The sequence below is a fragment of the Quercus robur genome, chromosome 4 (genome assembly GCF_932294415.1).
Source record: "Quercus robur chromosome 4, dhQueRobu3.1, whole genome shotgun sequence".
Classification (NCBI taxonomy): Eukaryota; Viridiplantae; Streptophyta; class Magnoliopsida; order Fagales; family Fagaceae; genus Quercus; species Quercus robur.
In genome coordinates this window covers 70,394,629-70,466,717 of record NC_065537.1, presented here as the reverse complement: position 1 = coordinate 70,466,717, position 72,089 = coordinate 70,394,629, and the positions used below count along the sequence as shown (strand labels likewise).

The 72,089-nt window shown below is 39.4% G+C and overlaps 1 protein-coding gene across 1 annotated transcript; it reads right to left on the bottom strand.

Annotated features, from left to right (window-relative positions):
- Nucleotides 1-573: 573 nt before the first annotated feature.
- Nucleotides 574-1,602, bottom strand: LOC126722504 (uncharacterized). The gene is made up of 2 exons (XM_050425662.1): nt 1,187-1,602; nt 574-1,081 (listed from the first exon to the last, which is right to left on the bottom strand). The coding sequence occupies exons 1-2, from the start codon at nt 1,600-1,602 to the stop codon at nt 574-576; spliced, it is 924 nt and encodes a 307-aa protein (XP_050281619.1).
- Between the last annotated feature and the right edge of the window lie 70,487 nt (nt 1,603-72,089).

Genomic DNA, 72,089 nt, shown 5'->3' with positions numbered 1-72,089 from the left:
GCTTTAATCGTGTTTATGAATGTTTGCTATTAAGTTATTCTTTCTGTCATATTTTTTTATTGTCTTTCTCTTATATATATATATATATATATTCCAAATGACCGGGTAGTTGAATCCCGGTTTGCCTCCGAACAGTGATTGAAACTGCTTTCTTATCTTCAAAAGGCCAATTAATGTCCGGGCATGTATGGTGGCTGGGATCAGCCTGGAAGAGATCACCTGTATCTAGAAAGAATTGGCTCCTCGGTGATAAGAACTAAATTTGACATACATTGAATCTTTAGGAAAATGTAGGGTAATTACCTTCCCTGTGATTTGGGTTGTATCCGAGAGATCGGTTTCAGCCCCCTGAATAACTTGTCGTAATCTCAGTTTGTTCAGTGACTAGAATAGGGCTGGGAAGCTTGTTTCTATTCTTGGAATAACTCAATGTATGGTTTCCTCCTGTCCAGTGATAAAGATCTAGCCGGGAAGTAGGTTACTGTCAGATAAAATTTGAAATTAGGTTTCCACCTACCCGGTGATTGAGATCGAACCGAGAAGCAGGTTTCTGTCCTTAGATGAAGTGTGAAATTAGATTTCCGCCCGCCCGGTGATTGAGATTATAAATGTTGTCTTCTCCTGGTCCTCGGCAGCTAGGGCAATCTGATGATAACCTTGAAAAACGTCCAAAAAGCTCATCCTTGGGTGCCCATAGGTGGCATCTACCAACTGATCAATCTTCGGCATGGGAAAAGGATCCTTTGGACACGCTCGGTTCAGGTCAGTAAAGTCAACGCAGACCCTCCATTTACTGTTCTTCTTTTTTACCACCAAGGTATTTGCGAGCCACTCCGAGAAGAAAATCTCCTTGATAGCCCCAACTTCCTTCAATCTCTTGATCTCTTGCCTAACAACATCGATGTGCTCCTTAGCCGATCTCCTCGGCTTCTGCTTCTTAGGCAGGTATAAGGGATCCACGTTGAGCTTGTGAACTATGAACTCGGGGTCCACCCCGAGCACCTCATACGAGCTCCAAGTGAACACGTCTACGTTCTGCACAAGAAATAGCAACATCTCTATCCTCTTTTCATCCTTCACACTTGCTCCAATCAAAAAACTTCTGTCATCATTCAGCAATATCTTCACTTTCACCAAGTCCTCGGCACAGCTGGCCCCCGCTTCCTCTTAAGGTCCCTATAATTACTATAAGGGAGTCTCCTTGGTTGACTCCTTTTGCTTGATTCCTTGGTCAATTGCAGCTACCAAGCACTGCCTGGCCACTTGTTGATTGCCCCTTACTATGGTAATTTCCTGCTCAGTGCAAAACTTGACCTTTACATGTAGGGTGGACAGTACAGCCCCCATTGCATGAATCCACGGCCTTCCAAGGATCGCAGTGTACGGAGAGAAAGAAGCGACCACTATGAACATTACCATCACCTCCTTACCTTCCATATTCACAGGAAGCGAGATCTGCCCTTCTGGGATCACCATACAGCTATCAAACCCCATCAGGGGTGTATCGTACCTAGAGAGATCTTCATTCTTCAGGCCGAGCCCTTTGAATAGGTCGAGATACATCACCTCAGCACCACTCCCCTGATCTATCAACACTCTCATTACTATAAAACCATTTATTCAGGCTGCAACCACTAAGGCATCATCATGTGGTTGAATTGTGCCCTCCAAATCATCATCATTAAAGGCAATGGGCTCCCGAGTGTACTTCAATTTCTTCTAGGAGGGCTACCCACCCGTGTTGCCTTCCGCCGATACCATAGCCAGCACCCCTCTCCTCTTGGACACCTGAGAGCCCCTTGGGGCAACGTGGATGACTTCTATTACTCCCAAAGAGGGCAGGAGAGGATTTTCGCAGGGCCGAGCACCCTGCTCGGCTTCCTGATTCCTGGGGTCTACCACAAACTCTTTCAAATACCTCGCCTTCACTAACTGCTCCAGATGATCTTTTAACACTCTGCACTGTTCGGTGGTGTGCCCCTTATCCCTATGATAAGTACAATACATATTATGATTCCTCCTTGAAGGGTCGCCCCCCATCTTGTTCGGCCACCGGAAGTACGACTCATTCTTGATTCGATCCACAATCCTGTGCACCGACTCCTTGAAGGCTACATTCCCTTCCCCCATCTGTGGCCCCAGCTCTTGAATCCTTAAATCCTTCCGAGCTCTGGACTGTAAACCGCTCTGCCGGGGATAATTTATGATCGGGGCCTTGCTCTTGCTCTGTAATCGATCATCCTCCAACCGTTTATATTCTTCAATATGCCTCATCAGCTGCCTCATATCCTCGAGAGGCCTTCTTGTCAACGAATCTCGCAATTCGGAATCCTCGGCAACCCCATCAGAAAAGTACTCGCCGCAATTTTTGATTGATGAAATTGATGAATTTGCTTGATTGGTATCATAATGCTATGTTTAAATGTTTAAGTATGCTTGATCATATGCCTTGTTGATGTTACTGCCTTGTGATATAGCTATTAGGCTCAACCTCTACTTGGGCTCACAATCTATTTGTATTGTGGACTTTGGGTTTCCTACTAAGGGTGGTCCTATGCTCGGAAGCCCAGGGCCACTCCTATTTCCACAAACCCTTCTCTTTACCTCACAGAATCACTATCTTTCTTTCTTAGAATGGTTGCTCTTTTCTCCCCCTATTCTCTCCAGAATTGCCAACCCCCATTCCTCATTCTTTTCCCCTATTTATAGGCTAGGATAAGTGGAGATGTTATGATTACTCCCCTTCACTAGTGCGAATGGGGGTCCAATTCCATCGTCCCTAAGTGGACGTTCCGCTGGGAGTGGTAGTAGTGGCATTAGAACTGGTTCCCATTTCAGGGGGACTATTTGGCAGCGATATTCCCCAAGGCAATACCAGGCAGCCGAGATATGTTACCGCTAAGCACCAACATTGTCGTTCAAGTTACAGTTGACCAGGAGAGGCCTAACTTGGGCCTCAAAATGCGTCCGGGTTTAGGACACTATCCCAATGGTCTTTGGGTCAGGCATCATGGCATGAGGCTAGTGTCTATGGCCTGATGGGCCTAGAGCCCCATCTCGTACAAAAGGTTGGGGGTTGTGGGCCACGCTACAGGGCCAACGCCCAAGGTCCATGGGCTTAGGAACCCTGAACCGTACAATTTTATAAAAGATGCTTATCATTTCCAAGCTAACAAATCATGCATTTCCCCATTCACATTACCAGATATGATGTACTATTCATGAATAGTCATATATAATAAGGTCATAACACAATACTTTTAAGAAAGCATAGTTCCACAAATAATTTTCCAAAATGTGTTTGAACCAAAAATAATGTTAATGCAACATGATTATTTTCCAAAAAAAAACCCCATTAAAAGCTACTTACCTTGCAACCCACAAAAGCCTAATTCTCCAAGCTCCAAAGGAGATTAGCTAGAACCTAAACAATATCAAGCAAACTCATCACAATAAGCATAAAGCTTGAATTGTATTTAGCTACAAATTAGGAATTGCCAAATGAGCACTTAATTAGGCAAGCCTGTATTTAACCCCATAAATAATGTATTCTACTCCCAAAGTTTCTAAACAATATAATTTACAAGGCATAGGCCCTAATTTATAGACTTAATTCATGTCATTCAAAGCCTTCTCCTTTATCATAAGAGAGACTAACACTTTATGAATTTCTTCCACAATAATATACATACCATTTTCAAGAGACCCATCAAAAAACAACATATATAACAATATCCACCGCTACGAACCCAAATATAAATCCTCCACTAGCTCCAAATAAACAATAAAAATTAGATTTACCAACTATTTCACATTAGCAAGCAAAAACCCCAAATCTTTACTATGGGTAAACCTCAAATGGCTACCATTGTACAAAATCCACAACCATTCACCAAATATGTCCACCAAAACAAAACCCATATACATTAACACATGAATATCACTTCCAAAACTTAGATTAGAAGAACCTCTAGCAAAAGCATATAAATCCACCAAAAGATTAGGAATTTTTAATTTAAATAATAGAGATGAGTGAGCCTCAGCTTTTTCCTATGGTGTTTTCTGCTAAACTTTGCCGGAAAAATGATGGTGGAGGTGGTGGTTTGGAGTGGAACCCGGTGGGAGAGTGAGGGAGTTTGAGAGAGGAGTGTGTGTGTTGTGTTTGAGAGAAAAAGAAAAAGAAAAAGGCGAAGAGGACCCTAGCTAGTTGACCGGCCAAGAGGGTGAGATATGAGATGATATTGGTGACATTGTGTGGTTGAAGGGAGTGGGGTGAGTGGGGGGTCATGTGGACTTCTAAAAAATCTGCTACTTTACCTTTTCTTTTCTTTTAAAAGGCTGAGACATTACACTCTTCCCCTCTTATAAAAATTCCGTCCTCGAAATTGTACATTGTAAATTTAGATCTCTTTCCATTATACACCTTATTCATGATTTTCATCAATCGTAGGTCACTACCTTGTAACAATTTAATTTTCTTTACTAGAGTTGGTTGAACTCTCAACTAGCCAAGTAGGCCTTTGAATGACCTATGCAACCTCAACTCCCATCCTTTCTAGATCAATACTGATTTTCCTCTAAGTGGCATGCAAAGCAACTGTAAAATAACCTGAGACTTTCTACTAAGTGCATCAACCATGACATTAGCCTTACAAGGATGATAGTTAATAGGGCAATCATAGCCCTTAATCAATTCAAGGCATCTCCGTTGTCCCATATTTAGCTCATTCCAGTTAAATTAATACTCAAAACTTTTATGATCCATACAAATATCATATCTCTCATACAAATCATGTTTGCAAATTTTCAAAGCAAATACAACCACATCCAACTCCAAGTCATTTGGGGAAATCTTTCTATTGATTCTTTTATTCTACTAAGATCCAATGTAATTCCATCCGTAGCAATCACATAACTTAACAACACTACTTGATTCAAACAAAATTCACACTTCCTCAGTTTAGCAAAACTTATTTTCTCTTAGTATTTTTTTTTTTTAATAATCCTCAAGTGTTCCTTATTCTCTTCCTGGCTCTTAGAGTAAATCAAAATATCATCAATAAACACAATGACAAAGTGATCCAAGTACTCATAAAATACCCTATTCATTAAATCCATAAGGGAGTAGGGTATTGGTTAATCCAAACAACATCATTAGGAACTCATAATGACCATACCTAATCCAAAAGGTTGCCTTTGGTATGTCCCAATTTTTTACTAGTGGTAACTAGAACAAGATCAATCTTAGAAAATACTTGTGCTCTTTGCAACTAATCAAACATGTCATCAACACAAGGCAAAGGATATTTACTCTTAATGGTAACTCAATTTAGATCATGATAGTTGGCACATAACCTTATAGACCCATCCTTCTCCCTAAAAATGCATACAAGCATGACAAGAAGCCAACCGATCCATGCCTGGGATAACATAAAAATCATGCTTATCTAGAAACACCATTTTAGCTAATAACTCTCTATTCCCAATAAAAAGATACAAGACTTAAGCATGAGATTATTCCATATTATATCACTAATTGGGGTAGAAGCTAATAACTTAAAATCAAGTAGTTCCAAGCTCTTATCACAACTTTCAGTAAGGCACTAGAGACAAAATAATGCACGGGACCAAGATCAAAAGAACTCTAGTATCTGTGGAGAACAAAGGAAGTATACCTGTCACCACTGTATCCGTGACCTGAGAATCCAGAGTAGTCAAGGCGTACACTATACCCTGCACCCTTTTCCCATCATCATTAACCTTAACAATCTAGGGTGTGGAAAAGGAACTCGAGCCCTTGGTAGTTAGGCATTCTCTAGCAAAGGGTCCAAGTTGCTTACAAGTGTAGCACAACTTGGCTCCCAAAGTACAAGGTTGACCCTCATGGGTCTTACCACAACAAGTGCAAGGCCACTTATTACCAAACTGAGGAGAGGCACCCTTGCCTTGCCCGCTATAATGACCCCCATTACCGGACTTCTTAAAAAACTCCTTGAAAATTTTCCCCCAACCTTCTACATGCAAAAAACCAGAGGGTTATTGCTTCTTTTCATCCTACTTGGAACCAGGGTTGCACTTAAAGTCCTCTTCAAGACTCATTACCTGCTTCAGTCTCAGTAAAAGTGCCCACTCCAGAGGCTATAAACGGGGGTGAATCCTATCAATTAGACCTTTCTAAAACTTACTTTCTTGGGCTCATCTGGAATCAAGTAAGGAGCAAAGCAAGAGAGCTCAACAAACTTTGCAGCATATTCTTCCACAATCATAATCCCTTGAACCAAATCAAAAAATTCTCTTGCCTTTCGGTCCCTCACTACATCAGGGAAATATGTCTCATTAAAAATTTCCTTAAACTTCTCCTAAGTAATAGGAGTATTCTCTCTAATAGGAGTATTCTCTCCCAACTCCATCCTTAACAAGCGCTCAGTGCCTGTCCACCATCTCTCAGCAAAACCCTGAAGAGTAAAAGTGGCATACACCACCTTCTAAGCATCAATGCATTTGAGGGCGCTCAATAATTTTTCCATCTTAAGTAACCAATTCTCTACTGCCATTGGGTCAAGCTCACCATAAAAAGTTGGAGGGTTTTGCTTATGGAACTCCCCAAAAGAACAACCCTCCTTCCTACGCTCACCACCCTAGACTGCTCTAGCAATCCTAGCATAGATCCTGTCTGCCACTTCATCAATCTCACCACCATCAGGAGTGACAGATCTCTCACGCTCTTGGCATTACCCATGGCCATGTTCTAGAGCTGCAACCTAATCTACATGCCTTACAATACGTGTTTTCTTTTTAGGAGGCACAGTGTAATGAGGTACTTATACCTATACCCAAGAAACAAAGCAAGTAAATCACAAGGCAACATAGAAGGGTAGCATAGACAAGCTAGATAAGAATAAGGGAATAGCGTGTGGAAGCTTCAACAAATGTACTAAACAAATGATTCATTAAACCCCAAATGCTCTGACTTATATAAAAAAATTAATTCCTATTTCAAAGTCTACAGAATCATAACCTAATCTTTGATACCATAACTGTCACGCCCTAAACCCAAAAGGGCCCAAAGCATGAGAAAAACATCTCAAAGGTACCTGTAGAATTTTCCTTTTTGACAATTCAATCCAAATGATTCATATCAAGTACGAACATTAAGAATTATCACAATAATTTCATTAACAATACTCTCAAAGTAAGTCAAAGCTCTATGCAATAATTACAATGACCATTGGCCACAAAAAAATGGAGGTCTGAATAAATATAATTACATATCATCAATTTGTTCTATCAGTGGGAATAAAGTCATCACAACTATCAAATACAAAAGAATAAGTCAAGCCTATTCTAAAGATGTACATCTAAAGATCACCATAACAAAAGTACAGCCTCCATCAGTAGTTAGTCTAACTACTGCTAGCCATAAAAACCTGTCTCAAAACGACCGTTGGCTATTCTAAAAAACTTTGTAAAAGAATGGGATGAGACAGAGCCCAGTAAGTAGCATAATTAATGGGGGTGGGGTAAATGCAAGTTTCATGATGATGAGCAATTTACAAAACGTGTTATAATTTGGGAATTTCTATTAGGATCATGCAAATCCATTTTTCTTAATAAATTGACAAGAATGATCAAAAGAATGTAGCACCAAGTTTTCTCAAAATATTTCAACATGAAACTACATAAATTTTACTGTGAGCTATCAAAACACCCTTTTAAAACCTAAAAATCCAACCCAAGGACATATGACAAGCCGCCATAAAGACGTTAGGTATGCCACAAAGACATCAAGTTATGCCACGAAGACATCAGTTATGCCACAAAGGCCACAAAGACATCAATTATGCCATAAAGATATCAATCCAGCACAAGGACGGGGTGCTAAGATACCAATGTCACAAAGACTACAACGTCTAGCTAGGTAATCACTGAGTAATTGTTAGGATTAGTGCCCAAAAATCCTATTGTATGAGGCCATATATGTTATTATGTATGACATTATGTATGACTTAATGTTGTGATTAATAAAGTTGCTTTATTATTATCTAAAATGATAGTAACATGAATATTTGGATATTATCATATAGTCCATGAGATGCATAGTATGTGATTTATGTGAAAAGTTACAAAAGATATAAATCACAAGTTCTTTGTAAACTCAGAATTTTAGTTCGTAGTCGGTGATAAAATTGGGCATTTCATCTGCGAAGACTATAACATATCAACTAAGATGATTTATCTTGATCATGGAAGTAAAAACTTCTAGTTGATGTGTTGATATGTTTTAAGAGTTAAAACATCTTGAACTGGACTGCTGTGAGATTTATTATTCTCCTAACGACTGTCAAGTGAATAATAAATTTCGCGACTTATATTTACATGAACTCTTAATCCTGAGAAAATAATGGACCTGATCATGGAGTGTAGGTTGCTTTGATATATCAGGAGTGAGATCTAAAGTTACGGTCAAAACCTCAGTATGTTGGGCAGCCACATTTAGTGTTGATGGAACATATATTCTCAAGATGGAATTCATAATCTCTTAACGGAGATATAAAATATTCCCTTGAGATAAGTTTAATGGGTTCGGTTATTCAGAGAGTTAGTCCTAACCACTTTAGTAAGGAATTACTAAAGCATATATTTATGAAATTGGATTTCATAAATATATGATGAATAACCTAAAGGGTTAAACCAGGTACTCAAGGATTAAGATGTAGTAATCTACAAAGTGGCAGTCTACATTTATGACTTTGTATTACTACAAATATTTTATGAAGGGGTTGCATGTACAATAAAGTCTTGGGATATAATTTATTAATAAGGCCTAGAGTGCAATTATATTTATATGGTGGTATTAAATATAATTAATGGTAACTTTGGACTTGTCAAGAGTTGACAGAAAAGGCCAAGGCCCATTGGAGCTAGTGTCTTATTTGTTCCCTTTTGGTCCAACTCCAAGCCACATACTAAAGCCCAATTGGAAAGACCCAAAAGGCTAGCCCAATTAGATAATTAGTTATAAGGAGAGAAACATACAGAATTTAGCAAGTACATGAAATGGTATGTATGTGAGTGTTGGACACTCTTTCATTCTCTCTTGAACATACACATATAACTGATTAAGAAACCACACTTCTTAGGCATCAAGTGGAATTGGAGTGAAGATCAAAAGTGTTCTCAAGAACTTCTGATCTTTGGTTTTGAATTTCACCGCACCAAGGTACACTCTCTTGATTTTATATTCTAAAATTTACATAGTACATGTTATCAATTGTGAATGAAGTAGATCCGTTAATTTTTCCACTGCGTATGCTTTGTGTGCGATACAAACATGTATTTCTCCTTCAGTAATCACATGTCATAGCCCAAGGGTAGAAACATGAAGAGCTCACAGTTTACAAGAAATCAAAACACTATTCAATTTCAAGTAGTTTCACAAAACCTTTGAAACACCCAATATATTCACTAGGTTCTCAAGTTTTCCGAACTCATTTCTTGTCAGTAAGATTTTCTATCAGTTTCCCAAGAATTTTATATAAGATTACCAGAAATGATGCACTATTCATAAATAGTCATATATAATAGGGTCACAACACAATAATTTTAAGAAAACATAGTTCTACAAATAATTTTCCAAAATGTGTTTGACCCAAAAATAACATTTATGAAACGTGATTATTTTCCAAAAAAATCTCATTAAAAGCTACTTACCTTGCAACCCACAAAAACCTAATTCTCCAAACTCCAAAGGAGATTAGCTAGAACCTAATCAATTTCAAGTAAACCTATCAGAATAAGCATAAAGCTTGAAATTGTATATAACTACAAATTAGGAATTTCCAAATAAGCAATTTATTAGGCAAGCCTAGTATTTAACCCCACAAATAATGTATTCTACTCCCAAAGTTTCTCAACAATATTACAAGGCATAGACCCCAATTTTTAGACTTAAATCACATTCCTACCTCAACTTGGGTCTGACAAGTTAGTAGTGAAGGAAGACATTTGACTAAGATTGACATTGCACCTCAAGAAGAAATGTCCACGTCAATTGACGCCGCACTTGCTGATATGATAGCTAAGATTATGGATGTTCAAAACAAGATGCTTGAGAGAATGGGAGCTCGCCTCACTTGACTAGAGGAAAGTTGGTTCAAGAGGCCTGTAGGGGAAGAAGAAGAGGAAGAGATTGAAGATTGAAATAAGAAAGACAAAACCAAATATGAGAAAGAAAAGTTTGAAAAGCTCACTACAGATACCCTTGCCTTGAAGGAAAATATGGAGATGATGCATTTGGCCTTCCGCAATGCCTAAGGGATGAATTATTTTCTCTACAATATGGGTAGCTTGGGATCCAAAGTTTCAATCACATTAACTCTCAAATTCAAGATCTCTGATGCAGAAAAGTTTGATGGAATTAGTGATCCAAAAAAAACACATTTGGAGATAAATAAGCATAACTAAGATGAAAGGCGGAAAAGTTTCATGGGACTAGTGATCCAAAACAACACATTAGGAGATACATAAGCATAACTGAGATGAAAGGCTTGGATGATAAGTAAACATTGTATGCTTTCCCTTTGTCACTAGCAGGAGGTGCCCTGAGATGTATTACAACTTGGATCGAAGCAAGACTAAAGTGTGGAATGAGCTAGTGGATTTGTTTATGGATCAATTCATCTTCAACACTATAATTGATGTCACTTTAAGGGATTCAGAGACCAACAAGCAAGGGGCTTGAAAGACTTTCTCCATGTATATATATGACAAGGTGGAAGGGGAAGGCTTTTAAGATAGTTAATAGGCCTGATAAGCCACAAACTAAATGACCCCTTGTGATAGAAATTAATAAATTAATTAGTCAAGTTATTAATTAATCAATTTATCATGCAAACGCGTGGTAGTACAAACAAATCACCAATAAACTAATTATGTAGCGGAAAATAAATAACACGGTGATTTGTTTACAAATGGGGAAAACCAAACGACAAAAACCCCACCGGGTGATTTTCAGGTCACCACTCCCGAAACTCCACTATTATCACAACAAGCGGTTACAAGTAAAGGAATCCCAAGTACCTTACCAACCTACAGTTGAACCCTTACCCCAATACCCAATTGGACTTGTTCTATAGTGACAGTTCCCCATTCGATGCACGACTCCTAAGTACGTGACTAACCAATTGCGCGGATCCCAGTACGCGACTTCAATCACTAACTAAGAAGGTTGTTGGTTGCAAAGTTCTTCAGTTCATCCACACGATGAAGATCAAGAAGATGCTTGGTCACAAAACCCTACGGTGCACATACACAGCAACTTCTTTAAGAGAAAGAGATGAACTAGGGCAAGAACTTCATCTCCGGTCACAATTTGCTTGAACAGAGTTTTCTCAATGCTTGTGCAACTTGTGAACTCCTTGACAGCCCTTAAACTGATCCTTTTATATGTCTAGGGTTAGGAGAAAAGAAAGCCCAAAGACAAATTCACGGATCCCAAGAAAATCATATTGGAATTATGAGAATCTTAAACCTCGATAGATAGGAGGTATCGAGAAGCTGTCGATCAGGTGTTGAGCACACCGAATGTAGAACAGCTTCCTTAAGCTCGATAGATACAGCTGTCGAGCTTTAATGATTTTGCACAATGAACTTGTTTTTTTGGACAGACTTGAAGGCTTCAATACTTGATCTTGAAACATGGTTTCTTGAAGTATTTAAACATATCCTAAATCTACCCAAATACAAGTAAAGTGTGTTTTGTCAAAGGATAAGCCAATTACATAAAATCATGACATATGTTCTTAACATGTGAAACACATATGTCCTAACAATCTCCCCCTTTGGCAATCCGTGACAAAACCACAACAAACAAATGAACATATGAGAGAAGTCATAAATCACTCAACTCATATTCACTTGTTGAATACAATAAAATCTATCCTAACACAAACTCTTGAAAAATTTTGTAAGAAGAGAGTTTATGGCAAGTAGACTTGACAACCTGTATTTCTGAAACACTTTAAACAAAACTCATCAAGGCATCTTTGTGTGAAACAGAAATAATAGATTGCATACAAGTATAAGAAACATGTGTATAAAGGGCGAAAAGAAACAACACATGAAAGGGTAGGTGAAAGAAAAACATACATCAATATAAAGAAAGAGATAAGTACAATGTATGTCTATAAATGGTCACAAGACCTCATGTACAAGAGTAATGTATCTAAAAGGAAAGAAAAGAAAAGAAACATACTATCCTCACTACATCCCTCAAAATATGTCAACACTCCCCCTAACAAAATGGTCCTATACTAACTCTCCCCCTAAGATAGACTACTCTCATATCTAAAACTACTCCCCCCTTTTTGTCACGAGTGACAAAGGGTAAGAGTGTCAAGTAGACATCTCATCGGTAGAGCTAGCATCTCCATTAGCATCATCCGAAGCATCATTGTCATCACCATCATCATCATCCTCATCCTCAGAAGCAGAAGCCACGGGAGAAGGTGGTGAAGGAGTAGCCTCAGGAGCAAAACCACCCATGGACGCTTGTCGCCGTGCAATACGACTGACACGAACGTTCACCTGATACAACTCCGTAGAGAGTGTATCTAGGCGAGCATCCATGCGCTGCAGTTGCGCCATGATGTCTCCTAAAGTCACATCGCCCGAAGAAGAAGGAGGAGCAGATGAGGATGGAGCAGAACGGGATGGAGCTGAACGGGAGGGAGGAGCCGCTGAATCCGACTGCCGCGACCGAAGCTGGGCCTCGCTACGTTTAACAGTAGCGTAATCTATGGCACACATGACAGTGAAATGGTCGGAAGAGGGAAAAGGAACGGAAAAATGGCATAAGATCCTCGTGATAGCGGAAGGAAAGATGAGCTTATCACGGGACACTGAATCTAGATGAACATCTATAATAGACAGAATGAAATGAGAAGGAAAATCTATAGTAAGATGCTCAAGAAGCGACAACAAAAATCGAGCACGAGGCTCTGTAATGGTATTATAGTGAGAGAGTGGATGCAAAACAAAAGTCATCACCATGTTCATGAATCTAAGACCTTTAGCAAAAGGTTGACATGGTGTAAACAGATGCTCACCCCAAGCAGAAGGGCGCTCACAAAAGGCAGACATGAGCTCATCCCTGGACACAGTTCTCAGACGCTCACAACTAGGATAGTCAGGAAACTCTATCCTAGGGACCCGAAGCATATCCGCAACAAGTTGTGGTGTGATAGGAATGCGCGTACCTCGAACATGAGTGAAGAAAAGAGGTACTGAACGATCAATCCCGTGCATGTTGGAGTAAAACTCCTAAATAAGCACGAGAGGACAGGTGACCAGGACGTCACACAGTGACTCCCATCCTCTACTGTGAATGACAGAGGGAAGGTCGGTGTCGACAAAGTCCGTCAGAATGACTTGGCGTTCTGAATGAATGCCTCGTCTAGAAAAGTTCTCCAAAAATGCCTTAAAGGCATCATCATCACGGAACCGGATATGAGTCAAAGTCTGATTAGAGGACGAAGAAGCACCGAAATGAAGAGGGTTCCGGGCTGGAGTGGATTTTCGCTTAGGTGCCATAGACACGACTAACGTAAACAATAGAGAAGGAGAGAAAGAATGACAATCAGAAAAAGTCCCAAGCAGTTTCAAATATACCAAGTATATTGAAAAGAAGTACGTATGTATGGGAAATGCATGAACATGTGACATGCAAAAGAAATTGCATCATGGGCTCAGCCCAATCCAAACCTATCAGCACACAACCAGATAGCATACATCTAAATGCATGACAATACCATTATAATGCTAATGTGATGCAATGTATGAGGTTTTAAACTCATTTAAGTGAAAACCCATCCCAAAATTTCAATAAAAACTCATCAATTTTGAAAAACCCCAAAATCTAGGTTTCAAAACATGAAATGCATGAATGTGAAAGGATTAAAAGCTTACCAAGTAAAGAAAAACTTGAAAAAGCTTGAAGAATCCTTGAGGAACCAAGATTGGAGTGAGATGAGAGTGTTTTGGGAGAGAAAACAGAGAAGTATCGAGAGAGAGATCGAAGGAAATGAGTTACGGATCGCACAGTGGGCTTATATAGTGCTGCCAGTAAATCTCGACAGATGCAGGTATCGAGAGGTATCGAGGTATCTGTCGAGGAGGTGTTGAGAAAAAGCTCGTCGACGGTTGAGGTGTCGAGGAGGTATCGAGGAACAACACATCAGAATCAAGAACAGAAGCTCGATCAATCCATTAAGTGTCGAGAAGCTATCGAGGATGCAGACCCAATCTCGATCGATCCACCAGGTATCGAGGTGCTGGCGAGATTGCGATAAGAAAAAGCTTAGAAAGCTCGACAGATAGTTAGCTATCGAGGAGGTGTCGAGCCAGCTTTTAAAAGCAGTTTTTTGAGATGTGAAAAACACAGACAAGAATGCAATCCAACAAGCAACTCAACCAACGATCCAATCAACATATTAAGCTCTCAAAATCATCTCTCAATTAAAATTTTAAGCACATGGATCTTCAAAAACACACACACACTAAACAAGTCTAACCAATTTTATATTTCAAAAACAAGTCAAGACAGTTTAGTAAGCATACATTAACACATGTAAAACCTCATGATGGCCAAATCACATTGTACCTGCACATGTATCAAGAATAGCAAAGAATATTGCGTGTTGTGCTTGAAAAATATTGCAAGATTGCATAAGTGTATACATGTTATGACGATTTGAGATATGAGAAAATCACTTTAACTTACACACAATCATAACTGCTTGATGGGGACTATCACCTTTGAGGTACATCCTATAACTCCCACATCTCCTAGAATACATGCTTGCAATCATATTTAAAGCATTTTTGATCTTTTTGCTTTTGATTTTTTCTTTGCATATTTTTCTTTTAAGCATATCATGCATGGGCATATTAGAGAGAGAAAAGAAATACCCAATGATATTTGACATTCCAATTTTGCTATGCCTAAGCACACAAATGTCATTGACACTGCACTTTTGCTATGCCAAAGCATACAGGTATCATATTATGATTGATGGGCAACAGTGGTGAGATGGTTATTTATGCCTTTCTCTCAAGATTTTTTAGTCCTTCCCGTCAAAAAGAGTGATATGAGTATTAAGTTCAAGAGACAACTTAATCGTACTCATCACAAACACGAGCCACAAAGCTCACTTGCTTAGTTGTGCATAAACATGCTCATCTAAGCTACAAATGATACAAAGTTTAGAAGGCTTTGTTTCAATGGCCATCCAAGGTACACAAGTACCAATGTACACAAAACACACACTGTTTTTGTATTTTTCAAATTTTTTTTTTTATTTTTATATGAAAAAAAAAAAAACAAAGCAAAACTGAAAAATAACCAAACAAAAACATGTTAAACAACCAAGACATAAAAACTAGACTGACTCAAAACTTGAAAGCAAAACACATAAGTAATGCACACACAAAAACAAGAAGAGAGAGAGAAAAGTGACGACATCACTTGGAACCCTTTTCCTTCCACACCTTGGAAGAACCTTTCCATCTAGCAAACCCTTGAACTGGAGGTGAAGGGGAAGAATTAAAACTGTTCAAGTTTGAAAGGAACATAAGGGCTTTGAGAAGATCTCCAAGGGGAGCAAGAGAGGATTGAAGCTGATTTTGGTTCCCAGATGCTATCATGTCGTTGCTCTGTTGAGTGGCAAGCCACCTGTAACAATTTGGTCGAGTATGACCGGCATCTCCACAATGATGACAGAGATGCTGCTTCTTTTGTTTAGGCTTTTGAGAGTGAGCCTTCTTAGCCCTAGGGTTTTTAACATCTTTCTTCTCAAGCTTAGGGGGTGCTCCTAAGATAGATTTACCCTTGTCTATGTTCTCACTAGCTAATTCAGTTTTAATCTCATTGTTCTCAGTTTTAACATTATTAGCAAAAGGAACAAAAACAGTAGTACTAGAAGAAGCAGTATTAGAGGAAGAAAGTCCATACCCTAAACATGTTCGATCTGAAGCAGATTTCTGAATGCTTAGCATCTCATCCAGCTTAGCGCTTGAAGTCCTCTCCAGTTGAGCTCTGACTTGACATAGCTCTGCTTCAAGCTTCTTGGTCTTCTCAGCCAAGAAATTGTTCTCAAACCTCAGCGCCCCAATAGTCTGATTAGCCTCATCAAACTTTGTGAAAAGCTCCTCACGGTCAAGTTCCACATCACTGAGCTTCTTGGTGGTTAGCCTATACAGTTTCTCATGCTTCTCAGAAAGCTTGTACAGCTTCTCATAGGCTGTATGGATGTCATCTTGATCATCCATCTTCTCAAACTTAGATTCCACCAATTCCTCTTCTTTAACCACATCTTCAACAATCCCATCAGTAGGATCAACAGTGGCAGTGAAGGCATTCAAGATTCCGTCATCATCATTGTCGGAATCATCCTCAGGCTCGGTGTCACTCACGGTAACAGCAAGTGCCTTGCTTTTCTCAATGCTCTTGAGATATGTAGGACATTCATGCTTCATGTGACCGAAGCCTTGACGCCTAAAGCACTTAGGTCCTGCGGGAACAGTGTACTGACCACCTTCCTTAGCATCCTTCTTCCTTTTGTCTTGGTCTTTAAACTGAGAAGAACTGGATTGCCTGTGGTCCTTGTCAAAACCCTTTCCATTGGCGTTCTTCATAAACTTCTTGAACTGCCTGGTGATGTAGGACTTCATCTTGGAATCTTCATCATCAGAAGATTCATCTGTTTCACTGCTCTTGGCCTTCAGTGCCATACTCTTGCTTTTACCCGACTTGCCTATTCTTGTCAACCCTAGCTCGTAGGTCTGTAAGTTTCCAACTAGCTCAGTCAGAGGAATCTTGTCAATATCCTTTGATTCCTCTATTGCCGTAATCTTGGCATGGAATCTCTCGGGTAGAGATCTGAGCACTTTCCTCAGAATCTTGGGTTCTTCATAAACTTCTTGAACTGCCTGGTGATGTAGGACTTCATCTTGGAATCTTCATCATCAGAAGATTCATCTGTTTCACTGCTCTTGGCCTTCAGTGCCATACTCTTGCTTTTACCCGACTTGCCTATTCTTGTCAACCCTAGCTCGTAGGTCTGCAAGTTTCCAACTAGCTCAGTCAGAGGAATCTTGTCAATATCCTTTGATTCCTCTATTGCCATAATCTTGGCATGGAATCTCTCGGGTAGAGATCTGAGCACTTTCCTCAGAATCTTGGGTTCAGGAATGGTTTCCCTAAGATTGAAGGCTGAGTTCACTATGTCCTTTAGCTTGGCATAGACTCATCGAATGACTCATCCTCCTCCATCTTTATCTCTTCAAAGCTTGTAGTGAGCCTCTGAAACTTTGAGTCCTTGACAGCCTTTGTACCCTCATAGGTTGTCTGGAGAATGGTTCAAGCTTCCTTGGCAGTTTCAGTTGAGGATATCTTCTTGAACTCCTCATTGGTGACTGCACTAAACAATGCATTCAATGCTCTGCTGTTGAAGTTTACCGCCTTAATCTTGGCATCATCCCAGTCGGCTGGCGCTTCTGTAGGCTTAGTCCAACCTATCTCCACAACTTGCCACACTTTCTCATCTAAAGACTGCAAGAAAGCTCTCATGCGTACTTTCCAGTATGCATAGTTAATGCCATGAAATAAAGGAGGTATGATTAATGACTGTCCTCTATCCATGAAAAACAGGGGTCAATGGATCAACACAGCAAAGATTAAACCCTAATCAGAGTGTGGCTGCTCTGATACCACTTGATAGGCCACAAACTGAATGACCCCTTGTAATAGAAATTAATTAATTAATTAGTCAAGTTATTAATTAATCAATTTATCATGCAAATGCGTGGTAGCACAAACAAATCACCAATAAACTAATTATGCAGCGGAAAATAAATAACACGGTAATTTGTTTACGAATGGGGAAAACTTAACGGCAAAAACCCCACCGGGTGATTTTCAGGTCACCACTCCCGAAACTCCACTATTATCACAACAAGCGGTTACAAGTAAAGGAATCCCAAGTACCTTACCAACCTACAGTTGAACCCTTACCCCAATACCCAATTGGACTTGTTCTGTAGTGACAGTTCCCCTTTCGATGCACGACTCCCAAGTACGTGACTAACCAATTGCGCGGATCCCAATACGCGACTTCAATCACCAACTAAGAAGGTTGTTGGTTGCAAAGTTCTTCAGTTCATCCACACGATGAAGATCAAGAAGATGCTTGGTCATAAAATCCTATGGTGCACATACACAGCAACTTCTTCAAGAGAAAGAGATGAACTAGGGCAAGAACTTCGTCTCCGGTCACAATTTGCTTGAACAGAGTTTTCTCAATGCTTGTGCAACTTGTGAACTCTTTGACGGCCTTTAAACTGATCCTTTTATATGTCTAGGGTTAGGAGAAAAGAAAGCCCAAAGACAAATTCACGGATCCCAAGAAAATTAGATTGGAATTCTGAGAATCTTAAACCTCGACAGATAGGAGGTGTCGAGCAGCTGTCGATCAGGTGTCGAGCACACCGAATGTAGAACAGCTTCCTTAAGCTTGATAGATACAACTGTCGAGCTTTAATGATTTTGCACAATGAACTTGTTTTCTTGGACAGACTTGAAGGCTTCAATACTTGATCTTGAAACATGGTTTCTTGAAGTATTTAAACACATCCTAAATCTACCCAAATACAAGTAAAGTGCATTTTGTCAAAGGATAAGCCAATTACATAAAATCATGACATATGTTCTTAACATGTGAAACACATATGTCCTAACAAGGCCAAATGAGAAGGAATAAATCAACATGATTATCAAGAACTTGCTCCCGGCATACAACACTAGGCTTCTATCATCCCCTATTGGTTCTTTTGGAGAATTGTGTGATTGTAAGACTAGGATTGAAGATGATATCAATATTGGATAGTTGGAGAAAGAGGAAAGCAAGCTAATATCAATAAGTCATATAGGGGAGGATAATCCAATGTTAAAGCGCCCAATCTTATGAGCATGAGTGCCATCATCCTCAATAACCTATAGCCTACCAAAGTTTCACAAAGAAGGCCAACCAAGAGTTTTCTGACCTAGGAATGACCTTTACTCGAGCATATGAGAATTTGACCTCTTAAGGATACCTTAAACCTATAGATCCTACACCTATGCCTAATCTTGTGCCTTCTACTTGGAACCTTAATGAATATTTTCATTTCCATCAGAAATCTGGCTATTAGACTAACAATTGCTTCCAACTCAAGTATGAGATACAAGACTTGATAAACAATGGAACTCTTCCAAACCAAACACCATTACCAAACCTAATATTAGAAAGAACCATTTACCTAATTACCATTAAGCTCCTCCCCCAAATTAGAATTGCATTAAGGTTGGAGAAATTGATTAGGACTGTTCTAAACTAATAAAAGTCATGGAGGTGAACTTGGTTGAGGTCCAAGGAATTTGGGATGAAGATGATGATAAGCTTCTGAGCACCATAGCCATGTAGGGGTTGCCCTCAAAGGGATGTCTGATTTAAAGAAATGGATCCAAGAAGAAAGCATAACAAATGTTAGTAGGAGTGGGAATGACTGCAAGCCATCTTTCTTGAAGAGAGATCATCCCTGTAGGAACTTAGGAGAATATCAGAAATCTATTGGCCTCGATGGGAATGAAGAAAAAGAAAAGGATTGGGTCTTAGCCCAAATGAAAAGGACTCAATTTCATGCATCTGCTTGTGGATTACTAATGGCATTTGGAAATGAGGTACTTATAGAGACCACACCTCAAGAAGTTTTGGCTATCATAGGAGTGGAGGCCATGTCTTACACTTCCCTTATCTTTTCTAATGAAGAACTCCCTCCCAAAGGGGATACCACACTATGTCGCTACAGATTACTATTGAGTGCATGGATGCCAAAGTCCCAATGAAGCTTGTTGACAATGGATTCGAATTGAATGTATGCCCAATTAGGACTGCTCTTAAAGTTGGTTTGGACATAGAGAACATCATCCCTTCCCTTTTGACTATTAAGGCATATGATAACACTTCAAGAAAGGTAATGGGAACTTTCAAGGCCGCTTGCAAGATTGGCCTGCTAGATTCGATTGTGGAATTTCATGTAATGGACATTACTTCAAGCTACAATCTTATACTAGGAAAGGCATGGCTTCTTCCCATAAGGGCTATCCCCTCTACCTTGCACCAGAAGATGAAGATTCCATGGAAAGGAGTAGTTGCAGTGATACATGGTGATTGGGAGATCTTAGCTCTCATTTGTGAGGTCAATATTAAGAGCAATGAGCTTCAAATGAGTGGCTTTGAGTTTTTGAACATGGCTGATTATGTATTGAAGGATAAAAAGTATACCACGGATCTACTTCCTTTTTTCAAGCAAGAGGTGATTATGATGATGAAAAGTATACCACGGATCTACATGCCCAGTATGGGTCTTGGTAAGGATGGAAAAGGGATAGCTAAATTTCCCGATTTCAAGACTCAACTAATTAGGGAAGGTTTAGGATTTTTTGAAGGCTACGACAAAACCATGAAAAACCTTGGTAGTTTTAATGGGAACTTTGTAAGGGAAGGAGGAGATTTCCCTTTTTGTGGCTTTGTTGAGCCTTGGATGGATAAGGATGGGAATATGTATCCTGGTTAGAAGATTTTCTTTGGAGAGAAGCTCACTTTCAAGGATAAGCCCATAATTGTGATTGAAAAGGTTCAAGAGAAAGCTGACTGGATGCTGAAGCAATGGAAGCAATGTTGAGGTAAAGGTATACACGGACGACATGATAGTAAAGTCGAGAGATAGAGAAGGCCATATAGTCAACTTAAGGAAATTCTTCAAAAGGATCATAGAATACAAGCTTAAATTGAATCCCTAAAGTGTACCTTTAGAGTGACTACAGGGAAATTATTAGGTTTCTTGGTGAGCGGTAGAGGGATAGAAGTTGAACCATTAAAGATTGTGAGAGTGTCTTTTTTTCCGGGATACTCAGGCCCAAGGATCCCGAGCCTGAATAAAAAAGAAAGGATTTGGTGGACTGGGCCTTGACTCACCGCAGCTAAATGGCTGTTTAAGAATCAAGTGAATGCAGAGAATACTCCTGACAACATACAAAAAATGACAAACAAGGATATCGAGGAGTGCCAGAAATTAACAACGTAAGCTCAAAAAGAAAGAAAAGCAGGATTAGCAAGACGATAAAAAAAAAAAGGTACTGTGGGGATCCTGGGAATTATGAAACAGAATTTCATTAAGGCATTATCTGTTTAATTACAGAAAGCTCATTAGGACGTGATACAAGGTCCAATCGAGCTCAAAAATTGCAGCCTTGAATGGCTATTTCAGCCTTCAAAACTTGCGAAGTTTGATTCTCGTTGAATCCGAGTATGTACCATAGTTGCTTTTACGGGATATCGGGAAGCAGTATTCGTTTTTCCCTTAGTAATTTTCTTTCTGTACAGATTTTCTGATAGTTTTTTCCTAAAGAATCTCTTCTTTCTTATGTTTCTCCCTTTTTTTCTCGCTGCCTTCTTCACAACCCATCCCCTCCTTTTATAATGGAGTTTTCTGGGCGTCCCGGGGAACCATTGGTTCCCCTGTTTTGCTTTCCTGCGAACAGAGCACGTTGTCCCTGTTGCCTTGGTAAGTCCCTTTTCCGCTTCTTCTTATTCTTTCCTTTTCTTGGTTCTGATTCTTTTGAAAGCTTCTTGTTGGCTATCTTCTTTGGGAGTGCTGAGGTATGCCCTTCTCGGCATCCCCACTTCTGATGCCTTCAGCTTTTCCTTTTCTTTCCTATTTGGGCGGAATCCCATCCTGCCTTTTTTAAAGATCGTTTGTTGTCATCCTTCTTCCCTGTCTTGGTTCCCCGAGGACTCTTCTGTCTGTGCCGTTAGAAGTCGCTCGCGTTTTTTGCTTTTTTCTTTGTTTTTCTCTTTCTTTTTTCTTTCTCTGTCTTCTTTCTATCGAGCTGCCCCGATCTTCCTTCTTCTTTGTGCCTGAAAGGATCCGCGTCTATTGATGGTGCCTGAGGATCCTTGCTTCTTATATTTTGCCGTGATCTTTTTTTTTTTGGATGCTTTTCTTTTCTGGGCTTCGGGATCCTCTGGACCTTTCGTATAATCCCTTTGGACTTGGCTTGGTTTTTCCTTCTGGGCTTAACTCATCCTTTTTGGGCTTAGCTTATTCTTTCTTGGGCTTATTTTACTATGATTTTTTTTTTTTTAGACCTCAACATTTAGCCCCCCGAGCTCGTGGGTTGCCTGAAGACCACGCATGAGTGATTTAGGTTTCCTAAGATTTTCGTGGGATCCCAGCTTGCTTCTGCTGCTTTTGGTCGCCTCCTTTTTTGCGTGTTGTGTTCTCTTATAATTATTACTTTTCGCAGCTTCCTCTTTACACGGGACGTGGCAGTTGAGTATTTGAGGTAAAACTCTCCTACCCACTTATCTCGTTTCCCATTGCTTCTCATTAATAACTGCTAATTAATCTCCTCTTCAAAATTAAATTTTTTGCAACTGGCGCGTCTTTTCATAAACTGTTTTTCCCAACTGCTACTTGCGCCTTTATTGTAGCCGTTTCATCTTATCATTTTGCTTCTCTGAACTTTTTTCATTCCCTGAGTTTTTCTTCTTCTCTGTTACTCTGGTCTTCCCTTTTTCGCACTTTCAATCTCTTTTCTTCTCATAGTGTGTGCTGTTTCCATGGCTTCTTCTTCTTCTCGAAAGAGGAGAGAGTGTACTCCCAGTCCTTCTGAGGGGGAAGGTTCTTCTGGTTCTGCTCCGAGCGATTCTCGCGAGGTTGCTGAACGTCCGGCCTTCCCTTTACGGGATCCTTGGTATTCTCTCAGTTTATTTTTTCCTCATATATCTCATGGTGAGGCTCCTCCATCCCCTCACGTTTGGCTATTTTCTGGCCAAGCGGGTTTCGCCGGTTCCGCCCAGGTTCCTGACCCTAGAGAGATTTTCGATCTCCAGATCAGACAAGGAATCCGAGAGGCGGTTCCTATTTTCTTTGATTTTGTTCCGGGAAAGATTCAGGGTTGGCCTATATGGGTAGACAAGGAACTGTCTGATGCTGAGTTTGTGGGTCATTTGGAGCGCGCTGGCATCCTAAAGGCAGTGGCTATTTCCAGAAACCTTGAGGGTTTCAGAGACGCCAAAGGGCTCAGGCATCTGGTACGTCGTTGGTGTCCTTCCCTTCATACTTTTTTCTTTTCTACTGGTGAATTGACAATCACCTTGGAGGATGTGGTTAATAACTTCCTCATCCCGGTGTTTGGTGAAGAAAATCCCTTTGATATTGATCTTTCTGGTGAGGATCTCGTGTAGAAGAGAAATTATTTGGTCATTTTGGTGGTCGCTCCGCCTCTCCTGGTGGTAAGCCGGCTAGGATGGGGAGATGGGTGATGACCCTCTCTCGTGAAAAGGATAAGGAAGTGAGGTGGGCCGGTTTCCTAGCCTTTTGGCTTAGTAAATTTTTGTTTAGTGAGTTCCCTGGGTACGGAGTTAAGTCTTCGTTTTTTCCGTTGGCAATCAAGTTGGCTCGGGGTACCCAATATCCTTTGGCCCCTCTGTTCTTGGGTCATGTTTATTCTCAACTGGACCAGCTTCATGGAGATGAGGCTGAGGATGACTCTTGCTATGTGATCACTTCATCTCTTCACTGTGCCATTCTTCAGATTTTCATGTGGGACCGTTCTGCAGCTACTTTGGCTAAGTGTAGAAATTTGAAGTTTGTGAAGGACAAGTTCCAAGGATCCCCCGACATAGTGAAGGGTCTTTGTGGCAATTCTACTGATGCCTTTCCCATTATTTTTCGTTGGATTAGCTTGAAGGGTGGTGGCCTCAATCTTGTGGAGTTGTTTGACCAAGCAGGGAGCTTATATTGGAGATCCCCTCGTGAGTTTGGTCCTGGCTTTGCGTGTGATTCTGTGTTGTCTTCTTTTTTATCTTCAACAGGTAATACCTTTGACTTGCGTCGTGGTGATGAGGGCAGTCTGGCTTATCTTGCCTGCATTAGCCCCTCCTGGCTTCCTGTGCCTTCTTCAAGTGGCCCAAAATATACTCATTATTCAGCACACCGGGTGCTCCGACAGTTTGGTTTTGATCAGGACATTCCGCCAGTCTTTAAGGATGTGGTGCCATCCCTTCCTTCCTTGGATCCTTTCTTGAGGTTGCAGGCCTTTTTTTATTGGTCACGGAGGAGCCCCCAGTTTGTAGTGCCTAACTCCCAGAGAGGAGTCTTTGCTTCCAGTGGCTATACCAGTTATTGGAGAAGAGTACAAAAATCTTTTGTTGACTATGTTGGCATTGGCACAGTTCGGGAAGTCCCGAATTCTAGCATTGTTTCTGCTCCGACAGCTAATAGACGTTTATCCCTTCCTACTGCTGGGATTGTTTCTGCTGCTGCAAGCAGTAAGACTGGGTTTGCAGAGTGGCATGCCTCCAGGGGAGGCTGGGTGGCTTATGGACAGGATTTTCCTGAGGCCTGGCTGGGTGATAGTCTCATCATTGGTGCTTCCTCTGGGGTGCCCATCAAAAAGGGTGCAACAGAGACAATTAGTGCTGCTACTGCCAAAGGTAAGGATGTCAAGTCGAAGAAAATGAAAGCTGCTGATGTTGGTGAAAGTACAGGGGGTGTGGAGATAGGCTTTGAGGCGAAAAGAAGGAAAACGGGGAAATCTCAAGCACACTTGGCATCACAGGAAGGCAAGGATGTCAGGGAACCTTTAGTTTCAAGGACCCGGAAGAAGACCAAGGTAGAGTCTTCTTTTCCCCAGGTTCCTGTGACTGCTTCAGTCCATGGTTCTTTAGGATCCTCTGGTTTGGTATCCCAGCCTCCTTTAGGACCCTCTGGGCGTACTCGTAGTAAGCAAAAGACTTCCAGAGAATCTGTAGAGAGAGAGAGAAAGGCAAGACTTCTTTCCTTCTTCTCTCTTTTTTTTTTGTTGCACTCACTTTCTATTTTGCTGATGAGTGGTGATTTCCTTTGCAGTCCAAGCGTAAGTCTGATTACAAGAAGGGTAAGAGCCAATCTTTTGGAGACGACATGGTACGTGTGTTCCCCCTTCTCCTGTTCTTTCCCTTTTGCTCTGACATTATGTTGTTAGCATTCCTTGCTGTTGTGTTTTTTTTTTTTTTTTTTTTTCACTTAGTATTGCCTTCTCCGCTTCTTCTTCCTTTAGGTGGAGGTATCCCCTCCTGTGACTGGCAAGGCTCTGGGGGAGGAAACTGTCACAGCTCTTTCTGTCGTTTTTCCTGTTATGGGGGAGGAGCCCCCTACTGATGATCCCGCTGAGGAAACCGGGCAACCGATGCAAGGTTCCCAGGATTCTCAGGATCCCAAAGCTTCTAGGATCCCATCATCTTAAAGTCCCCATCTTGAATGCACTCCTAGTCCTATCAGGACTGTGTTTCCTCAATCCTTGTCAGATAAAGGTGCTTTGGGAGACACTCCTCTATCTAAACAAACAGGTAAACCTTGTTTCCTTGAAATAGCCTTATATTTTTTACTTTCTTTTCTAGTTTTTCTTGAATTCCCCTTTTTTCCTTTAGGTCAAACCAGTGAGAAATCTGCTCCCAGTGTTGCCTCTTTTTTAGAATCAGAGAGCTCAGAAGGTGAGTGCAAGCTGCTCCCATCGTGTTTCTTTTTTCTTTCCCCCCTCCCCTTTTTTTTTATGGCGAAACCCCCTGCATCTATCCCTTCCTTTAGCCACTTTGCCATTGGTCCTTCACCTTTTCTTCAACTTGCTTTATGTTCCTTCCCAGATTCTTCGGGGAAGTCAGGAGATCAGGAAGAAAAGGTTCTGCCTCAAGAAACTGGAACCGGTTTGTTCTTCTAAATCTGTTCTTCCTTTTCTTTTTCTTCTTTCTTCCTTTTTTTTTTGAATACTGATACAGGCTTTGTAGGTTCTGAGCCTGTTATCCCTGAAGGAATTGTGAGACCTGTTGAAGTTGCTGACCTTCATCCAGAGCAAAAGGCTGCAAGTCCTCCGGTCTCTGCAAGTGGTGACACGGCAATGGGGGATGCCTCGAAGATGGCTGCCTCAGATCTTGATTCAAAGCTTTCCTCTTTCCTGGCTCGCTTTGATCTTTTGGAATTCAACAGTCTTCCTGCCAGCCACTTTCATGTTTTTGGGTCTTCTTATGGCAGCTTCCTGCGCTTCTCTGTTCCTGTGGAAGGCTTGCCGCTGCTAGAGAGCCTGCTCAAGAGTCACGGGGATTTTACCAGCGGCTTCAGGGGAGGCGTTTTTCTAGGCAATATTTTGATGGAGTTGCTGTGTGCTGTGTTGATTTCCCTAAGGAATTCCTCTGTAGATTCGTTGTCTGAAGAAAAGCTTCTGGAGTGGAGAGGGGTGGTGCAGGACCTTCTGGAGGCCAAGTTTAATTTGTCTTTTCTGCTGGATCACTTGCGTCTGCTGGCTCATATGCTGTTTCAAAGGCAATCATTCAAGAGTATAGACACTGAGATAGCTGTTGCTGAGGAAGCTTTGGCTCATGCTCACAAAGTTTTACAAGATTTGAAAGTCAAGCGGCAGAGGATCCTTTCTACTTTGGCTGTTCCTGCTATTTCTCCAGATGCTTCTTTGTTGGCCGGCCTCATTCCTTAGCTTTTTTTTTTTTATTTACATGAACAATTTGGGGTTGTATAAGTTTTTTTTTTTTTGAACATTGCTCTGCTCTTTGCTTTCTCAAAACTGCTTCTTATTTCTTAGTATGTGAATCTGCCTTTTTCCTTGGATATATATATTGTCTTTACTTTCTCGTGACTCTTTTCTTTTCTGAGTCCTGGACCATGGTTCCCACAGGCTTCACTGTAAGTTCTGGTCCAGGTACCTGGTGATTTATTGTGCAAGTACTGAACTGGGTACACTAGTATCCTTCTCTATGTATGTTTTTTTTTTTTTGAGATACGGTCCCAGTTCATGAACTTTGACAGGTTCCCCCTTTGCCAAGTGCTAGGCTAGGTATCCTAGATATTTTTCTTTTATTCTGTGATCCTAGACCTATGCACTTGGGACTGTTTGTGGGATATCTGAAATTATTTGTGAGGTGGATCCTGGGCCATATGTAAAAGGGTATTACATATTCTCCCCTTTTTTTTTTTGACTCAGGTATCCTTCCTTAAATTTATCCACATTTGGTCTTTGCAGTAAAGAAAAACTTAAATGTTGAAGAAACAGGAATTCCATTAAAACATGATCATTTTTTTTTTTAGGAACAAAGAAAAAGTCTTTTGGTGCAGCATTGACCACAAAGTGTCAATCTATCACATGTTCCTGAACAAAATTATCTTAGACCAGAATTCTTGATAAAGGCTGAAAAATAAAAAGACAAAAATAAAAAAGGAACTTAGCAGATAGCGAAGCTGGTGAAAGGACCCTGAGGTACTGGGGATCCCCTTGTCCTTATGCATAATATTGCTTCAGCCATTTCCCGTTTATGGGTTCTGTCAGGACCGTTCCATCTTCTTTGGCAAGGTAATAATATCCACTTTCATGAGCTGCATTGATGATGTAGGGTCCTTCCCATTTTGGGGTGAACTTGGAAGGCCCTGGCAGGTTCCTCCTCACGTGCTCCGCCATCCTTAGCACTAATTGCCCTTTGGTGAACACTCTTGGGCGTACTGCTTGTGCATATGCTCTAGTCATTCTTTGCTGGTATCTTTGGCTCCTTTTCTTGGCCAGTTCCCTTTCTTCTTCTACTCCTTCCAGATCTACTAATCTCTTTTCATTGCTTGCGTCTTCACTTTCTCCCTGATTTTCCTCGAGAACTACCCTTGGTGTAGGAATGATTAACTCCACAGGGCTGATGGCCTCTGTTCCATAAACCAGGGAGAATGGGGAGAATCCTGTGGCTGTCTTTACAGAGCTCCTACATGCCCAAAGCACATCTGCCAGATGGTCACTCCATTTTCCTCCATACTCATGCTTCATTTTCCTAAGGATTTTTAATATTACCCTATTAGTAGTTTCAGCTTGGCCGTTTCCTTGTGGGTAGTATGGGGTAGATCTTCCATGCTTGATGTGGTATGCTTCAGTTAATCCCTTCACATCTTTGTTTATGAATGGGGTTCCATTGTTGCTGATCAATCTTCTGGGGATCCCGAATCTTGTAATGATGTGGTCTCGAATGAAATTTGCTACAGCTGCTCTAGTAGCTTTTTTCAAAGGGATGGCCTCTACCCATTTTGTAAAGTACTCCGTGGCTGCCAGGATCCATATATAACCATTGGATGGAGGATTTATGGGCCCTATGAGATCGAGCCCCCAAGTATGAAAAGGCCATGGTGTCGTCATATCCTGTAGGACATTTGGGTGAGTGTGAATTGCATCTCCTAGGACTTGGCAAGCATGACATGTTTTGACCAGCTCCTCAGAGTCTCTTTTCATCGTTGGCCAGTAATACCCCAACAACAGTAACTGCTTATACAGCCTTCTCTTCCCTGGGTGACTTCCACAATCTCCAGAGTGCACCTCTCTGACTGCTTCTCTAGCTTCCTTTGGTCCCAGGCACCTGAGGGGATCCCCATGGTATCCCTTTTTGAACAAAATGTCGTTCTGCAAGAAATACCTGCACGCTAGTTTTTTGAGCTTGTGGGCCAGTTCTTAGTCAGTTGGCAGGATCCCCTGAGCCAGGTATCCTATGAAAGGAACCCACCAATCTTCTGTAATAAACACCGCGTAGCTTTCTTCTTTATCGATTGCCAAACAACATTCCTTGCATTTCCCCTGTATGATTGCTGCTTCCTTGTCCATATCTGGCCAGTAATACCCCATGCGTTGCATCCTTCTGTATAGGCTGACTTTTTCTGCAACTCCACATGCTTGGGCATGTAATTCTTCTAGTTTCAACTTTCCTTCCTTCTCGGTGATACATCTGGACAGTATTCCTCCTGGCAGTCTTCTATACAATTCTCCTTCTATCTGAGTGTAATCCATTAGTTCTTTGATGTTCCCTCTAGGGCTCGCCTCTTTCATCCTTTCTTTGACTTCGTCCCTCCAGTCCCACTGTTTGGATTCCCCGGGGTACATCCCTTGGAGGATCCTTACAATAGAATGTTCCTGCCTTCCTATTTCTATCAGCGTATCCCTCCCATTAAATGGTATTTGGGATCCCAGGGTGGCGAGAGCATCTGCAAACCTGTTTTCACTTCTTTGAGTGTATTCTATGCTGAAGGTTTGAAATTCCATCTCCAGCCTTTGTGCCCAAGTCCTGTAGGCTGCTAAACTTTGCTCCCGTAGTGCAAAGTCACCTTTCACTTGGGAGACTACAAGATTAGAATCTCCCAGCACTCTCATATATTTCACTCCTATGTTGAGTGCTATAGCCAACCCTGTTAAGTATGCCTCATACTCAGCTGCATTATTAGAGCATGAGAAACCAAGTTTGAAAGACAGGGGCATGATATCCCCATTTTCGCAGCTCAGTACAATTCCTACCCCATTTGAAGTAACTGTAGCTGACCCGTCAAACCTCATGGTCCATTTCTTCCCTAGGATCTCCATCACTGCTACCTCACCAGGGATTTCTTCGCTCAGTGGGCCTTCTTCCTTTCCTGGGAATTGAGCTAACAAATCTGCTATGGCCTGGCTCTTGACAGCCATGGGGGTTCTTATACCTATATCATATTGTGAGAGCAACACTAGCCATTGTGCTATTCTTCCCGTGAGAAGGGGCTGGTGCAGGAGTGCTTTTATGGGGTGGGACTTGGTTACCAAGAGGATTTGGTGAGCTGAGAAGTACCTCTTCAATCTTTGGGATGCATAAACGATTACTAGGCAGGCTTTCTCTATTCTGGGGTACCTGGTCTCGGTATCCTTGAGTGTTCTGCTTACATAATATATGGGCTGCTCATTTCCTTGGTCATCTTCTTGTGCCAGCAAAGCTCCTATTGCCTGAGAGTTTGATGCTAAGTATAGCAACAGAGGTCGCCCACGTACTGGTGCCTGGAGGGTGGGCAGATGGTTCATAATGCCCTGAATTCTTTGAAAAGCTTCCTGCTGCTCTGTTCCCTAAGTAAATTCATTTCCCTTTTTCAATAGTTTGGATAGGCCTGCTGTAGCTGAGGCTAAACCAGGCACAAACCTCCTGATATAGGAGACCCTTCCCAGGAAGCTTTTGAGTTCCCTAACAGTAGTTGGTCTTCTCATCGTGGCAATAGTTGTGGCCTTGGCTGGGTCCACGCTTATGCCTTTGTGATGTACCAGGAACCCAAGGAACTTTCCAGCAGACACTCCAAAGGCGCACTTCATGGGGTTCATACGTAACTTGTATTTCCTGCATCTTTCAAAGACTTGCTCAAGTACTTGGAAATGTCCTGTTCTGGTTTTTGACTTGACCACAATATCGTCTACATAATCTTCCATCTTCTCATGCATCATGTCATGGAAAATGGCTGTCATGGTCCGTTGATACGTAGCCCCCGCATTTTTTAGGCCAAAGGGCATTACAGTGTAGTAAAAGTTCCCAATCGGAGTTCTGAATGCCGTCTTCTCTGCATCTTTGGCTGCCATGCGAATTTGATTGTATCCACTGTACCCATCCATAAACGAGAACATTGAGTTTCCTGCAGCTGAATCTACAAGGAGATCGAAATTGGGCAAGGGAAACTCATCTTTAGGACATGCCTTGTTCAAGTTGCGAAAGTCTACACAGCAGCGGATTTGACCATTTTTCTTCTTCACAGGTACAATGTTGGAAAGCCATTTTGGGTGTTGGATGGGTTTGATAAAACCAGCCGTTAGTAATTTCTTGACCTCTTGGACTATTTAAGCTTCTACCTCAGTGTGAAAGACCCTGGCTAGTTGGACTACTGGCCTCACCCCTGGTTCCACATTAAGAGAATGGACTACCAACTCCGGGTCTAGACCAGGCATCTCATCATAGGTCCATGCAAACACATCTCTGTATTTTTGAAGTAAGGTTACCAGTTGTTCTCTTTCTTGAGCCACCAATCGACTGCTAATGAAAACAGGTCTTCGGGATCCTGGTTCTGTTCCCAGGTCTACTTCCTTTAGTTCTTCCTCAGGCTGAATCTGGGCCTCCTTAACTGGTTCTTCTGGGATTTCTTCTTGGGCCATCATGCAGCTTGGTGGTCCGGGACCTTCCTGCACAATGCATTCGGGTCCCGCGCACCTTCACAAACGATAAATTAACCTTCCCCCAGGTTCCCGCACCACCACACATTCTCGGGATCCTGAAGAGCTGGGCTCCCTCTTTTGTCTTTTTCTATCTAAGAGGTTTCTCAGGTCACGGGTGCCCCTTCCTCCTTCTTCTTCTTCTAGGATAGGTGCCCCCGGGGTCCCCGGGGTGGGGTTCTCATCATCTGGCTCCAACTCATCATAAAACATCGTTTCTGCAAAGTTCACCTCTCCCTGGCTGAAAGGATTACGATTGGCAGGGATCCTTATGGGCCTCCCATTCAGTCTTCCTTTAATGCATTGATGGAACGTGGATGGAATAAGGCAATGTTTATGAAGCCACGGGCGTCCCAGCAGCACGTGATAAGAAACTTCTGCATTAATCACATGAAACCTTGTCAAAGCTACTATTGGCCCTACCCTTAAGGCTAGCTGCACGTATCCTTCTGTTGATTCCACCGATCCTCCAAATCCTGTTATCTCCATGGGGGTCCCCAGGATCCTTCTGTCAACTAAGCCAACAGCTTCCAGGGTACTTAAGGCAATGAGGTTGAGTGATGCCCCTGTATCCACCAGTGCTCTCTTGACTTGAACACCGTTTATGGTGGCCATGAGATAAAGGGGTCTACGGTGGTCTGGGTGCTCAATTTCCATGTCTTCATCAGTGAATGTTATTGCATTGGTTGTTTCCAGGAAAGCTCGACTAGCATGTGACTCAGCTGTAAAGCATTCCATCCCTGAATCTGCTGCTATGCTCATGAGAGACTCTGTGGCCACCCTTCTTGCTTCTGGTCCGAATCCTAATTGATTGAATAGTGACCTGAACTTAGGATTCTTCTGGAGGGTTCTGACTGTGCTCGGGTGAAAGGATCCTTCAGATTCTGCTGCTTCTGCTGGGTTCCCGTGTATTACTACTGCTACCACCCCTTTCCCTTTGTGGTTAGGCAAGGGGTTCCTCTGCACTTCTGGCTCCTTCTGAGTGAGTTCCAAGGTTCCTTCCCTCAACTTTTTGTGGAAGAGCCTGCGAAGGGTCCAGCAGTCCTTAGTGGAGTGCTTCACATAATTATGGATTCTGCAAAATAAAGGATTCTTCCTTTCTTCCTCGGTTGGTGGCCTGGACACAGTGAATGGCCTGACAACCCCATCTCCAATCCATTTGTCTAGGACATGGCTTAACTCCTCAGCTGTGCATGGGATCACTGGTGGTTCCTCGAACACCTTCCCATCTGGTCTCTTCCTTTTCTCTCCTGTTGATGCTGTCATAGCTTGGGACGCGGGCAGCCTTTTTGTTCTCATGGTTTGCGCTGTCCTTCTGGTTCTCTGTAGCAGGTCAGCAAACTGTGTGATACATAAATTTTCAAGGTTGAGCCTATAATCAAAAAGCATGTTGGCTATACAGGTTTCTACGAGCTCCTTTTCTTCATGGTCTCCATAGCAGTCTAGAGACACATCTTCGAATATTTTAATAAACTGAACAGGATCTTCTCCAGGTCTCTGCCTCACCATCTGCAGGTTCTGGAAAGTGATTTTGTCTTCACCAGGGTAATATTTGGCGCAGAATTTTTCCATCATCTCATCCCAGGTCTTGATGGACCCGGGTCTCAGCGTGGTGTACCAGGTGTATGCCCTATCCACCAAAGATTTGGCAAATTCCCTTAGACATAATTCTTTGTCTCCTGCATAGGGGCCCATAGTGTGGACAAACCTGCTCACATGTTCCACGGCACTTCCATTCCTCCCATCGAAAGGATGGAACTTTGGGGGTTCGTATCCCTTAGGATATGGTTTGCCAAGAAGTTCTGGAGGGAACGGGGGATCCCGAGAGAATTGCTTGGGGATCCTTGAGAGTTTTTCCCTTTCTTGCTCCAAGAGGGCATTGACGTCTGCCAGTGTCAAATACTGAGGGTTGGCTCTTCCTCCCACTGCTGACCCTCCTTCTGGCTGGGTCCCATCTTGGTGGCCAGTAGGGGGAATGTTGTCTCTGACTTCCTGTGTCCTGCCTTCTTTGAGAAGACGAACTTCTTGCTCCAGATCCTTTAACATTGCTGTCATCCTGGCCATTAGGTCTGGTTCCTGTCTTGCGTGTCTTTGTTCCGACACAACCTCCTGTTCCACCAAGAGTATCCCACCTCCTTGCCTGGAGACTTCCTCGTTTTCTCCTACAGGCTCAGAGGCCGTAGGTGGCACATTAGTTCCTTTGCTGTTTCTTTGTCTTGGAGGCATTCTCTGTGAAGGGATTGTTTCTTCCTTCTTCTTTGCCCAGTCTCCAGTGGAGTCGCCAAAATGTGAGAGTGTCTTTTTTTCCGGGATACTCAGGCCCAAGGATCCCGAGCCTGAATAAAAAAGAAAGGATTTGGTGGACTGGGCCTTGACTCACCGCAGCTAAATGGCTGTTTAAGAATCAAGTGAATGTAGAGAATACTCCTGACAACATACAAAAAATGACAAACAAGGATATCGAGGAGTGCCAGAAATTAACAACGTAAGCTCAGAAAGAAAGAAAAGCAGGATTAGCAAGACGATAAAAAAAAAAAGGTACTGTGGGGATCCTGGGAAATATGAAACAGAATTTCATTAAGGCATTATCTGTTTAATTACAGAAAGCTCACTAGGATGTGATACAAGGTCCAATCGAGCTCAAAAATTGCAGCCTTGAATGGCTATTTCAGCCTTCAAAACTTGCGAAGTTTGATTCTCATTGAATCCGAGTATGTACCATAGTTGCTTTTACGGGATATCGGGAAGCAGTATTCGTTTTTCCCTTAGTAATTTTCTTTCTGCATAGATTTTCTGATAGTTTTTTCCTAAAGAATCTCTTCTTTCTTATGTTTCTCCCTTTTTTTCTCGCTGCCTTCTTCACAACCCATCCCCTATCCAGTTTTGATATGCCTCCACCCAAGAGTGAAATGGAGATAAGAGGATCCTTAGGTCAATTGCAGTACATCAACCAATTCATTACCAAGCTCATTTCTACTTGTGAACCCATCTTCAAGCTATTGAGAAATAATGAACCTCAAAAATGGAATGAGGAATTTCAGAAAGACTTTGATACCATCAAGGATTATCTCCTCAATTAACCTGTCTTAATACCTCTAGAACCCAAGAAACCCTTACTCCTTTACCTATCTGTCATAGAAGATGTCGTAGGGAGCATGTTGGCCCAAGAAGACGATGGAAAGAATGAGAGAGCCATGTACTACCTAAGCAAAAGGTTACATGACTATGAGACTAGATACACACCTATAGGGAAATCTTGCTTTGCTCTTGCGTGGGCCGTACAAAAATTAAGACACGTTATTTTACCATTTGAGGTATGGGTCATTACCAGAATGGATACCCTAAAGTATCTATTGAAGGAACCAGCTTTAAATGGAAGATTGTCAAGGTATTTGATTCTATTAGCTAAATTTGATTTGAATGGAGTGCCATATCAAATTTCTGTGTCGAGAACCTTGTGGAAAGAGAAGTCAATAGAAAAGACTTCCTCGATAAGGATATCCTAAATATAGAACTTGGAGTATGGGAGATGTACTTTGATGGAGCAATGAATCAATATAGGAATGGAATAAGAGTGTTGTTGATTACCCCTAATGGATCACATATACCCATAGCCGTCAAGTTGAACTTTAAAGCAACTAATAATATGGCAGAATATAAGGCTTGTACTGTTGGAATGGAAGCTCTACATGAACTACGGGCAAGAGAAGTTGAGGTTTATAGGGATTCAACTTTAATGATAGCTCAAGCTCAGAAGTTATAAAAGGTAAAGGAAGAACATCTAAAGACGTATCAACAATACTTGGAGGGACTGATAAGGATGATTGATAAGATTAAGTACACCATTATTCCTAGAGCTCAAAATCAGTTTGCAGATGCACTAGCCACATTGGCCTCCATGGTCGTGATACCAAACGATGTGTGGACATGTCCCTTAGTGATCGAGCAAATATATCAAATGATACATGAGGAGAAAGAAGACCTAGTTGTAATGGCCATGAAGATAGACGAGATCCCTTGGTACTAGGACATCCTAAAGTTCCTAGAGGTAGGAATTTATCCCGAGAAAGCTAGTAAGAAAGAATGTCGTTCAGTGAGGATGATGGAAATGCAGTTGTAACATCCTAACTTTTTTTTTTTTTTTTAAAGTGTCAGATTTTTGTGTCCCACGTGCCCCACCTACCCCACCCTTCCCCACCACTCATTTTCAATCTATCTCATTCTCTCTTGGCCAGCCATCCCTCTTCTTCTCACTTGCTTTCTTTCTTTTCTTTCCACTTAAATACACACAGACTTCTCTCTATCACTCCCTCACACTCTCCCACTCCACACCACCATCTCCACCATCATTTTTCTGGCAAGATCATCGAAAAAGCTTCATAGGAACCTTTGCATCTTCATATCTATTATTTGAGGTAAAAATTCCTAATTTTTTGGTCGGTTTTATACTTTTGCTTGAGATTCTTTTATCTAAGCTTTGATAATAATATTCATGTGATTTATGAGCTTTGGAAGTGATATTCACGTGTTTATATGTATGGGTTTTGTCTTGGTGGATTTATATGATGAGTGAGTTTATAGTTTTTACCATGGTGGCTATCTAAGGTTTTTTGCAGTGAAGATTTGAGGGTTTTAGCTTTTTAATGTGAAATAAATAGTGAATATAATTTTTATTGATTATTTGGAGTTAGTTAAAGATTCAAATTGTTTGTCTTGGAGGATATTATGATTTCTGGTATCATGGGTCTCTTTTTCTTTTTCTTTTTTTTTTTTCTTTTTTTTTTTTTTTTTGAGATAACCGCCCTGAAGGCAAGTATCATGGGTCTCTTGATAATGTTGTGTAAATCTTATGGAAGCTACTCATAAATTGTTAAGATTTTAGTATTAGGGAGATGATATTGAATGGGTTAATTTTATAAATCAAAGCCTATGCCCTGTGAATTAATTTGTTGAGAAACTATGGAAGTAGAATACATTATTGGTGAGGTTAAATACTAGGCTTGTCTTATTAATTGCTTATTTGGAAATTCCTAACTTGTAGCTATATACATTGTCAAGCTTTATGCTTATCATGATAGGTTTGCTTGGTATTGTTTAGGTTCTACCTAATCTCCTTTGGAGCTTGGAGAATTAAGTTTTTTGTAGATTGCAAGGTAAGTAGCTTTTTAATGGGATTTTTGGAAAATAACCATGTTGCATAAAATTTGTTTTTGGGTTAAACACACTCTTGGAAAATTATTTATGGAACTATATTTTCTTAAAAAGTGTTGTGTTGTGACCCTATTATACATGATTATATATGAAAAGCGCATCATGTTTAATATTGCATATGGGGAAAGGCATGAATATTTGGCATGAAAAAGAAAAGCATCTTTGAACTCCCTTGATAATGGATTTTATGGTTTGTGGTATTATTTGGAAACACTAAAGATGTTTTGTCTTAACTTGTATTATTTGGGAAATTGATAGAAAATCTTTTTGAACAAAGAATGAAGTTAAAAACCTTACAAACTTTATTGAAGTTTTGATTGTTTAAGGTTTTTCTGAAACTACCTGGATATAAACTATGTATTTGAAAGTACATGTAACCTGTGAGCTTTACGTTGTTTTAACCTTATGCCATGTGTGATTTTTCAGTGATCACCTGATTTGGTTTCTGTAATCTTTGTGACAACGGAACTAAATCTAGCTCAGTGTCCTTTTACTTTGGATGACACGTTCTTCCCTGATGCCAATGGGAGGAAGAGGTTCCTTGATTGTGTATGGGTGAGGCTGCTACGCGTGAGGCCAAAAGACCACATGCAAAAGAGGTCTTATTTGACACGTTCTCCCTGCTGCACATGGGAGGAGAGACAAAACCTCGAGGGTATGGGTGAGGCTGCTACCCATTGGGCCAAGAGACTACATACCAAAGAGGACAATATCATGCCAATTGTGAATGGGTGGATCCCCTGACCCAGTCTATGTGGTATTGTGGTAACTGGTATATTTGTCTTAATTAGCCTTATGTTAGATTTTATGGTTTTGGAATTATTTTGTTAATGCTCACAGATTATAATATATAATTTCATGGTATTTATTTTGAGAAACTTTTTGTTTCATTATTTAATCATTCTTGTCATATTATTATTGAAAATGAACTTGCAGTATTCAATTACAAATTCCCAAACTAAAATATACTTTGTAAACTATTCATCATCATGAAACTTGTATTTCCCCCACCCTCATTAATTATGGTACTTACTGGGCTTTTTCTCATTCCATTTTTTTACAAACTTTTTCAGAGTAAGCAACAATCATTTTGAGACAGGTTTTGTGGCTAGCAATAGTTAGACTAACTGCTGATGGAGGTTGGACTTTTGTGATAGTGATCTTTAGATGATGTACATCCTAGAGTAGACTTTACTTATTCTTTTGTATCTGATAGTGGTGAAAACTTTTATTCCCACTGATAGGACAAGCTGATGATATGTAATTATATCTATTCAGACCTCCATTCTTTTATGTCCAATGGTCCTTGTAATTATTGCATAGAGCTCTAACTTACTTTGGAAGTATCATTATTGAAATTATTATGATAATTCTTGATGTTGGTACTTGGTATGAATTGTTTGAGTTGAATTGTTAAAAAGGAAAAATCTTTAAGTACCTTTGGGATGTATTTCTCATGCTTTGGACCATTTTGGGTTTGGGGAGTGACAGTAGTATATCCTATGTGGAAATCAGCTCTATAGGAGATCTTTTGCCGGGATACTCCTCCAATGCTTGAAAAGAGATGAGCTGGAGAGAGTTATAGAAGAAGTCCATTAAGGAATTTGTGGTCCTCACATGAATGGGAGGATGTTAACAAAGAAGATCTTGAAAATGAGATGCTACTGAATTACGATGGAAACTGACTGTGTGAAATTTGTCAAGAGTTGTGACAACTGCCAGACTCATGCTAATTTGAACCATATACCACCAAGTGAGCTATATAACTAGTCTCTTGAAGAGACAAGATTCATATACATATATTGATCTAAGCTGATGTTGTCATTTTAAAAGACTTCCTACACTTCGAAACTAGTCTTTTCATCTAATGCTTTTCGCACCGTTTACTTCACCAAATTTTCAAGTTTTAAATTTGACAGCCACTGTGAATGTTAGTCTCCCGCTTTCTGTCCATGTAGCGAAGGACAAAGATTCTCTAGTGATGGTGTTCGAGTAACAGGAGGAGAGCTACAGGCAAGGAAGAGATTATAGGATTTAATTTGTTATACTACCTAAACTATAGCATTTAAACTGTAATTTAGTTTCGTCTTCTTCTCTCTCTAAATAAAAATCTTCCTTGGCTTGTGTGCTTAGCTCAACTAGTTCAAGTTTAATGAATCTGATTCTTTGGTTGTCCAGTCACTTTTTCCCTCCTTTATATTTCGAAATATATTAGGATTATAACCAATTGAGATTAAATTCTATAAGGACGTGGTGTAAAACTCATGTTTTACCCATTCAATCCCAATATGCCATATCATCTTATCATATATTTAAGAATAAACACAATCACACTCAATCAATTCTAATACCCATATATAAATCCAACTAAATTAGGAATTTATTGAGATGTTATTAGGTGTGGTAGGATGTATTGAATTTTAAGTAAAATACTGATGTGGCAATCACTTATTGGATGGTGTAAAACATGGGTTTTACACCCCATCCTTATAGAATTTAATCTCTAACCAATTTCATAATTATATGATGTTTCTAACTACGAATAGTGGGTTCATGTGAAAATATTAGGCAGTCAATCATTAATGTTTGTTCTCCAATCCACCTTATTTTGTCTTTACAGACCAAGCACTTTTATTTTTTTGTTATTTACAATTAAGCCCCTAAACTACGAAATTCAATGCCTCTACTAAATTATAAAACCAATTTGTATCTCCTTGATTAATTGGTAATTGATAGGCCAAGAATGTATTGACCCCTTGTGATAAATTAACCAATTAATTAGCCAAGTTAATTAATTAAGTTAATTAACATGCAATACGCGTGGTAGCACAAACAAATCACCAAATAACTAAATGCAACGGAAATTAAATTTGACACGGGTGATTTGTTTACAAATGGGGAAAACCACCAAGGCAAAACCCCACCGGGTAAATTTAAGGTCACCACTCCCGAGAATCTACTATTATCACAACAAGCGATTACAAGTAAAGGAATCTAAGTACCTTGTACCAACCTATAGTTGACAATCTCTCCTTTCAATGCATGGCTCCCAATACATGACTAACCACCAACTTGAGAAGGATGTTGGCTGTAAAGTTCTTTAGTTCATCAACATGATGAAGATCACAAAACTCCTTGGTTACAAAACCCTACGGCGTACAAACGCAGTAACTTCTTGAAGAGAAAGATGAACTAGGGCAAATTATCTCCAGTCACAATATGCTTGTGAAAAACCTTTGCATCAAGTTGCACTCACTTGCATCAGCTGTGAGGCCCTTAAAATAATCCTTATATGTGTTTAGGGTTGTGAGAAAAGAACGCCCAAACATGTATACACGGATTGTAGTGAAATTAGATCTGAAAATTTGATTTTCTTAAATCTCGATAGATAGGGTATCTATCGAGCAATTGTCGAGCATCGGGCAAAAGCTGCCTTTTAAACCTCGATCAATGCTATTTGTCGAGCTAACTGTCGAGCTTTAAAATCCAGCACTTCTTCACTTGATTCTTGGACAGATTTGCATGGCTTTAACACTTGGACTTGAAACCTTGTTCCTTGAAGTATTAAACACATCCTAGATCTACCCAATTACAAGTAAAGTGCATTTTGTCAAAGGATTAGCCAATTCTACATTGACATATGTTCCTAACATGATTCACATATGTCCTAACAATCTCCCCCTTTGGCAATCCGTGACAAAACCACAACAACCAAATGAACATATGAGAGAAGTCATAAATCACTCAACTCATATTCACTTGTTGAATATAATAAAATCTATCCTAACACAAACTCTTGAAAAACTTTGTAAAAAGAAAGTTCATGGCAAGAAAGACTTTGACAACCTGTATTTCTGAAACACTTTAAACAAAAACTCATCACGGCATCTTAGTGTGAAACAGAAATAAAAGATTGCATACAATAAATAAGAAGCATGTGCATAAAGAGAGAAAAGAAACAACACATGAAGAGATAGGTGAATCAACATACATCAGCATATATATATATATATATATCAAAAAATAAGTACAATGTATGTCAAATAGTCATAAGACCAATATACATGAGGTAAAAGTAAAAGAAAGAAAAGAAAATACATAATAACCTCACTACGTCCCTCATAATATAAACACTCCCCCTATCACAAAAATGTCTTATGCTAACACTCCCCCTAAATACATGACTACTCTCATCCCCCTTTTTGTCACGAATGACAAAGGGCAAGTAACTCAAGTAGTCATCTCGTTGTCACCGAAAGAGCTAGCATCCTCATCCTCGTCATCATCATTGTCGTCAGAGTCACCATCATTGTCCTCGTCCTCAGATGCCTCTAGAGAAGGAGAGGGAGACGCCACGAAGCCACCAAGGCGAGCCTACCGTCGGCAATACGGCTAACACAGGTGTTTACCTGACATAACTCATCACTGAGTGTGTCAAGGCGAGCATCCATGCACTGAAGCTGCACCATGACCGCCTCGAGGGTCACACCACCCACAAATGAAGAAGGAGCGGATGTGGAAGGACCGGAAGAAGCCGGAGGAGTCGCCATCTCGGTCCGTGGCCGCTTTGGTCAAAGCTGGGCCTCGTTCCATCTAATGGTAGCAGTGTTTATGGCACACATAGGAGAGAAGTGTGTAGACCCTAGATAGGAGACAAAAAAATGGCGAAGAATCCACGTGATAGTCGGAGGGAAAATGAGCTTATCACGGGTCGCCGTATCCCTATAGATATCTATAAGGGAGGGAATGAAGTGAGAGAGAAAATTTATAGTGAGTCCCTCAAGAAGGAATAACAAAAATCGAGCACGAGGCTCAGTAATGGAGTTATAGAGAGACAAAAGATGAAGAATGAATGTCATCACCATGTTAAGGAACCTCGGACCTTTTGCAAAACCCGAGCAAGGGGTGTTTTGACGATCACCCCAAGATGAAGGTGTCTCACAAAAGCGAGACGAGAGTTCGTCTTTGGACACGGTCCTAAGACGCTCACAGTCGGGGTAGTCAGCAAACTCTACCCTCAGTAAATGTAGCACCTCGGATATAAGATCCGGAGTGACTACCATGTGCGTACCCCAAACGCGAGTGATAAAATAAGGTACAGAATAGTCAAATTCGTGCATGTTGGAGTAAAACTCTTGTATGATCACGGAAGGATAGGTGACAGGGATGCCACACAGTGACTCCCAACCCCTACTGTAGATGACAGTGGGAATGTCAGTATCGAAAAAGTCCGATAGAACGACTTGGCGTTCCGAATGAATGCCGCGTCGTGAGAAGTTCTCCAAAAAGTCCTTACAGGCTTTATCATCATGGAACCAAACGTGAGATGGAGTAGAATCAGCGGGGGGAGAAGAAGAAGATGCCCTAGAACGAAAAGGGTTCTGGGATGGAGTAGATTTCCATTTAGGTGCCATAGGGCAACTAGCGAAAGAAGGAAAGAGAGAGAGGGACAAACAGAAAAGCACAAAACAGTTTAACATCAATATGATAGAAACAAAATTAGTACATATACATGAAAAATGCATGAACATGTGACATGCAAAAGTAAAAACACCATGGGCTCAGCCCAATCCAAAGCTAACAGTACACATCATTTCAACATATTAAGCACACATCTAAAATGCATGAATCATTGTTAAAATGCAAATGTGATGCAATGCATGATGATTTAAACTCATTTGAACAAAAATCAATCCAAAAATTGTCAAAAACTCATCAATTTTGAAAAACCCCAAATTTTTCAAAAAAGATCCCAAAAGTTAGGTCAAAAAGATGAAATGCATGATAAGATGAGTGAAATGAGATCATACCAAAGGAAGAAGAAGATCTTTAGGTCAAAAAGCTTCTGGGTTTGTGGTTTAAAGTGAGAGAGATGAGCTTGGGAAGGTGAGGAGACAAGTTCTGTCGAGAGAGATCGGGGAGAAATGAGAGAAATTCACGCTGACCCTATATATAGACAAATACGTAGTTCGATGGATTAGCAGATATCGAGAGGTGTCGAGAATTAAAAATAGCCAGATGGAGTTATCGAGAGGTGTCCACCGCAAAGTGACCTCGATGGATCAAGAAGCTATCGAGAATCTATCAAGCATACAGAAACTTCCTCAATGGATCGAAAAGTTGTCGAGAAGCTATTGAGCTTGATTCTCAAAAACCTCGATGGATCAAAATTGCGATAACAGCTATCGAGAAAAGAAGCTTAAGAGGCTCGATAGATAGCCTAGTTGTCGAGAGGTGTCAAGAAGCTATCAAGATTGCTCAAAAACAGTTTTTCAAAGAATAGAAAAACACAAACATGAATGCAATCAAACATGCTACTCAACTAAAGATCCAAACAACATTTTGAACTCTCAAAATCATCTCTCAACTAGAAGAATGTCAAGCATTTAGATCCAAAACACACACACACACACATACACTAAACAAGTATAACCAATTTTATATTTCAAAAACAAGTCAAGACAGTTTAGTGAGCATACATTAACACATGTATTCCTTGTGATGGCCAAATCACATTGTACCTGCACATGTATCAAGAGTAGCAAAGAATATTGCATGTTATGTGTGAAAAACATCGCAAGATTGCATGAGTGTCTACATGTTATGACGATTTGAGATATGAGAAAACCACTTTAACTCATACACAATCATAACTGCTTGATGGGGACTATCACCTTCGAGGTACATCCTATAACTCCCACACCTCCTAGAAGACACGCTTGCAATCATATATAAAGCATTTTGATTCTTTTTGCTTTTGATTTTCTTTGCATATTTTTCTTTTTGAGCATATCATGCATGGGCATATAAAGGAGAGAAAAGAAATACCCAATTATGTTAAGCTTTTGACATTGCACTTTTGCGATGCCGAAGCATACAGATGTCATTTCATGATTAGTGGGCAACAGTGGTGAGATGGTTATTTATGCCTTTCTGTTAGAATTTTCTAGTCCTTCCCATCAAAAAGAGTGATATGAGTGTTAAGTACAAAAGACTACTTAATCTTACTCATCACAAACACGAGCCATAAAGCTCACTTACTTAGTTGTGCATAGAAATGCTCATCTAAGCTACAAAAGATACAAAGTTTAGAAAATTTTGTTTCAATGGCCATCCAAGGTACACAAGTACCAATGTACATAAAACACACACTGTTTTTGTATTTTTCTAATTTTTCAGTTTTTTTTTATGAAAAACAAAATAAAGCAAAACTGAAAATAAACAAACAAAAACATGTTAAACAAAGCAAAGTATAAACTAGACTGACTCAAAACAAGAAAGCAAAACACACAAGTAATGCATACTCAAAAAACAAGAAAGGGGAAAGAGAGAGAAAAAAAAAGTGACTAAATCACTTGGAGCCTTTTTCTTTCCACACTTTAGAAGAACCTTTCGGTTTAGCAAACCCTTGATCCGGCGGTAAGGGGGAAGAATTGAAACCATTCAAGTTCGAAAGGAACATGAGGGCTTTGAATAGATCTCCAAGAGGAGCAAAGGAGGATGGAAACTGATTCTGGTTTCCCGATGAGATCATACTATTGCTTTGTTGAATGGCAAACCACTTATAGCAATTTGGTCGAGTATGTCCAACTGCTCCACAATGATAACAGAGATGTTGCTTCTTCTGTTTAGACTTTTGAGTATTGCCCTTCTTAGCCCTAGGGTTTTTAATTTCTTTCTTATCAAGCTTAGGGGGTGCTCCTAAGATGGATTTACCCTTGTCTATGTTCTCACTAGCTAACACAGTTTTGACATTATTGCTATCAGATTCAACATTATTAGTAGAAGAAACAAAAACAATAGTACTAGTAGAAGCAATATTAGGAGAAGAGAAATCATACCCTAAACCGATCTCGTCAAGCTTTGCACTTGAAGTCCTTTGCAACTAAGCTCTAACTTGGAATAGCTCTGCCTTAAGTTTCTTGGTCTTCTCAGCTAAGAAATTGTTCTAAAATCGCAGTACTCCAATGGTCTAATTGGCTTCATCAAACTTCATGGAAAGCTCTTCTCGATCAAGTTCCACATCACTCAGCTTCTTGGTGGCCAACCTATATAGTTTCTCATGCTTCTCAAAAACCTTGTACAACTTTTCATAGGCTGTATGGATATCATCTTGATCACCCATTTTCTCAAACTTAGAATCCACCAAGTCCTCTCCATCATCCACATCTTCAATAATCCCTTCATTAGGATTTACAGTGGCAGTGAAAGCATTTAGGATTCCATCATCCTCATTGTCCGAATCATCCTCAAGCTCGATGTCGCTCAAAGTAGCAGCAAGTGCCTTACTCTTCCTAATGGTCTTAAGATACGTAAGGCACTCTTGTTTCATGTGACTGAAGCCTTGACACCCAAAGCACTTTGGTCCTGAGGGAACAGTGTACTGACCGCCATCCCTAGCATCCTTCTTTCCTTTGTCTTGATTCTTGAACTGAGACGAACTGGACTGCTTGCGGTCTTTATCAAATCCTCTTGTATTTGTATTCTTCATGAACTTTTTGAACTGCCTTGTGATATAGGATTTCATTTTAGAATCTTCATCATTAGAAAACTCATCAGTATCACTGCTTTTGGCCTTCAGTGCCATGCTCTTGCTCTTACTTGATTTCCCAATCCTTGTCAAACCCAACTCATAGGTTTGCAAATAGCCAACCAGCTCTATCAAAGGAATTTTTTCAATATCCTTTGATTCCTCAATCGCAGTGATCTTGGCATGAAATCTCTCGAGTAGAGATCTGAGCACCTTTCTAACAATCTTGGGTTCGGGAATAGTTTCCCCAAGATTAAAGGTTGAGTTCACTATGTCCTTGAGCTTGGCATAGAACTCATCGAATGACTCATCCTCCTCCATCTTAATATCTTCAATGCTTGTGGTAAGCCTCTGAAATTTTGAATCCTTGACAGCCTTAGTTCCTTCATAGGTTGTCTAGAGGATGGTCCATGCTTCCTTTGCAGTTTCAGTGGAGAATATCTTCTTGAACTTCCTCATTCATGACCGCACTGAATAAAGCACTCAATGCCCTGCTGTTGAAATTAGTTGCCTTGATCTTAGCATCATCCCAATCGACCGACGCTTCCTTTGGCTTGGTCCAGCCTATCTCCACGACTTGCCACACTTTCTCATCTAATGACTACAAGAAAGCTCTCATGCGTACTTTCCAGTATGCATAGTTAGTGCCATCAAACAAAGGAGGTATAATAAGAAACTATCATCTATCCATGATAAACAGGGGTAAATGGATCACACAGCAAAGATTAAAACCTAATCAAAGTGTGCCTGCTCTGATACACTTGATAGGCCAAGAATGTATTGACCCCTTATGATAAATTAACCAATTAATTAACCAAGTTAATCAATTAAGTTAATTAACATGCAATACGCGTGGTAGCACAAACAAATCACCAAATAACTAAATGCAGCAGAAATTAAAATTGACATGGGTGATTTGTTTACGAATGGGGAAAACCACCGAGGCAAAAGCTTACCGGGTGAATTTAAGGTCACCACTCCCGAGAATCCACTATTATCACAACAAGTGGTTACAAGTTAAGGAATCCCAGTACTTTATACCAACCTACAGTTGAACCCTTACCCCAATACCCAATTAGACTTGTTCTGTAGTGACAATCTCTCCTTTCAATGCATGGCTCCCAGTACGTGACTAACCAATCGATGCATGGATCCAAGTTCGTGACTAACCACCAACTTAAGAAGGATGTTGGCTGCAAAGTTCTTTAGTTCATCAACACGATGAAGATCATGAAGTTCCTTGGTTACAAAACCCTATGGCTTACAAACGCAATAGCTTCTTAAAGAGAAAGATGAACTAGGGCAAATTATCTCCGGTCACAATATGCTTGTGAAAACCCTAAACATATATAATCCTTATATATGTTTAGGGTTGTGAGAAAAGAAAGCCCAAACATGTATACACGGATTGGAGTGAAATCAGATCTGAAAATCTAATTTTCTTAAATCTCGATAGATAGGGTATCTATCGAGCAGTTGTCGAGCATCAGACAAAAACTACCTTTTAAACCTCGATAAATGCTATCTGTCGAGCTAGCTATCGAGCTTTAAAATCCAGCACTTCTTCACTAGATTCTTGGACAGATTTGCATGGCTTTAACACTTGAACTTGAAAACCTTGTTCCTTGAAGTATTAAACACATCTTAGATCTACCCAATTACAAGTAAAGTGCGTTTTGTCAAAGGATTAGCCAATTCTACATTGACATATGTTCCTAACATGATTCACATATGTCCTAACAGTAATAGCTAAGATACCCCTAGAATCAATAATTTACATCAATTTCTATTTTTTAAAATTTCTATAGTTTTAAAAAAATGTTCTGAAATCGTGCATTGCTCACATGTACATGGTGAATCTCTCACATTTAGAGTTTGTCAAAATGTGAGAGATTTTGCCTTTTGTTGTAAAGTAAGAGATATGAAATTCAATTATGCTTACACCAAAAATCAATTAGTATCTTAGTCTGATAATAAAGAGTAATTATCAAAAGCTGGAAATTTAGGTTCTCATGCGCATGACATCCCACTTTATTTATATATATATATATATATATATTCCTTTGTGCGTCCAGCCAATTAGCCAAACCAAGATAACCCATGGACTGTTGTCTCGAGCAAACGATGAAAATATATAAGACTGGTTAGGCTATGGTCACTTCTGGATAATAAAAAAAAATTGTAAACTTCTTCAGCTCTTCTTGAACCAATATATTAGGTTAGGCATAGCACATTATTATTTTTTATTTTTAAAGTTTTGGGTTTGTGCGTCCAACGTTTTTTCCATGTGCATGGCATCCCAGATTTTATTATTTTATTATTTTTAAGGTTTTGGGTTTGTGCGTCCAACATTGGACCAATGTATCTGTTTTCCATGTGCATGGCATCCCACATTTTAGTTTGTATTTTCAAGGTTTTGGGAAAAAATTGGCATTTGCCCTTTTTAAAAAAATAATCCAGCATTTTGTTCTCTTTCCCAAACTAATTAGGAAAATAACCCTCTTTTGAAACTCGATTTTTTAAAAATCGAGTTAAGCCCTATAGTGGCGTTTTTAAGGAGCCTATAGTGACGTTTTAAGGACCTATAGTGGCGTTTTGTAACTCGATCTCCATGAAGTCAAGTTATAGGTAAAAAAAAAGAAAAAAATTTGCATGTAACTCGACTTAATCGAGATCGAGTTAAAAAACGCCACTATAGGTCCTTAAAACGTCACTATAGGCTCCTTAAAACGCCATTATAGGGCTCCAGAAATTTTTTTCTTTTTTTTTATAACTCGATTTTGAGAAAATCAAGTTTCAAAAGAAGGACATTTCCCTAATTAATTTAGAAAAGGGGGCAAAATGCTAGATTTTTTTTTGAAAGGGACATTTGCCCATTTTCTCCCAAGGTTTTGGGTTTGTGTATCCAACGTTGGACCAATGCATCTGTTTGCCATGTGCATGGTATCCCACTTTTTTATTTTTTATTTTTAAGGTTTTTGCTTTGTGCATCCAACTGGACCAGTGTATTTATTTGCCATGTGCATGGCATGCCACTTTTTTAAGTTTATTTTTTGCTTTTTGCTTCCAACCAAACCAAGATAACCCATTGATTCTTGAACATACTTTTTGTCATTTTTCTTAATGAATTTCCCCACAATTAGCAAGGATGGCCTCTAGTTGCATGGCATCCCACATTTTTATTTTTTGCTTTGTGTGTCCAACCAGATGAAGATAACCCATAAACTATTGCGTAAAAAAAGAAGATATATAAGATTGGTATGGTTGGTGGGTACTTACACGGGAAAAAAAAATACTGTAAATCTCGTATTGGACCAATATATTAGGTTAGGCATAGCACATTATTATTTTTTATTTTTAAAGTTTTGGGTTTGTGCGTCCAACGTTTTTTCCATGTGCATGGCATCCCAGATTTTATTATTTTATTATTTTTAAGGTTTTGGGTTTGTGCGTCCAACATTGGACCAATGTATCTGTTTTCCATGTGCATGGCATCCCACATTTTAGTTTGTATTTTCAAGGTTTTGGGAAAAAATTGGCATTTGTCCTTTTTAAAAAAATAATCCAGTATTTTGTTCTCTTTCCCAAACTAATTAGGAAAATGCCCCTCTTTTGAAACTCGATTTTTTAAAAATCGAGTTAAGCCCTATAGTGGCGTTTTTAAGGAGCCTATAGTGACGTTTTAAAGACCTATAGTGGCGTTTTGTAACTCGATCTCCATGAAGTCAAGTTATAGGTAAAAAAAAAGAAAAAAATTTGCATGTAACTCGACTTAATCGAGATCGAGTTAAAAAACGCCACTATAGGTCCTTAAAACGTCACTATAGGCTCCTTAAAACGCCATTATAGGGCTCCAGAAATTTTTTTTTTTTTTTTATAACTCGATTTTGAGAAAATCAAGTTTCAAAAGAAGAGCATTTCCCTAATTAATTTGGAAAAGGGGGCAAAATGCTAGATTTTTTTTTTGAAAGGGGCACTTGCCCATTTTCTCCCAAGGTTTTGGGTTTGTGTATCCAACGTTGGACCAATGCATCTGTTTGCCATGTGCATGGTATCCCACTTTTTTATTTTTTATTTTTAAGGTTTTTGCTTTGTGCATCCAACTGGACCAGTGTATTTATTTGCCATGTGCATGGCATGCCACTTTTTTAAGTTTATTTTTTGCTTTTTGCTTCCAACCAAACCAAGATAACCCATTGATTCTTGAACATACTTTTTGTCATTTTTCTTAATGAATTTCCCCACAATTAGCAAGGATGGCCCTCTAGTTGCATGGCATCCCACATTTTTATTTTTTGCTTTGTGTGTCCAACCAGATGAAGATAACCCATAAACTATTGCGTAAAAAAAGAAGATATATAAGATTGGTATGGTTGGTGGGTACTTACACGGGAAAAATAAATACTGTAAATCTCGTATTGGACCAATATATTAGGTTGCTATGCGCATGGTATCCCACACTTTTATTTATTTATTATTGTTGGACCACATTTTTATTTTTAGTTCTTTTGTTTTGTGCGTCCAAGCCAAATTAAGATGATCCATTGACTAACATAGATTATGTGCTAGTTTGGATAGCACTTGCTGCGTCTGCGTTTTCACTCCTTTTTTTTTTTTTTTTCTTTTCAGCCGCAACAGTTGACCCGGTCTTCTGCGAATAGTGTACTTGTGCACTGTTTACGGGTCCCACAAACTCTACTTTTTATCAACTTTTTCATTAAAAATGGGTCCCACAGTACTATTCACACATTTAAAAATTATTTTGCTACAGTGTTTTCAGTTTTCAGTTTTCAGTTTCAGCAAAATAAGTTCTATCCAAACAGACCCTATATCTTCTTCTTTTTTTCTTTTTCTTTTTTTTTTTTTTGCTGAATAACATAGATTATATTTTCCTTAACGAATTTTCCCATTACATATGAAGGAAAATTATTAGGTCCTCCCAGAGTACCATAAATACGTACTTCATCCTCTCACATGAATGGTGGGTCCCATCATGAATTTAATTAGTAGGACCCACCATTTATGTGAGAGAAGGGAATATGCATTTATGGTACTCCGAGAGTACACAATAATTTCTCTACACATGAATAGTAGTTCTAACTACTTTCTGAGTCAACAATTCAAGACGAAGGATCTTAGTACACATATATAATAATTTCATGGACTTAAGATCTCTTCTTTAGGGAAAATGGGCTTTTGCCTTTATTTTTTAAAATATCTAACATAATGTTCTTGTTTTAAATAAGTACCACGTTCCTGTTTTAAAACTCGATTTTAAAAAAATCGAGTTACAGGTAAAACTCGACATTAGCAATGTCGAGTTATGTGCATATTTTTCCACTGAATTTTTTTTGAAAATTTAAGCAAAACTCGACATTGCTAATGTCAAGTTTTACTTTAAAATATACATATAACTTGATTTTGAGGAAATCAAGTTTTATACATAACCTAATTTTGTTAAATAGATTTAAAAAACAGAGGCATTCTACTAAATAGTTTTAAAACAAGAACATAAAGCTAGATATTTTAAAAAATAAGGGCAATAGCCCATTTTCCACTCTCTTCTTCTTCAGCTTGTTACTATCCAACACAAACCTAATAGGTCTTGGATATTGTCTTGTGTTGGATTCACTAACCCGCAGAATTACTAAAACTAGATTGGAGTGTGAAAAATCCATTTTAAACCCCTATGTGAATTATTTAGCGAAATTATCAATTTTATTATCAAATTTTATACCTCCGTTAAGTGATCTACACAAATAACCATATTTTCACTGCAGTTAAGCAGTTACGAAATCCATAAAATTAATAAATAAATAAAAATATATAAAAAAAAAAAAAAAAAAAAAAAAACCAAAAACAAAAAAATTTGGTATTGTAGAGAAATTTGTAACTAAATTCTCTGAAATTTTAATGAATTCACTCAAGCCAACACCTCGAAAGTGTCTAGCAAATCAGTTTTTCCATTTGCTTTTCAAAAATAAAGTTCACCTGATATATTCGATTGACCCTTAAAATTTGAAAGATGCTATAGTAACCCTAGAAAATATTTAGAACCCTAAAACATGCTTTTTACAGCTTAGTCTCACTTTTAAACTAAACTAATGATATTAGTCCAAGTGTAAATGATTAATAAATTTCCATATCCCAGTTGATGTCGTCCAATTTTGTAATGGAAATTGTAGTGTAGCTATGGTTATCACTCCACCGAGAAAAGGAAAACAAGAACACGTCAAAAGAACCAATAATGTATAGAAAAATCACTAGGTGTAGATAACTCATTTTGTACCCCTTACGACACGAGCCCCCGTTTCCCAATGACAGCATCACTCGGAGGCTTAGGGTTGGTTTACGGTCCAATCTCGTAAATCTTTTAGCTTGAAGGATGTTTAGGTGAAAGAAGATATGTAGGAAACCCTATGTATGCGTGCACATGTTGTAAGTATACTTGTTCAGATAAAGAAATTAATATTTGTTCAATAATTTTAAAGTTCTACAAATCTCAACATTACTAACCAAAAAAAAAAAAAAAAATAGCACAAAGGATAAGTAAAACAAATACAAAAATTTCATTTCTACACAATATCAACATCCCAAAATATAAAACAAAATTACAAATGCCTTATTGGATAACTAATTTGGCACAGAATAAAAACATATAAAAAATTTATAATCTTGAAAACTAATTTAATAATCTATTATCAATTGTGATTGACACTTTATTTCAATTTAAGAATATACATTAAAGTTTGAGTGTTTACTTATTTATATATAAGCTCTTTTCCCTATAGACTTGTTTATGGTAAAGCTTGTCACTTGATTGTGGAATTGAAACATAAATTGTATTGGGCAATAAAGATGTTTTACTTTAACTTAGACAAGGCTAGTTCATTGAGAAAATTGCAATTGAATGAGTTGGAAGAAAACCGGCATGATACATATGAGAATTTTAGGAGTCAGAAAGAAAGAATGAAGGTTTTTCATGACAAACATATTTTAAGGAAATCATTTGAACCATCTCAAAAGGTTCTTTTTGTAAAATTCTAGGTTACATTTGTTCCCTAGAAAATTGAGATCTAGATGGACTGAACTTTCATTGTTAAAAATGTTTTCCCCCATGGTGCAATAGAAATTGAGAACACTAAGAATGGTAACATATTTAAGATGAATGAACAATATCTTAATCCATTTCTTGAGAATTTTTTACAAGAGGAATAATCCATTAATTTGGAGAATCCCATTTATCAAGACTTGCCAAGCAATTAGCATTAGTGTTTGTGTCATAGTTTAGATTTTGTCTTTGTTTTTGTTTTTATTATTTTTGTTGTTTTGTTTTCTAACCCCTTTTGCAAGTGTTGAAGTTTTTTTTTTTTTTTTTGGTTCATTTATATTTATTTCTTCAAGTTACTCTCCGTAATCTCTACTCTTTATTGCTTTTCTATGTTAATATTAAGGACAATGTAAATTTTAGGTTGGGGGGAGGACCTTGAGATAATTTGCATTTGGTTTTATTTTATGTTAATTTTTTGTTGTTATTTTTAGTGATTTTTTTAGTCCAATTTTTTTATAAAAAAAAAATATATATATTTCTTTAGCATGAGTTTTAAGTTGAAGTTCTTTATGCTATTTCTATCTTAAGAATTCCACTATTTTTTTATCCAAAAAAAATTCCAGTATTATGCACATGCACTTTAGCTACATGAACATGTTTCTTGGTTGAGAGACAGAGATGACTTTGAAAATCTTGAAAATAAAGTGTAGAGACTTTAACTCATGTACATGATTTAAAGTCTCTACATGAGTTATACACTTTAAGGATTGAGCCATCATTTCTTTTAGAGAGTTATTTTCTTTTGATTTCATTTTTCATGTGGAAGTGCATAACTTCGTTGTTGCTTAGTCTCACTATTCTTTCTTTTGGTCAAATACTAAGAATTCATCAATTTTATGCCACACTTGAATATATTAAAGTCATGGATTTTGATGAACTATCTCAATCCTTAAGAGATGATTTTAGGCCATCTTTGTTTATTTGAGCCTTTATTATTTTCTTTTTTAGTACATTATCACTAGTCACCCATTTGAGCCTATTATTTTAGCCATTCTTTCTCAAATCCTTTCCCAAGTGTTCCAAGAATGAATACAATCAAATTGTCTTATTGTGGTAAATTTGTGGTAAAACAGTTAGAATAAAAGGAGGACTCAAAAAAAAAATCACAATCATAAAAAGAAAAATGTTGAAAAAAAAGGGAATGTGAAAGAGGAAGAAATAAAGAATGAATTTGTTGATGGAATGTTGAAGAAAAAAAAAGTGAAAGTGTAATATTCAAGAAAGCTGAGAAGATAAAACAAATGTCACACAGGTACTCTACAGTATAAGTGATTTCTATCTCTTAGATAGTTTTTACAAAAATCACATAGGTAGTCTCCAGTATAACCCCATTTTGCAACTTGCCTTTTGTTAGTAGTGTAGAATATGGCTTAAATTAAGGAGTTTGACTCCTTGTTGGATTTGGATAAGAAATAAATTTTATTCCTTTTGGGTTACTGTTATTGTAATTATCAAACTCTATTATAAGTCTTGTCTCTTACTTGATTTTGAACTCTATTTGGAATAGGAGTGATTCTCCTTTATGCATTGAAGAGAAGTCTAGTCTTTCTTGGTTTTGGATTGCTAGCCAACTATCTCCTCTATATAAGCATGGTGCTATTGCGGAGAATTTAGTGTGTGAGAAAAAGAGTTTTTCTCTTGTTTGGTTCTTTGATATTTTTGGGTTGCAATTTAGAATAGTGAGAGAGGTCTTGTTGCCACTTGGTTTGATTTTGGTTCTGCGGTTTGGTGATTTGCTCTCTCTTGGTTTGTTGCAACTTTTGGATTTCATTTCTGGCTCTTTCTTTGGCTTGTGTGCAATTTGTAATAGATATTTGGTATTCGTATTTGGTATTTGTGAACTCAATTCTTTGGTTTTGTATTTTTGAGAGAGAACTATTTAGGTATATTTGCGATTTGGGTTTGTGAGAATGCATCTACATCAATTTGTATTATCCCAAATTTGATATAGTGAAATTCTTCGTTGTTGTCCGTGGATGTAGGTTATTGCCAAACCTTCTTTGTGTTTTGTATTTATTTTCTTTTAAATTAATCTTCTTTGTTCTATTGTTTGTTTGGATCCGGAGTTCTTTCTCAAGCCTAAAATATTTTCACAATCAATTTTGGTAATTTGAGCTTCCGCTATTTTACAACAAACTGGTATCAGAGCCAAGGTTCTCTACCTAAGCGTTTGGATTTGTTCCCTTTGGAGATTTTGGTGATTGGTTCATGGATCTATGTATTAGGGAGAAAGATGCTAGGTGAGCCCTTTGATTCCTCTACAAAATCTTCGATGGATTCCTCTGGAAAAGCTTTGGCAAAGTCTTCTTCAAAACCTTTGGTAGTTAGGACGATGGTTTCTAATGCCAAATTTGAAGTTGAGAAATTTGATGGAACGAATAACTTTCACAAGTGGCAATGTGAAGTTATGGATGTCTTGGTCCAACAAGAGTTGGATATTTCTTTGGAAGACAAACCTAAAGGGATGTCAGACAAGGATTGGGAAAAGATTAATAGACAAGCTTATGGCACTATCTATTTGTGTTTGGCCAAGATTCAAAAGTATTTTGTGAGGGAGACAAAGGCTAAAGAGCTTTGGAAGAAATTGGAGAATAAGTATATGACTAAGAGTGAGGAGAATCGTCTCTACTTGAAGAAGAATCTCTTCTGTTTTTAGTATCGTGCAAGTATTTCTCTGTCTAAGTGTAGACACCGCATTTGGTACCCCTTACGGCTCGGGCCCCTTTCCCTAATGATGCTTAAACTCTAAGGCCCAAGGCCAATTTAGAGCCCAATCAGTTATTAAATTGACTTGAAGAGTGTTAAAATGGAAAATATAACCTTTTAAATGAGCAAAAAATCTATTTTTGGAAACAAAATACCGAAGTGGCCCTCAACCCATGTACATGGGTAGCGGCCTGCATACGTGGGCCAAAGCATGCGTATGCAAGCTCATTCCTACGTACGCAGCTAAGGTTTCAGAAGCATGAAAAAGGAAAGTTCTTTGCAATAATGGCTAAGGTTTGGAATGAATCCCACATCGTTTGGGAGCCATTCCAGACCCCATTTTTCCACTATAAAAAGCCTTACATGGTACATTTTTAAAACATTGAAATCCCATGGGAAAAAAACCTAAGATTCACTAGAAAATAATGAATCAAAAAAAATAGTGAATCAAAAGTGAGTTTTTCACAAAACACCCTCAAGTCAATTTTATTTGATTGAGACCTTTTCTGGCTCCAATCCTTTTAGTTTAACGTTGCTAATCTCTTGTTTAATGGCTTATGATAGATTTGACTAAGAGGAACGGTCAAAATCAAAGCTTGGGAACTCCTTTTTTAAGGTATCAAGTTTCAACCTTTCTTTTCTCTTTTTAGTCTTTCTTTTACTATTTAATATGTTTTTCTTGATTTTTTGTGTTATAACCTGTTTGTTTAGAATAGGTTTACGTTTTCTTGTATATTCTAAGCATGTTTGGCTACTAAAATTAGGGTTTTCATTTCTACTCTATTTTTCTGTTTATCCGTTTCTAGGTTAGGGTTCAGGCATTTCTGTATACGCATACTTTTGTAAGCGCACGCAAGCTCGAAGTATGCGTATGCATACAACTGGCTTGCGTAGGCAGGCCAATGTATGCGCACGCATACTCATGCCCAAAAACACTAAATTTGATTTTCCTGTTTCTTTGGTTTTGCTTGTTTTACCTAATATGCGTCTGTTTTATACTTCTTATATGCTTTTGATTTGGTTTGTTCACATGTTTTTTTGTTATTGTATGCTAGACTAGGGTTTATCTATCTTAATACCATGTCATTCATTCACATGCCCATGCATTGATGCCATAGGTGCTGAGTTGCTGCAAGGTAAGTAAAGGTAGGTCATGCATTAATATGATCATGCATCTTTTGTGATGAATGTGCTTGTATGATGTTTGGTTTTAAGTACGGATGTTTACATGATCTTGTGATTGCCATGATTAAGTTGCTACCTTGCTTTAGATGTATGATAGGGTTTTCACATGCTAGATGAATGTTAGGTGGATGATATGTATAATGATAGCATGCTAGGGTTTCTTATATGTGTTTGGCTCCTTATTGCTTTGTGGATAGATAAGTATGTTAGATGCATGTTAATGTGTGTGTGTGAGTCTAGAATACAAGTGTTGAATTAGTTTTTAATAGGGATAAGACATAAGACACGATAATGGGAGGCCAACCTTAGGGTTGGGTGATCTTGGGTGCCTACACCTTCCTAAGAACGTATCTAAACTCCGAACCCATAATCTGGTAGTAAGATCAAAGGTCCTTCCACGAAAGGGCGCTATATATATAATTCCTAGACCATTGCAAAAATAAGGTGGCAACTCCGAGACCCCTTATGTCCACAGTGGCGACTTCGCTGGGGATGATGAGTTTAATTCCTATGTGTCCTATGTCTTAACTTTAATAAAAACTATTTCAATATTTTATTTCCATACACATCACTGGTTCTTTTGTCCCTTAACCTCGGTTGGTGATGAGTGGGAAGGTGGAAGGCTCCATTCGGGCCCAAATCGTCTAAAGTTAGCCCCACCAACTCACAATCGGTGCCATCGCCTATAATGGGCTTTGAGTACGTTAAAGGTTTGCTACCAATCCATTATGGAGTCCACTTAGGCCCTCGGTTGGAATCATAGCCAACCTAGTTGTAAGTGACCTACTTATTTATCCCTTTAGCCTTAAAGAGCCTACAACACTAGAGAGATCCTAGACCCTATCACCAAGAATACCCTTTATATCTATTGTTTTTTCAACCATATATTATGTGGTCACCTAATTCTAAAGGATGAATAAAAGATGTAAAAATGGAAGGGGTGGCCCTAAAGTTATGGTATACCCTAAGATGTTGTGGGATAAAAGAAAAGAAGTTCTCACATATAAGGGGCTTGTCCCTAAATCCAAAGGTATATCTTAACTTGAAAGGTTCATAAGACCATAGCCTAATTGCTATCATAGGCCCAAGAAAAAAAGTCATTTTTTTAAAAAAGAGGACTTTGGCTCTAAGATAACAAATATGCTATGGACTTAGCATCCAAAAATCCTACAAAGCCAATATGAACTTCCCTAATCTTGGGCCTCCTTGTTACATGCCTAGGCCCAAAATGATGAGAATTTCATGAACTTTGAGAGGAAGGCTACAATGTATTCTAACTAAAGGGATATTTCAAAAAAAAAAAGTGAAATAATAAATAAAGAATGAAAAGCCCAAAAGTGATGAACACATTGTAAGCCCAAGTTTGAGACAAATGGTTGAAAATTTCTAAGTGTATTCTAATGAAAGCCCATGAGAGTAAGATGAGAGCTTTATTGTAAATGGACCAAACCCCAATGAAACAAGGGGCAAAAATCCATGAGAGGGAAGGGAGTGACATTATAATTGGGCCTTCATTAAAATGGACTTAAGAATTTTCTAAGGACATCTAAAAGTTAAAAGGAACCTTTGATTGGGACATGAACTTAATGAAAATGGGGCTTCTTTCCAAGCATCATTTCACCATCAAAGTCAAGAAAACATACCCCCACTCCCATTTGGATTAGAGAGAAAGGAAGGCGCTTGATCACGATTGAGGACACATACCAAGAAGAGGAAGTGACCTTTCAAGAGACAATGACAACTTCCGTGGAAGATTCAAAGGCACAAAAGATCCTTAAGGCCTTGGATGAACACGGAGAGACCCTTAAGAAAATGGGAGGGCATCTCACTAGGTTGGAAGAATCTAAGCTCAAGAAATCCGCACGTGGAAATCCATGATGATGAGTAAGTTGAAGAATGGGATGAAAAGGACAAAACGAAATATGAAAGAAACAAGCAATTTGAAAAACTCACTGCAGAAACCTTAGCTATGAGGGTAAAGATGGAGAAAATGCAACTTGCCTTTCGTAAAGCGCAAGAAATGGATGATTACCTCTATAACATAGGGGGAGTAAGTTCAAAAGCTCCTATAGCATTGCCTCCCAAGTTCAAGATCTCCGATGCGGAAAAGTTTGATGGGACTGGGGATCCAAAGCAACACATAAGAAGATACCTAAGCATTGCTGAAATGAAAGGGCTAGATGAGAAGCAAACCTTGCATGCATTTCCCCTCTCACTCACGGGAGGTGCATCAAGGTGGTACTATAGCCTTAATCCAAGCAAAACTAAGGTATGGAATGAACTAGTGGAGTTGTTTGTGAACCAACTCATCTTCAACACCATGATTGATATGACTCTAAGGGATTTGGAGACTACCAAACAAGGTGTGGAAACAAGGTGTGGGGAGACATTTTCTGAATACATGACTAAATGGAAGACCAAGGCGTCTAGAATGGTCAATAGGCCAAATAAAAGGGACCAAATCAACATGATCATCAAGAATTTGCTTCCGGCTTATAATAGTAGGCTTTTGTCATTGCCTATTAGCTCATTTGGAGAATTATGTGATTATGGAACAAGAATTAAAGATGCCCTCAACAATGGACAATTGGAGAAAGGGTAAAGCAAGCCTCCAACCAAGAAAACATATGGGAGCAACCACCACTAAAGCACCCAATCCCATGAATGTAAGCACCATCATGCCCCAACAAACACTAGCCTAGCCAAAGAAAGCTTGCTAAGAATTCTCCAACCTAGGAATGACCCTCACTCAGGCATATGAAAACCTATCCTACAAAAGATTCATCAAACCTCTAGACCCTACGCCCATGCCTAATCCAATACCTCCCACTTGAAACCTCAATGAATATTGCCATTGCCACCAAAAATCCGGCCACAAAACCGACAATTACTTCTGCCTCGAACACGAGATACAAGACCTCATAGACAATGGACCCCTCTCAAATCCCAATATCATCACCAAACCCAACATTAGAAAGAACTTTTTGCCCGATTACCATAGGGCTCCCCCTCCATATCAAAATTAGGTTCAAATAGATGAGATCAAATGGGATTGCTCGAAGTTGATAGAGACCACAAATGTTAATATCAATGCCATAGAAGTCCAAAGAATATGGGATGAAGAAGATGAAGTCTTGAAGGAGGCAGTAGCGATATGGGGAATACTTCCTAAAGGGGTAAGGGAATCAAAGGAAAGGGTCTTGGAGGACAATGTAGCAAATATCACTAGGAATGGGAAGCACAAAAAGCCATCCTTTTTGGAAAAGGATAATCCTGGTAGAGATTTAGGGGAGGGGTCCAAGCCTACATAACCTAAAGGAGACAAAGAAGAAGAGGATAGGGTCTTGATGCAATTGAAGAAGACTCAAGCCCATGTGTCCGTATGGGGCCTACTCATAGCCTCTCAAAAGCATCGTAAGGCTCTTTTGGACGCTTTGAATAGGAAAGAAGTACCCATAGAAACTACACCACAAGATGTTTTGTCTCTCATAGGAGTCAAGGGTTCCTCACACCCCCTTCTTGCCTTTTCTAGTGAAGATCTCCCTCCTAAAGGAGCTACTCACACTAGGCCTTCGCAAATCACCATTGAATGCATGGGTGCCAAGGTTCTAATGGTTCTTATTGACAATAGGTCCACCTTGAATGTTTGTCCCTTTTAGGACTGTCCTCACTATTGGCCTAGATATGGAGACTATCATCCCTTCTCCTTTGACCATTGAAGCATATGACAACACTTCAAGGAAATTCATGGGTACTTTCAATGCTCCTTACAAGATTGGGCCAATGGAAACTGCCATGGAGTTTCATGTCATGGACATTACCCCAAATTACAACCTTCTCTTGGGAAGAGCTTGGCTTCACCCTAATAGGGCAATCCCTTCCTCACTTCACCAAAAGATGAAGATCCCATGGAAAGGAGGGATTGCCATAGTGCTTGGAGATGGTGAAGTTCTAGCACCGGTTTGTGGACTCGAGGAAGGAGGAAGTGAGCTTCAAATGAGTGGCTTTGAGTTCGTGAATATGACTAACTATGGGTTGAAGGATGAAAGGTATGCTACCGACTTGTTCCCATATTGTAGCCATAAGGTTATTACAATGATGAACATGGGATACATGCCTGGAATAGGCCTTGGGAAAGAAGGAAAAGGGGTAGTTGAGTTCCCTAATGTCAAGACTCAAATGACTAAGGAAGGTTTAGGATTCCTTTAAGGCTGCGACGAAATCAAGAAAAACCATGGCAATCTCAATGGGAACTTCGTGAAAGAAGGAGGAGACTTCCCTTATTGTGGCTTTCCCAAGCCTTGGGTAGGTAAAGATGGAAAGGTGTATCTGGGTTGGGAAATGTTCTTTAATGAAAAGCTTACCTTAAAGGAGAAGCCTATCGTGGTGATCAAAGAGATACAAGAAGAGGTCAATTAGGTGAACTACATGGATGCTAAAGGAATGAAGACCATGATGAAGACAAGTGGGGACGTGTTCGCCCTCACCAATGAAGAATGAAGAGCCAAGTAATCCTTCCAAATTCATCACGCCTATTGTGGGGCCCTTTAATAATTGGACTTGGGTCGAATTTTCTGAAAACATGGGGAAAAATTTTTGTAATGCAAGTTCCAATGTACTTTTTAATATTTTCAATAAGATGAATTCTAATTTGGCTTACTTTGATGTGTCCCATAACATTGAAATTCTGCACTTAAATGATTAAAATGAAATTAATAAACAATTGGAAAAGAAAATTGAACCTATGGAACCAACTCTTGAAACTATTAATTTAGGCAATGATGAGAATCCACGCTTAATTAAAATTGGCTCAACTCTAAATGAAAAAGAAAGAAAAGATCTTCAAGAACTCCTCATAGAATTTCAAGAGGTGTTTACATGGTCCTATGAAAATATGCTTGGAATTGACCCCAAGATAGCTCAACATCACATTGATACTCATGATCACATGGTGCCCGTCAAGCAAAAGTTGAGAAGAATGAGGACCGAATGGCTCTTAAAAATCAAAGAGGAAGTTCCATGGTACTATGACATTGTGAAGTTCTTGGAACTAGGGGCATATCCGGATGGTGCCGACAATTGAGAACATCATTCCATTAGGATGATGGCAACATAATACATCCTGTATGGAGGACAACTCTATAGAAGGTCCTATGATGGTGTACACCTTCGTTGCTTGAAGAAAAAAGAAGTCGAGAGGGTAATGGAAGTAGTTCATCGAGGGATCTGTGGTCCTCATATGAAGGAAGAATGTTAGCCAAGAAAATCTTAAGGATAGGTTATTATTGGAATACAATGGAGACTGATTGTATGGACTATGTGAAGAGTTGTCATGTTTTTCAAACACTTGCCAACTTGATCCATGTACCACCTAGTGAGTTGTATAGCATTTCTCCAAGTCCATTCTCAGTTTGGGGCATAGATTGATTGGAAGGATAGCTCCCAAGGCTTTAAATGGGCATAAATACATTCTAGTGGCAATTGACTACTTCACCAAGTGGGTGGAAGAAGCCTCCTAATCCGTATTGAAGACTAAGCATGTGGCTCAGTTATTAGAAAACAATATCATATGTCGGCTTGGGGTACCTCAAGAGATCATCTCCGATAATGGCTCCCACTTTGAGGGTGAAGTTCGAAAGGTCATGGAAGAATATGGCATTGAGCATCACAAGTCTTCACTGCATGGACCACAGGCTCAAAGTAGTAGCAAGTGCCTTACTTTTCCCAATAGTCTTGAGATACGTAAGGCACTCTTGTTTCATGTGACCGAAGCCTTGACACCCAAAGCACTTTGGTCCTGAGGGAACAGTGTACTAACCATCATCCCTAGCATCCTTCTTTCCTTTGTCTTGGTTCTTGAACTGAGACGAACTAAACTGCTTGCAGTCTTTATCAAATCCTCTTGTATTGGCATTCTTCATGAACTTTTTGAACTACCTTGTGATATAGGATTTCATTTTAGAATCTTCATCATCAGAAGACTCATCAGTGCTGTTGACCTTCAATGTCATGCTCTTGGTCTTGCTTGATTTCCCAATCCTTGTCAAACCCAACTCATAGGTCTGCAGATTGCCAACCAGCTCTGTCAAAGGAATTTTTCAATATCCTTTGATTCCTCAATCGCGGTGATCTTGGCATGAAATCTCTCAGGTAGAGATCTAAGCTTCTTTCTAACAATCTTGGGTTCGGGAATGGTTTCCCCAAGATTAAAGGCTGAGTTCACTATGTCCTTGAGCTTGGCATAGAACTCATCAAATGACTCATCTTCCTCCATCTTGATCTCTTTAAAGCTTGTAGTAAGCCTCTGAAGTTTCGAATAATTGACAGCCTTAGTTCCTTCATAGGTTGTCTGGAGGATGGTCCATGCTTCCTTCACAGTTTTAGTAGAGGATATCTTCTTGAACTCCTCATTCGTGACCGCACTGAATAAAGCATTCAATGCCCTGCTGTTGAAGTTTGTCGCCTTGATCTTAGCAACATCCTAATCGGCCGGTGCTTCCTTTGGCTTGGTCCAGCCTATCTCCACAGCTTGCCACACTTTCTCATATAAAGACTGCAAGAAAGCTCTCATGCGTATTTTCCAGTAAGCATAGTTAGTGCCATCAAAAAAAAGAGGTATAATGAGAGATTGTCCTCTATCCATGACAACAGGGGTCAATGGATCACACAGCAAAGATTAACCTTAAACAGAGTATGCCTGCTCTGATACCACTTGATAGGCCAAGAATGTATTAACCCCTTGTGATGAATTAACCAATTAATTAGCCAAGTTAATTAATTAATTCAATTAGCATGCAATAAGCGTGGTAGCACAAACAAATCACCAACTAAGTTAATATGCAGTGGAAAATAAATTGACATAGTGATTTGTTTACAATGGGGAAAACCTACACGGTAAAAACCCTACCGGGTGATTTTAAGGTCACTACTCTCGAGAATCCACTATTATCACAACAAGCGGTTACAAGTAAAGGAATCCCAGTACCTTATACCAACCTACAATTGAACCCTTACCCCAATATCCAATTGGACTTGTTCTGTAGTGACAATCTCTCCTTTTAATGCGCAGCTCCTAGTACATGACTAACCAATCGATGCGCGGATCCTAGTACGTGGCTTACACACCAACTTAAGAAAGATGTTGGCTATAAAGCTCTTCAGTTAATCAACATGATGAAGTTAATGAAGCTCCTTGGTTACAAAACCCTACGGTGTACAAACACAATAGCTTGTTGAAGAGAAAGATGAAGTAGGGCATATGTCTCCAATTCATAATATGCTTGTAAAAAACTTTTTGCATTGAGGTGCATCAGCTGTGGCGGCCCTTAAAGCAATCCTTATATATGTTTAGGGTTATGAGAAAAGAAAACCCAAACATCTATTCACGGATTGGAGTGAAATCAAATCTGAAAAACTGATTTTCTTAAATCTCGATAGATACCCTATCTATCAAGCAGCTGTCGAGCATTGAGCTTAAACAACTTTTTAAACCTCGATAGATACTAGCTGTCGAGCTTTAAAATCCAGCACTTCTTCACTTGATTCTTGGACAGACTTGCATGGCTTTAACGCTTGAACTTGAAACCTTGTTCCTTAAAGCATTAAACACATCCTAGATCTACCCAATTTCAAGTAAAGTGCGTTTTTTCAAAGGATGAGTCAATACTATATTGACATATGTTCCTAACATGATTCACATATGTCCTAACAGTCTAGGCCTTTTATCATTAAGAAGATCATATCTGGAGGTGCTACAAGGATCATAGATTTGGATGGGGAAGAGATGCTTCACCCAATTAACATGGATAGACTCCGGAAATACCACATTTAAAAAGAAAAAGAAAAAAGCCTGCTAGGTTGAAAACCCAAAAGGGTGGCCTAGGAAAAAATTAAGGCAAAAGAACCCCGCTAGATTGAAACCTAAAAGGGCAGTCTAGGCAAAAGTTAGGGGAAAAGACCATGGGCATGGCGAAAATTCCTGAAGGGACATCATGGGCAAAAATTACATGGCAAAGGAAAAAAAAAAAAAAAAAGACAATAAGCAAAGATAATAAAAAGGGATCTCTCATTGCTTAAATTAAAGGATAATAAGATTGTTTTCATAGGGAATTTGGAACATTCTAATCCTTTATTAAATTCAAAAACAAAAACATGAGAATCATAAAAGTGCAGAAAAGTAAATATAAGGCATGTTAGGGTGGTCACTCAGTCCTCCTTACTTTCTTGCTAGTCTTCATGTAAGCTTTCACATCCCTCAGAATCCATTTCATGCCATCCTCCAATCATTGCTTGTACCTCGCAGTGGAGCAGATGTATTGAGGAGGAATAATGCCTTTCGTCGCCCTACGGTGTGGCCAAGCCTTACTTATCCTGCCCAAGATCACGTTGGTAAACACTTCGATGTGGAAGGCACCTCCATCGTCAGGGGCCTCTTGACGTTCTCCAAATTGCATTGAGATACGACAAGTGGAATGGTAGGAGAAGCAATGAAGCCCAACTAAAGTCACACAGCGATCCTTGCAACAAATATGGACCATGCTTAAGGTATGCCACCATTCCACGACCCACTGAATTTGGTTTCCTTGAGGTGACCCATAAGCTCCATATAAGCCTCAAAGCTCATATCATTTTGATGAAGTCGACAGTCCCTAAGATGCCTAGGAAGGTAGGTGCTGAGGGGTACAGTAGGAGGTTGAAGCAACCAAAACCTCTCTTGTAGCCATATCTGGAAAGAAAGAAAAAAATGGAGAGCATGAGTGAGAGAAAATAAAATAATGATGAAAGACGATATAAGGTGCCTCGATGGGTTAAAAGCCAAAAGGAAATTCATGCAAAATTAGAGGAACCTCGCTAGGTTGAGAACCTAGGCAAAAGTTAAGGATTATACTTGAAGAAGAAGAGTACTTCTCGCAAAGAAGCTTGCTTCCTTCCTATGAAAGGCATCCAAACCATTGAGGGTTTCCACCAAAATCAAGCCCATCGAATTACCTCTCTTTAGCTCATAAGTCACTATGCACATCCGAAGGTCCACGCAATATGACTTTTGGACCAAGAAATACCTTGCAAGAGCGCATAAGCAAAAGGCATGAAGGAAGTACAAGCGTGGCCTCTCATCCACAGGAAGGGCTGAACCAGAAAAGTACTTAAAGACCAACCTAAGGTTGAGCTTGCCAAAGACACACCACCTATTTGTTGTGGCAGCAGGGACCCAACACAATCGCAACAAAGAAGGAAGATCCCCACCGATGGTAGGGAAGATGAGATTATCAATCTCCAATTCACCCATGATAGCACCAAATTCTTCAATAGTAAGACATAGTTCTATTCTGTTGAAGCAGAATACATGTCGAGAAGGAACCCAATAGTTGGCAACAGCACAAAGAAGAGGCTCACCACCTTGATTTGATGGTAGGGAAAGATACAAGAAAGACCATAAGGGGCAATGGAATTCTTGAAATCAGGACCAAGCCTCCTAATCCAAGCTGAGACATTAAAAGAAGAGTTTTCTACCATTGGGGGACCTCAAAAAAGCATTCTCTGGGTTGAAAATATGTTGGTAAGGGTTTTAGGACCCAAACGGCTACTTTTATACTTAAGTAAGTCGGTTAGGGTTTTTCTAATTAGCGACTCACATACACAAAGTCAACCCTTCATACGCAAAGTCAAAGCTGCGTATGCTGGCTCATCTCCACGTATGCACGGCGCTTGGTAGAAGCGTATGTTCCCCTATTTTAAGCAGAGTTTTTCACTCCAAAGCATTCCTAGGGTTCCTGTGAACTAAAGGATCATTCAAGATGCATTCCAAGCACAAGATTTCAAGCATTAAGGAAACAGAGTTGTGTAAAAACATACAATTCATCACAAATCTTGTAAATTAAGTGCTAAGTTCCAATCAAAAGCATAAATGTAAAAATATGTTCTTAAATACAATCCTTTGTCTCGAACTTAATCCAAATGTTTGCTAAAGGAAATAAAAACATTAAAACCAAAAAAAAAAAAAAAAGATAAAAAGTTGTATGTTGTATGCCTATATGTCTTGAACTACAGGTAATCAATGGTGTCACCTCTTCCTTGGTTGGTAGCTAGGAGTCGCCTCTGAATCCTCCTCCTCACCACCACCATCATCATCATCATCACCACCACCTAGGTGGGCCACTCCTCTAGGACCGTATAGATTCCTCGAATAGTTAGTCACCTCTAACTTGAGATTCCCTGCCAACTATACCAACTCCTCATGCTCTTGGATAGTGGGCTGTAATTTAAAGAAAGAAAGGGTTAGTGACAAAAACAAAAGGAAAGAATTGGCAAAAAGAAAAAAAAAAAAAAAAAAAAAACAAAGGGAAGAAAGAACTTACTGCCCGAGTGTTGGGAGGAAAAGGATAGCCCATGACATTAGGATTATGGGCATAGTGCGCTCCTAAGCAAAGCCATCAGGGCCATAGGCATAGACCATCCAAGAAAAGTGTGGAGGGTCAATGAGCTCACTGGCAATAGGCTCCTCCTGTTACAGTTTCCCACATTTGAAGGCATGAGAAACAAGGTAAAGGAAAGGAAAAGAAAAAGAAGAGATTGAGCACATACCCAAGCAGTAAGGGAAGTCATGAGGCGGGTGATGTTGAACTCTTCATAGTCCAACCCCTCAAGAAGCCGCCCGGCATAGGGAACACCACTCCCCCTGAGTGGTACTCAGCATCACTCATGGAGTGTGGGGCAAGCATGAACTCAAGAGGATCCATCAGAATCTGGGGGTCATCCCTGCCCACCAACTAGCACCACATCCTCTCCACCAAATACAAACCCTCAAGCCCATTCCTTCAAAAGGTCAGGTGATCTCTGAAGCGAGGAGAGCGGCGGTTTCCAAGTCTCGAGAAGTAAGAAGGGGCTGGTCGGCCCACGGAGCCCAGTTAACCTATAGTGACACAAGGTTAGAAGAAAGGTATCGTAAGGGAAATGCATGGAGAAGCACCAACCACCGCTGCAAAAAGAAGCACCAACCACCACTGCAAAAAGAAGCACCAACCACCACTGCAAAAAGAAGCACAAGCCACAAGTTAGATACAAGATGACAATTGACAGTTTGCAAGATAACAGTTTGCAAGATAACAAATGCGAGAAGACAATTTTCAAGATAGTACAATTTGCAAGACTACAAGTTACAAATGATGAAAATGATGTTTTCGAGCATACAGAAGCGGTTCTTCAACATTTTTGAGCATACATCATCCAAAATCAATCCTAAACGTGTTTCTACCCCTCTTAAACCTATCCCATAGCAAAAGCCAAGCATTTACATGGCCAAAAACACATTAAAACGCTGATTAGAGAGAAACTTGGAAATGAGAAAAAGTTTGAAAACTTACAAATTCAACCATGGGAATATGATTCTATGGTTGGTATGTCAATGTTGGAGGCCCCATCAACCTCATTGCCCCACTCCAACAGGTGATGCGGAATACATCAGAGAAAAGGACGTAGGAGGTCTTCGAGTCAGAAAGTAAGAGGAAAAGAGAGGAGAGGGGGGTTTTTGTAGAAAGAAGAAAAGAGTTATGAACAGATAAGGAAGATAAAGAGAATGAAAAAGAGAAAGAAACTGTTGGTAACTGTTGGAGAAAATGAAAAGGCGGGAACACACTTGATGACTAAACTACGTGTAGTTTAGTCATGAACAGTAAAAAATAAAAATAAAAATCCCTTCTTTCAAAAAAGAAGAACATCTCAAGATTACCCCAATTAGACACAAAATCATCAAAAGACTCCCCAAAGAGCAGTAAAGGAAGTAGAAGACTCTTCCTCAAGAACACTACCCCCCAATAAGGAAGCAAAAGATTCTTCCCCAATGGATCAAGCATATCAAGCATCATCCCCATAGAGGAAAGTAGAAGATTCTCCCTCCATGGTTCAAGCATATCAAGAACACTACCCTCAGTAAGGAATCCGAAGATTCTTCCCCAATGGATCAAGCATCTCAAGCATCATTCCCAATTAGGAAGTAGAAGACTCTTCCCCATTGGATCAAGCATCTCAAGCATCATCCCCGTAGAGGAGGCAAAATATTCTTCCCCGATGTACCCAAGCATATCTAAATAATCCCCGGTAAATCAAGTACACCCAAAGTATCCCCAATGAGTCCAATACACCCAAAAAACAAAACAAAACAAAAACAAAAATCCCTAATAAGGAAGTAGAAGATTCTTCCCTAAAGCCCTTAGCAAACCATGAAGGAAACAAAAGATTCTTCCCCAGTGGATCACACATCTATACTACTCCTCAGCGAGTCCACTCCTCCTACTCCTCAGTGAGTTTCTCACCCCCAAGCAAGTCATGAGAAAGGCAGAAGATTCCTCCCCATGCACACCTACTCCTCAGCAAGTTTTCACCAACCCTAGTGGATCCAACAATCAAGACTACTCGTGCACATATCCTTCGAGAATTGAACATGCAAGCACGGTAGAAAAAGGTAGAGATAGAGATAGAGAAAGAGACCAAGGTCAACCCGAGGCAAGAGCCTCACCAAAAATAGTAGAGAAAGAAGTGAAGAAGACAAGAGGAACAAGTCACCCGGAGAAGTTTAAGGCAAGAGCCCTGGATGGACACCATAGAGACTATATCCTTTTGTTGTTTGATAGGTTAGCTCATAAGAGCACCCTTGTTTGTTTTCTTTTTTTTCTTTTTAAGTGACCTTAGGATAGTGAGTCACTCGCTATTTGCTTACAAGTGGCAAAACAGGTTCTGGGATAGTGAACCTATCGTTACTCATTTCCCGAGCAACAAAGGTGGTACTTTGGACATACAAATCCCACACAACTCTTCAGAGTTACACCCCACCCCATGTATGCGTGATGTGTGTGGTGTGCATGGGTTGGGCCTGAGCTGTACGTCGAAACTAATTTTTTTTTCTCTTATTCTTTTGATTCCGTTAGCAAAGCTCACAAATCAAAAGAGGGGCATCTATAGACACCGCATTTTGTACCCTTACGACTCAGGCCCCCGTCCTCCAATGATGCTTAAACTCTAAGGCCCAAGGCCAGTTGAGAGCACAATCAGATATTAAATTGACTTGAGGAGTGTTAAAATGGAAAATATAACCTTTCAAATGAGCAAAAAATTTATTTTTGGAAGCAAAAGACCAAAGTGGCTTGCGTACGTAGGCCAAAGCATGCGTACGCAGGCACATTCTACGTACGTAGCTAGGGTTTCAGAAGCATGAAAAAGGCAAGTTTTCTGTAATAATGGCTGAGCTTTAGAATTCCCATATTGTTTGAGAGCCGTTCCAAACTCCATTTTTTCCACTATAAAAAGCCTTACATGGTACATTTTCAAAATACAGAAATCCCACAAGAAAAAACCTAAGATTCACTAGAAAATAGTGAATCAAAAAGGAGTTTTTCACAAAACACCCTAAAGTCAATTTTATATGATTGGGACCTTTTCTGGCCCCAATCCTTTTAGTTTAACGTTGCTAATCGCTTGTTTAATGACTTGTGATAGATTTGACTGAGGGAATGGTCAAAATCAAAGCTTGGGAACTCCTTTTTTAAGGTATCAAGTTTCAACCTTTCTTTTCTCTTTTTAGTCTTTCTTTTGCTGTTTAATCTGTTTTTCTTGCTTTTTTGTCTTATAACCTGTTTGTTTAGGGTAGGTTTAAGTTTTCTTGTATATTCTGAGCTGTTAGGACATATGTGTTTCACATGTTAAGAACATATGTCATGATTTTATGTAATTGGCTTATCCTTTGACAAAACGCACTTTACTTGTATTTGGGTAGATTTAGGATGTCTTAAATACTTCAAAAAACCTTGTTTCAAGATCAAGTATTGAAGCCTTCAAGTCTGTTCAAGAAAACAAGTTCAGAGTGCAAAATCATTAAAGCTCGACAGCTGCATCTATCGAGCTTAAGGAAGCTGTTCTACATTCGGTGTGCTCGACACCTGCTCGACAGCTTCTCGACACCTGCTATCTGTCGAGATTTAAGATTTTCAGAATTTCAATATGATTTTCTTGGGATCCGTGAATGTGTCTTTGGGCTTTCTTTTCTCCTAACCCTAGACATATAAAAGGATCAATTTAAGGGCCGTCAAAGAGTTCACAAGTTGCACAAGCTTTGAGCAAACTCTGTTCAAGTAAATTGTGACCGGAGACGAAGTTTTTGCCCTAGTTCATCTCTTTCTCTTGGAGAAGTTGCTGTGTATGTGCACCGTAGGGTTTTGTGACCAAGCATCTTCTTGATCTTCATCGTGTGGATGAACTGAAGAACTTTGCAACCAACAACCTTCTTAGTTAGTGATTGAAGTCGCGTACTGGGATTCGCGCAATTGGTTAGTCACGTACTGGGAGTCGTGCATCTGAAAGGGGAATTGTCACTACAAAACAAGTCCAATTGGGTATTAGGGTAAGGGTTCAACTTTCGGTTGGTAAGGTACTTGGATTCCTTTACTTGTAACCGTTTGTTGTGATAATAGTGGAGTTTCGGGAGTGGTGACCTGAAAATCACCCATAGGGTTTTGCCGTTAGGTTTTCCCCATTCGTAAACAAATCACCGTGTTATTTATTTTCCGCTGCATATTTAGTTTGTTGGTGATTTGTTTGTGCTACCACGCATTTGCATGATAAATTGATTAATTAATAACTTGGCTAATTAATTAATTAATTAATTTCTATCACAAGGGGTCATTCAGTTTGTGGCCTATCATGAGCATATTTGGCTGCTAGAATTAGGGTTTTCATTTCTGCTCTATTTTTCTATTTATCCATTGCTGGGTTAGGGTTCAGGCATATCTGCGTACGCATACTTTTGTATGCGCAGGCAAGCTCGAAGTATGCATACGCATACAACTAGCTTGCGTACGCAAGCCTATGTATGCGCACGCATACTCATGCCCAGAAACCCTAAATTTGATTTTCCTGTTTCTTTGGTTTTGCTTGTTTTACCTAATATGCCTCTATTTTAACCTTCTTATATGCTTTTGATTTTCTTTGTTCACATGTTTGTTTGTTATTGTATGCTAGATTAGGGATTATCTTCTTGTTTTTTAATCTTAATACCATGCCATTCATTCACAGGCAAATAAATTGATGCCATAGGTGTTGAGTTGCTGCAAGGTAAGTAAAGGTAGGTCATGCATTGATATGATCATGCATCTTTTGTGATGAATGTGCTTGTATGATGTTTGGTTTTGAGTATGGATGTTTACATGATCTTGTGATCGCCATGATTAAGTTGCTGCCTTGCTTTAGATGTATGATAGGGTTTTCACATGCTAGATGAATGTTAGGCGGATGATATGTATGATGATTGCATGCTAGGGTTTCTTATATGTGTTTGGCTCCTTATTGCTTTGTAGATAGATAAGTATGTTTGCTTTGGGATGAAAGATGTCATGATGTATGTTAGATGCATGTTAGTGTGTGTGTGAGTCTAGAATACAAGTGTTAAATTAGTTTTTAATAGGGATAAGACATAAGACACGACGATGGGAGGCCAACCTTAAGGTTGGGCATTCTTGGATGCCTAACACCTTCCCAGGAGTGTAGCTAAACTCTAAACTTATACTCTAGTAGTAAGATCAAAGGTCCTTCCTCAAAAAGACGCTATATATATGGTTCCTAGACCATTGCAAAAACTAGGTGGCAACTCTGAGACTTCTTATGTCCATACTAAGCACCTGAATGATTACAATAAAATACTTGCTGATTTCCATAATTTAGAAGTCGATATTAGCAGTGAGGATAAATCTCTTTTGTTATTGAATTCATAGCCTAATACTTATGATCATCTAATTACTAGACTATTGTATGGAAAGGATGAGATTAAGTTTAATAATGTGTCCAATGTTTTGACCAATAATGAGTATCGTAAGAAAGATAAGTAAGCTCAAAGGGACATGATGACTGAGGCTTTGATTATTAAGGGCATGTCTAATGATAAGAAACTTGAGAAAGATGAGTGTGCCTATTGTCGCAAAATTAAAGGGGCATTGGAAGAAAGATTGTCCTCTATTGCAAAACAAGGACAAAAAGGATTCTAATGCAAAAGTAGCACATGATAGTAATGGGTTTTGGATTCATCATTTGACTAGTTCATCATTTGTTTCCCATTCAAATGAATGGGTTTTGGATTCAACTTGTACCTTCCATATGTATCCAAAAAAGGAATGGTTTTACAACCTACAAAAGTTAGAATTTGGTTCAGT

Bases quoted from the DNA above. Each gene is read 5' to 3' on its own strand.
- LOC126722504 (XM_050425662.1), bottom strand. From the start codon at position 1,602: ATGAGAGTGTTGATAGATCAGGGGAGTGGTGCTGAGGTGATGTATCTC. The intron at 1,082-1,186 runs GTAATTATAGGG...GATTGGAGCAAG, and splicing joins ACCAAGGAGACTCCCTTATA to TGTGAAGGATGAAAAGAGGA.